General features: G+C 55.2%; 1 protein-coding gene across 1 annotated transcript; it reads left to right on the forward strand.

The window, feature by feature from the left end:
- The first annotated feature begins 3,776 nt into the window (after window positions 1-3,776).
- MAP2K3 (mitogen-activated protein kinase kinase 3) lies at window positions 3,777-33,082 on the forward strand. The gene is made up of 12 exons (XM_058703136.1): window positions 3,777-4,031; window positions 19,014-19,080; window positions 19,464-19,512; window positions 20,552-20,665; window positions 20,842-20,961; window positions 22,291-22,407; window positions 23,668-23,719; window positions 25,152-25,279; window positions 25,745-25,822; window positions 30,059-30,198; window positions 31,357-31,402; window positions 32,031-33,082. The coding sequence occupies exons 1-12, from the start codon at window positions 3,983-3,985 to the stop codon at window positions 32,112-32,114; spliced, it is 1,044 nt and encodes a 347-aa protein (XP_058559119.1). The 5' UTR covers window positions 3,777-3,982; the 3' UTR covers window positions 32,115-33,082.
- The last annotated feature ends 36,607 nt before the right edge of the window (window positions 33,083-69,689 follow it).

The following is a 69,689-nucleotide window of genomic DNA, read 5'->3' on the forward strand; positions in this document are numbered from 1 at the left end:
GGCAGGGCAGGGCCTTCCTGGCCAAGGGAACATCCTTTGCTTTTGCAAAGAAAGGAGGAAACTTGGGCTGGCAGTGGCTGGAAGGGGGAGATGACTGGGGAAGTCCCCCACTTGGGGAGCCCTGGCAGGTTTGGGACGTGGGTCGCCGTGTCTTTTGGAAGGCGCTCTCTGGCTGTGGTGTGGAGGAACTGGGGGCAGGAAGCAAAGCAAGGAGGAGGAAGAGGAGAGAGGGTGGCCGATGCTGCCCAGGGCTCCGTGAAGTGACCGGCAGGCGTCCGGCCACCATGCCAGAAATGGTCACCAGAGGGCGCTGTGTGTCAGCAACCTTGGAGGCCTCCGCTGGTGTCAGGGTGGTGTGGGCACAGCTGTGCCTGTGGGCTGTTTCTGCAGCTGTGTGGCCACTCCACACTCATGGTCACACTTGTGCCCCTTGCTGTGTTCCTGAGTGCATGGGTATTTGGGGGGGGGTGTACTTATACAGGTGTGAAAGGGGGCTTGTGGGGTTTTGTGTAAGAGTGTGTGAGAATGTACAAGAGATCCATATGGGTGAGAACAGGGGCCCCCATCTCCCACTACTCCAGCCACACTGTTATTCCCCTAGAAGCCATCCACCTCAGAGTCTTTGCACCCGCTGTTCCCTCCGCCTGCGTGCCTTTCTCCCGGACATCCTCATGACTCCTCTCTCACCACCTCAGCTCTGTGCTTACACGGCACCTTCCGCTGAGGCTTTTCCGGCCCTCCATCTTTAGAAGTATGGCCCCCACACCCAGACTCACTCCCTGTCTCCCTCCCTCCTCTCCCATAGCACTTCTTATCCACTGACAGACTGCAAAGTAACTTAGGCATTTTGCTTGTCTGGCTTGCCCACTAGACCATCACCTTGCCGAGGGCAGGGAGTCGTGTTGTGTCTGTCTGGTTCAATTGTCGTGCCTTCGGTGCTAGGCACGGAGTAAGTGCTCAACAAATTGTTGTTGAATGAATGAATGAGTGAGCTTCCCCAATCCTGGGCTCAGACCATCGTGTCTTTCCAGTCCTCTGCCATTCCAGGTCCCTCCCACCTCTGCTCACACCCACCTCCTAACCCTCTTCCTCCCTGTGTCTCAGTTTCCCTGAGTCTACCGACAGGGGTGTTTGGGACTTTTGTTCTCAGAGTCGGGGTACGAGGCAACCTGTTGTGACCCCATCAAACACCCCTTCTGCTTTCTGGGGGATCGTGGAGTCCTTCAGCCTCACTGTGCTCCTTAGAGGCAGAGGGTGGCCCGCAGATGTTGCGGTGACTAGCCGGGAAGAGAAGAAGAAGCCCTCCCATGGTGTTTCCGCCGTGGCAGCAACGCAGCTCTGCGCCCCAGTCTGGCCCTCATACGTGGCCCCTTTCCCAGGGAGACTCTACCTTGCTTCTCTGCCCGACAAGCTCCTATGGATTCTTAAAGGTCCGTCTCAAAGTCACTTCCTCTGAGGAGTCTTCCCTGACCTCACCCAGGCAGTGTCTGGCACCTTCCTGAGACTCTTGCTCGGGCATCTATTTATAGCGCCCCACACGGAGTTTTGTGATTCTTGGGATGTCAGGCTCCCTGACTAACCATTGACTCCTCCAACTGAAGGGCCTTGTCTGAGTCATATGGGTGCCTGGGAGGCTGGCACGGGACTGGAGTCACCTCATCGATGTCTGTGGCGTGCTTTTCATCCTCTCTTTGTTCATTCCTCAGGTACTTATTAGGCACCTACTATGCACCAGGCCCGGGGCTGTGCATTAGGACTGCGGCAGGGGATGAGTGGGCAAGATTCCTGCCCAGGAAGGGCCGATGGTCTAGAGGGAGAGCTGGCTTAAAAACAGAGCAAATAGGAAAGGCATTGGTGGCCCGAGCGCTGTGCAGAGAATAACCGCGGATTTGGGGGCATGACCAGGAAGGCCTTTTAGAGGAGTTCATTTATGCGGAGGCTTGCAGGCTGGAAGGGAGCCACCCCCAGAATCTGGGTGGGGAAAGGTGTCTCAGGCAGAGGAAACAGCGAGGGCAGAGGCCTGAACCTAGAAAACCCGCCGGACCAGGCCTGCGGTCCTGGTAGGGAGGTAGCTGCTGCTGGGTGCCCATTTTACAGATGGATAAGCAGCAGGTTCCGAGATGAAATGACTAGCCCAAGGTCACATGGCCCATTTGGAACAGAGCGCTCCAGACACCCAGGAGTGGTAAGGCTGAGGTGGCTTCCTGGAGGAGGTGGCCCACAGTATATTTCCTGGGCACTTAGGAAGTGTCAGGCTCTAAGCCGGATACTTCCAAGCCTCAGCTCATGAACTAATTTCAGAGAGGCCTCACTGCCCCCATGGGACAGGTAAGTAAACTGAGGCATGGAGCTGTTCCATGACTTCTAGTAAGTGGCAGGGTTGACACTCAAACCCATACCTGTCTGAGTCCACAGATCATGACTTTCTGTCCACTTCCTGGAAAGGGTGAGTGAGAGACACAGGAAGAGAATAATGATAATTATAACATATCCCCCCCTTTTTTATCTCAAAGGGCCCTCTCCATCACTGTGTGGGTGGGGCTCTGCAGGGGTCACCCCTTTCTACAAATGGGCAGACAGAGGTCAGCTCGCTGCTCCAAGCATTTCTAGCAGGTGGTGGAATCTGCTTCCCTCACGTGAGGTCCCTGGCAGGTCACACACTCATGCCTGCCCAGAGGCAAGGGGCTGACCCCTTGACCCTTGCCAAGCGCTTCCTGCCCTCACTAGCCCATGGCTTTCCATCTGAGTCACTTGATCCCAGGGCCAGATTGGTCAGTGGCTCCTAAAATGCCCCTAGACTCCATGTGGCAGGCAGCACAAGCAAGGACTGGTCTGTCTGCATTATACATTATACAGTCTGTACATACAGACTGAGGCCCCAAGAGCAGAGAAGAGAAACACCTTACTCCCTGCCAGGTAGAGAAGAAGGGGCAATAAAGACATGACCATGAATGCTACATTTACTGACCTCTCGCTAGGTACCACAAAGTTCACCACTGTATCTCCACCCATTTCCCGGTGCCTGAACACATCAGGCCCTCAGTGGATGTTTGCAGAAGCAGGGAATAGATGTGCGCACGCCAGACACCGTGCTTTCAGCGTTTTACAACATTCAGTCAACCAATGATAGTCCGCCAAAGCCCGGGTCTCCTTCTGACCAGCGCCAGGAGGCAGGGCTGTTATGGTTGCTTTTTCACACAGGCCAAACCCGAGGCTCAGGGGTTACCTGACTTGCCCAAGGTCACCGCCAAGTAGGCATCTGAACCCAGGTCTCGCCCCGGGGGCGCTCTTTTAACCCCTGCACAGCACTTTGCCTTCCCGCTCCCAGGGGCCCCAGCCCCGCCACCCCAGTATAGCTGGGGTTTTTTCCAGCTTACGCACCCCAGACGGGCCCACAAAGCTCACTGGCAGAGCACGACTGGCCTGGGAGAGCGCGGGGGCGGGGCCTAGAGCCTGACAGGCGCCAGGCGCGCTCAGCGAGTCCCGGGGAGTGGGCGGGGCTTGCGTCTTGACAGGCAGCGGGAGGGACACCGCTCCAGCCTAGGAGGGGACAGAGCCTGAGCGGGCCTGGGTTTCCCGGGGGGGGGGGGGGGGGGGGGCGGGGTTGGGGCTTGACAGACAGTGGGAGGAGCCCGATTTGGGGCCAGCAGGGGCAAGGCTTGTGCGTGACAGGCAGGGCAACGCCGGCGTTGGATAGGCAGGGGACGGGCCCTGGAGACTGACGGGCCAATCGACGCGCGGGGGCGGGGCCGATGTCGGCGCCGTCCGGCCGGGGCCCCAGCGGCGCTGCCCAGTCTGGCTCCGGCACCGCCCGTCGCGGACGCGTATTTGCCGCCGCCGCCGCCGCCGCCACCGCCGCCGCCGCCTCTGCTCCGCCACCGCGCCCGGGCCCCCTGCCCGCAGCCATGAGCACTCTCCGTCCGCGTAGAGCCCGCCGTCCTCTCGATTAGTTCCTTCCGCTGCCCCTGGACCCGCCTGCACCATGGAGTCGCCCGCCTCCAGTCAGCCCTCCAGCATGCCCCCGACCAAAGGTAGGAGCCCCTGCTAGGGAGCGCGACTTGACCCTCCGCCCCCGCGCCCAATCCGGGCCCGGGCTGCGAACCCCGACGTCCATCTGTGTGATCCCATTCCATACCGTACAGGACCCACGCAGCACATCGGCCCAGAACCCGTCCCTATTTGGGTCTCGGTCTCAGCTTAGACCTCACTTGGACCCCCAGTTTAGGCCTTGGGACTGCATTCGGGCCCGAACTCAAGCTAGGATCTCCTTCCGATTATTCTGATTACCCCGCTCCAGGTCAGAAACCTCACTCTGACCTCCTCATTTAGGCCTTAACTGCACCCAGAACATGAATTCTCCCAACGTGGGCACCTCAGCTGGATTCAGGGGGATTCACTGTGATCCTGCACCCAGCCGCCTCCCCCCTCCTTCTCCGTCCACTCCCTGGTCCCAGGGCTGTAGCCAGACTGGGATTTAACTGACACCCCAGCAGTGCTGCCCTGCTGGGGAATCACTGTAACCACCCTCACCCCCCCCCCCGCCCCCACCATGTGAGTGCCTTGGCTACACTCCAGCTAAGAACTCTCTCCTCTCCCCTAACTCTCTCCATCCTTGTAGGCCCCACATTGCCCCATCCCTGGTGGGCTTGCAGCCCTGCAGCCTTGTCCCCCAGGAACCTCTCTTGTCCTCCCAGCCTGCCCTAACACACAGCGCCCTCTCCATCAGCTCTCCTTGTCTTGACTTGCAAGTTTCTCTCTGCACTTGGGGACCTCACTGCTTTTTGCTCCCCTGTGTCTCCAGGATTGATCGATACCAGCCTTGTCCCTGCTGCCTCTGGGTCCCGGGCCAGCTACTACTAGGCCGGCGTGCTGGCCGTGCAGTGGGCTTGCTCTTGTCTTCTCCAAGTAGCTGGCCTTCCTGGAAATTTTTGTGAGGTGGCGGCTGCGGGCGGCAGCAGGATTTGTCATGCGGGGGTGGGGGTGGGGGTGGGAACTTGGAGGGTGAAAGGGGGATTTTTTTTTTTTTTTTTTTTTTTTTTGCAGGAAGAGGAAAGGATGTTTTTGGCATGTGGGAGCCTCAGCAGGCTGGGCTGTGTAAGAGTTCCAAACCGGACATAGCTGTAATGAATGGGCTGCCTCCTGGCTCTCTAAACCTGCTGCTGCCTCACCCCAGCAGCAGGAGTGTCTGTGGGCCTCAGTTTCCTTATCTGCAAAATGGGAGTAATCACACCTACCTTGTGTGGCGTCCTGGATATGATACGAGGTAGCAAATACTGAAGAGTTTTAAGCAAGCATGGCTGAGGAGACAAGGAACTCAGCATGGTGCCTGGCACATAGTAGGAGCTTAGGGAGGGACAGCTGCTGCACCCCCGGTTTTACCATTTTTCTTGCTGGGAAGGCCTCAGTCTTGCAGTGTCAAGGCCTTGCCTCTGTTTGCAGCTGCAGAGTGAGGTGGAGAAAGGTAACACATGGCACTTAATGGGCCTCTGATCAGAGGTTGTTCCTACCTCTCTTTCTCTGGAGGGGCCCCGGCAGCCGGAGGGCATGTGGGGTCCTGGGGAGGGCACGGGTCCTTCTCTGCCCCTGCTGCCAGCGGCTGTGGTGGCTGTGGGCCAGAGCCCTGCTGGCCCGGTGGGCAGGGTAATTACGTCTTACGTAAGTGGGAGGCCGGATCCCTGACCGTTGCCCAACCGCTGTGAGTAACTCAGGAGGCACTCAAGGGGGGAGGTGGCTGGGGAGGGACTTGGACTGCACAGACCTCGTGGAGCTCGGGAACCGGGAAATCATAAGCTTCTCCATTCTGGAGACCCAGGAAATTAGACATTTCGCTTCTCCAGCTTGGGGTGTGTGCCTGGCTTGGTCAGTGCTGGGGGACTTAGGGCAGGTCCTCCACCTTCTCTGGGCCACAGTGTTTTCATGGGCAGAAGGAAGAGCTCGGAAGCAATGTTTGTCTCTGAATGCCCTTTCGGCTCTTCCAGAGGGGGATGCCTCGTCCAAATAAAAGTTAAAGCTGTAGAATTGTGAAGGTAGAGAGGTCACAGGTGTGAAGGGGAAAGGGACTTTGGAGAGGCACTGCTTGGTCCCCATACACTGTGTGACTGGAGTCCTGGTGTTGCTCTCTCTGAGCCTCTCTCTGCAGAGAGAGAATTGGGATGAAATTCCATTTTGTGGGTCCAGGTAATAGATGATGGTGGGTGGGTTAGATGGAGGGTCAGGAGCCTCTGCAAGGCTTAGGGACCCCGTCAACCTCTTTGGGGTCTGCGGAAGGATGTGGTGGGGAGCCGCGATACCACCTCACAAAAATCCTGACAGCTACCACTTATCAAGCTTTTTTCCCTGTTCCAGGTACTCTCTCACTTCTTCCTCACAGCCCCATTTATTGAGGCTCAGAGGTGTTCAGTGCCTTGCCTGGGTCATACAGCTGTGACAGGTGGAGCTAGGGTCCTATCTAGGACTGTCTATCTCCAAAGGTCTCCCCAGTGCTCTTTTGTGTTCCATTCTTGTTCTAGATGCTTGAGCTGAGCTGCTGGGTGGCCCCCTCTTCCCCGCCCCGCTGCCCCCTGCCAACCGCCATCCCACCGTCCCACTGTCCCAGCTAGTGGCACTCTCCATGACGTCTTTGTCTCATAGGCGTCTCCCCCAGGCCATGCCTGACCCAGGGGAAGGACTGAGCCAGAGGTGATGCCTTTCGTGTACACAGCCCTCTACAGTTGGCACATTTTATATTCACCGCAGTCCGTCCCATTTGACAGATGACAAAACTGGGGTCAGACAAGGGGAGCGGCTGGACTGAGTCCAGAGAGCTGGGATTCTCACCTGGCTGCCCTTCCCGTCCTGGGCACAGGGCCCCCAGCATTGTGCTCTTCTCCACCTTCTCAGAGGAATTTGAACAAAACAGGGCATGGTTGGCACTTGACCTTAAGGGAGCTTTCCTTTTGACCTTCCTGCCTTGCAGCTGGTGCCCTGCTCCATCCTCTGTGCCACAGGCCTGGGGAGTTTTCCATGAGCCCATGAGACCCCAGGTCCCACAGCCCTGCTGGTCTTCCCCAGTCTCCTCTCGCACATGCCATCTTGGGCTGGGGTCAGAGGCTGAGGGCAGCTGGCACTGGGGCCAGTGGTCAGGGGCACGTTTAGTTGGCGTGGTTTGGGTCTGCTGCTTCAAGCCACGCTTGTCCTCGGGGGTACCACATGTACCCTGTTACTGTCCCCGCTGCACTGTGAGTGCCACCAGTGCGGGCACTTCATATTTGATCTTCCCGTGGCTCCCGGCTGCCCAGTGCGGGCACTGAGGCTTCAGGAGCACCGTGTCCCGGTCCTGCCTGCCATGGCCACTGTCCCCCCTCAACCCCCATCCTGTCCCATCCCTGCTGTCGGAAAGACTGGAGGGTGACACCTTGGGGACTTCCCCCACCCCTGGCGTGACGCACAGGAAACTCTCTATCAGCCAGCCCGTGGCTCGGGGCCCGAAAGGAGCAAAGTTCTCAGTTGCCTGTGTGGGGAGAGGGCTGGGGCAGCGGGAGGCTTCCGGTGGGTGAGTCAGCGGGCACTGGGTGCTGACTCACCCGCCGGGCATGCCAGCCCAACTGGCTGCTGCTTAAAGGGGCGATGCCTGCTGGCTGGCGGATGGGTAGGGGGCTGTGAGCCCCGACCTCTCAGGTCAACATCTAGCCCTGAGATGGGCATCAGAGGTGGCCCCCTTCCTGGACCTCAGACTGGGCCGGGACCCTTGGGCAGGCCCTCCTGGACCCACTCCCGCCCCGCCCAGGAACTTCCTCTGTTAGGCAAGGGCCCTGCTTCCTCTTGTTCACGGAACAGAAGCAGGTGGCGGCGGCTGTTCACCACCCTCGGCCCAGGGAACCCTCAGGCTCAGATGCGTTGCTGGGGGCTCCGGGATGCGGGGGAGGAGAGGGGGTGCAGGGTTGGCCTGAAGTCCCGAAAGACAGGGTGGGGGTGCCTGTGGTCAAATCTCAGTTCGGTCTCTTTTGCTGTGTGATGTTGGAAAAGTTACATTCACTGCACTCTGTAAGTGATTTCAGTCCCCTGGGCATGGCCTACCTTTCAGATGAGAGGCCTCTGTTTCCTCACCTGCAGAATGGGAATAGGGACCTCTCCTGTCTTGCTAGCAGCCACAAGGATGGCTGTGGACAGCCTCATTCCACCCTTGCTAAGTGTCAGGTAATGGGCCAGCGAGACTGTCCTCAGTCCCTAAAGAGCCCTGGCGAGATAGGAAGGGGGTGCAGAGCCTGGGCTCAGGGGGTAGACAGGCCGAGTTCAAATTCTGACTCACTTCGCTGCTTCCTGACTTCCTCATGTGCCCTCTCTGACCCTCAGTCTCCTTTTCTGTCAAGTGGGAGTAAACACCCATCCCTTGCAGGGTGGTGGTAAAGATTGGAGATAGTGTTTGCCTAACGAATGGCATCTGCTGTTATTTTCTTATTGTTATGGTCATGAAAGGTGTTCATTGATGGATGAATAAGTAGGACCCTGACCTCTGGTGACAGACTCATAAGCCCTGTGACGTGGGACTCTGTGGCTGCAGGGTCCTGTAATGTCGGCAGAATGTACCAGGCCCTTTCCCCACTGGTCCCCGAGCTGGAGCTGGGGCTCCCATTGCCTCTTGGGCCTTCCTGGGGAGGGCCTGTGGGGAACAGAGAGGACTGGGTGCTGGCCTCTTTTTTCAGGTCCGCCTCCCTTGAGCATAGGGAGGCGTGGGGCAGGGAATCAGGAGGATGGGGACTTTCTAGGCCAGCCCCTTAGCTGGTGGAACTTCATCACTGCCAGGCATGGTGCTGGCTGTGGGGATACAGGGGGTGAGCGAGGAGCACCCTGGCTCTCACAGAGTTCTGCCTGGGGTGCAGGAGGAGGCCTTGGGAGTCACGGTTCTGAGAGTCCAGATCCAAGGCCAAGTGTATGAGTGGACGGGGGGCCGAGGTGAAGGGGGGAGCAGTTCGATGCAGGGTTTGCCTGGGTGCAGGGCCTTGGTGGCCATGTGGAGTGTCGTCAGGGTCTCAGGCTGTGTGCCGTGTGTCATGATTGGGTCCCAGAGGAGGAACACCGGGGGCAGCACAGAGGGTGCCACACAGAGAGCCCTCCCCTGCACAGATGGGGGTGATGAGACCCTCCTGCCTTCCGCTCAGCTCCCAGCGTTGGGGTTGCAGCCTCCAGGGACCACCCATGCTTCCCCTTGGCCTTCCTTGTTGGCATTGTGCACACAAGTCAGGCTTGCTTGCCCAGCTGTGTCTGTAGATGCCCTCCCCAGCACTGACCACGGAAGCCCCCAAAAGCTTCACACAAAGGTCATGAAGAACAGATGGGGCTGGGCAGTGGCAACCCGGAAGGCCCCTCTGCCGCTCACAGACGGCAAGCCCGGGGGCTGTATCCAAGTCGGGAGAGGGTCACCAGGCTCACCCTGAAGGGGCTTTTCTCCTCCCTACCCCCAGTCTCGGGCGCAGGTCCCTGTCACCCTGTCCCTTTCTGGGGTGTTGTGGCTGAGCTGGCATCCAGGGGCCGCCCCGGCTTCTCTGGGAGGTGGTGTCCAGCTGCCCTGCTCGCAGCCCGTCCCTTTCAAACTTTCAAATTGTAACTGTACTGCAGACGCCAAAAGGGTATATAGAAGGTACTGCCGTATTTTTGTGAATGAGTGCTGTGTACCCAATACTCAGCTAAAGAAATTGAACGTTACTGTACCCCAGAGTGCCCCCAGTATTGCATCTCCCTTACAGCCATCCTGACTTTTGTCATAATCGCTTCTTTATTAGTGCTAAGGTACGAGGGGTATGTTTCGGCTCATTGTCCTTCAGAATCCCTAGGCTGGCCCCCATTGCGGCCTATGGGGCCGGCACAGCCACATAATGGCAGAGAGGGGCTGCGGCCAGCTGGCTGGGTTCACGCCCGTCTCCCCCATTCCCGAGCCGTGTGGCCTCAGTCTGTCTCACGGGGATGCTCCTAGAATCGAAACTGCAGGGCTGTTGTGACGACTCACTGCATTAGCCTATGCAGGTGCTCGGCATGGGGGCTGGCTAGGAGTTGGTGTAGACGAGTGTTTGCAGCTGTTACTGTTGCTTTAAGCGAATCTTAAACTCCCGGGCCCAAATTGTGCTGTGCTCAGCCTGTGGAGCGACACCCTGACGGGCCCTGACTTTCCTTATCCGCATCACTGTGCAAGGCGTGTCCTGAGGGTTGCATGAGCCAGCGGGTGTGAAGCGACAAGGGAAGGGCCTTGGATGTCCGTGGAGATGTTTGCGTTCTATCAGGAAGTAAACAGAGAGCTGAGAAGCATTTCTGGGCTCCCACTAAGTGGGTCGTCATTGTTGGTGGTCAGCGCCTGCTGAGGCAGGGGCGGGGGGCCTGCCCGAGACTGCCCTGGGTGTGGGGCCTGGGGAGCGTGTCCTGCCCTCCCTGTCCTTCAGCGGGTCTGTGTCTTAGCCTTCTGGGTTGCCCCATACCTCCCTACTGCAGGCACAGCTTGCCCCACCCCCAACCGCCTGGGGCAGACCCCAAGGTAGTGCTGGTAGAGCCTTGCTGGGTGAGCCTGGGGGGACTTCCAGGTTCGAGGCCCAACTCTGCCCCGACTCCCTTTGTGATGTCCTGGGCTCTAGTGTTCTCACACGAACCAAGGGAAAGGAAACACCCACCTCTCAGGCTGTTATCGAGGGTGAGAAGGGATGAGACCTGGCAGATTCAGGGACACCGTAGGTGCCCATTCGGTGCTGAAATTGAACTTGAGCTATGTATTAGCATTTTTGTCACCAAGAATACCCATTTAGGTATTCTCTCCGTTATCCCCATGTTTTGTAAGATTTTGTTCCGAGACAAATGATGATAAAAGCAAGCGTGGTCTTTGCTAAGGGAAGGTGCTGCTACCGTTTTGCAGGGGCAGGAGCATGGGGCCCAGCAGTGCTTCCGGGTGGCCTGGGTGATCTCACAGCGGCCCCAAGTGCAGACCTGTAGGAGCTCAGCCCACGCGTCCAAGCAAGAGGAGCGGCCCGTTTCCCTGGGGCTCTGGGAAGGTTAGGTGCCACCAGGGAACGTCCCTCCCTGCTCCTAGCCTCGAGGCGTGGGCTCTGTGGTCTGGGGGCCTCACTCTGCAGTCTGGGGCCCACCTTGGTGACTGAAGGCCTCTGGGCCAGGGCGGCCGCTGATCCGATCCGTTTTGGGCCAGGCATTTTGCGTGCACTATCTTTCTTAGCTGTCGTGGTTACCCAGCAACATGGTTGTGTTGTCATCCCTGAGTTTTACAAGTACGCCGGCCTAGAGCAGGGAGTGAATGCCCAAGGTCACACAGGTCTGCCCCGGCCTTTTCTTAGCAACCCCTGACTAGTCCTCTCCTGGAGGTCAAGGTCTTTGCGTTCCCCAGATCATCAAGGGAGGAAACAGGCTCAGGGAGGGGGTGTGGCTTGCCCCTGGTCACACAGCAGCTCAGGTCTCCCGGTGCCCAAGCCTGTCTTTCCTCAACTCACTATCTGTCGGCCTCCACCGCAGTGGCTTGCGAGGTGCTGTCGTGGCTGCGGTTGAGGTGTGGGAAGCCAGGATCTGGTGACCCCGGGGAGAAGAGGCGGTCCAGGAAGTTGGGGTCAGTGTCAGAGTCCTGGTCCTGGTGCTGCCCTGGCATGGGACTCCGTGCAAGCCTCCAGGCCTCTGGCCCCAGGATCCAGGCTGGCCAGCCTCGGAGGCGCCATCCAATTCCCAGCAGGCCCTGCTGCTGAGAGCCCCCACGAAGGACACCGGTGAGCCTGGCTACCCCTTTCGGAGGGAGGAGGAGCCTGAGCCCCAGACCCACAGAAGCCCAGGACACAAGGTTTACACAGGGCTTCTTTCTTTCTGATTATTTAATTTAAATTCACTTGCATTTAAGCAGCTCATACACGTGGTTAGGATCATCTCAAAGGTGCAGAAAGGCAGTGTCCTGCTCCTTGGAATCCTCTGTGGAGAGACCCTCGTTTTCTCTCTCTCACAAAATCTGCATTCCTCCTCCTGCGTGGAGAGCACTCGCCCCCCCATCCTGCCCAGGGGCCCGCTGGACCCTTGCCAGTTCCCTGGGCCAGTCTCTTGATTTTACAAATGCTGGGCCTCAGTGTCCTCATCTGTAAAATGGAGATCCTGTTCATCCCTGCCTCTGGGGGTTGCTGAAGGGATCCGGCGAGATGTGATTAAATGCTTAGCACAGGCCATACAGTAGGTGCTCGCCAAGTGTCGGCGGCTCTTTATTCTTTTTGTCTCGTGGGAGTTGTATGTTAGGGATGAGTTCCTTGAGGTCGCTTTTCTGGGTCAGTGGGCGTTTGGACAGTGCCGAGGTGCCTTCAAGGTGGTGGCCCTGTGAGCTCACGCGACTCCCAGCAGCAAGGGGGCGGACTCTGGTTGCCCTCTGTGCCCTGCGCCCCGAGAGCAGCCCGCGAGGCCGGGTGAGACCAGGTCTCCCACCCGCACCTGCTGGTCCCGGCCTTTCCCCCTTCCCTCCCTCTTCTAGGCCCACGTCCCTGTGCACTTGCCTCCTGTGCCTGGACCATCGTGGCTCTAGAGCTTTCCTCCTTCCTCCTCCTCAGCTCAAATCCCACCTCACAAAGGTCCCTGTCCCCAGCTCCCTTTATTCTGTAGAGCATTTAGCGCGCATGGGATTCTGTGTAAACATTACACAGATTGGTGTTGTTTGCTAGTTTGCTGTTTGCCTGTGGTCCTGCCTCTCCTGTCGGCCACAGGTGTAGCCCTGGCACGGTTGCCCTGTTGGGCTGGATCATTCTCAGTTGTGGGTGCTGAGTGTGCACCGTGGGTTGCGGGGCAGCATCTCTGACTTCTATCCACTAGATGCCGGTAGCACCCCCCTGACGGAATGTCTTCAGACGTCGCCACAGGTCCGCGGTTGGCGCATGACCTCGGAGGGCAGGGTGCGGTCTGCTCATTGAGGGAGGGACGGATGCTGTGAGGTAGGCAGGCCCCGAATCCCCCCCCCAACGTGCTCTGCAGATGAGGAAGGGCCTGAGAGGTAAAGGGAAAGGGGGTGCCGAGGGCCTCAGAGGCCAGGGCCTGCCCAGGTGACTGGCACACAGCAGGAGACAGGGCAGGTCCATGGGCTGAGTGGCCCCCGTGGTGCAGCCCGTCGTTCGCCTGTGGGATGAGGTACACGGTGCCCTTGGCAGGTGCCACGTGTATAGGGGATTCGTCAATGAGAGAGCCCTTCATCTGTTTCAGGACCTTGGGGAGCGGGCGCCACCTTGCCCGGGACCCAACTGGCCCCCTGCCTGGGAGAGCCGGCTCTGTCCTTGCTCCCTGCTGACGCTTGGTGGTGGTGGTCCCCGCCAGCTCCTCAGGGGCCTCTTTGAGGGAAGGGTACCAGGGGGCGGAGACTGCAGCCTCAGACACAGGTGGGACGGGCCGGCCCTGCCGTTCCTGCTGAGCATCGCAGGGCCTCGGTGGGCTGGTCCGTGAACTGGGTGCCGCGCTCGCCCGCGGGGCGGTAAGTGTGGGGCCGGTGCGATGGCTGCAGTGGGCGGCGGCATTGAGCATCAGGTGCCGTGCTGGCTGACAAGAGCTATTCGATAGCTGCCTGCACCGCGGGAGTAGTTTGGTCGAGGCGCTCTCTCTGTGAGGGACCCTCCCATAGGACAGAGGTGACAGGCTGAGTGGGGCAGAGGCTGGGAGGGGGCATCGGTGGCCCTGGGACATCTGGCCTCCCACATCTCCATGGCGGGCATGGACGCTCAGGGCCTGGGACTTTTCCGGTGGAATTGGAAACCACAAGAAGCACCCGAAGTACCCCAAAGTAGGGGTAGGAATAGTAACAGTTTGGGAGCGGCAGGGAGCAATGCGCTTGTCATGGGAAACCAGGGGTCGTGACTGAACACGATGAGGGGTGGGGGGCTCCCTTTGTGAGTGGAGTCTGTGGCAGGGCCCCCCACCCCCCACCATGGACACAGCCTGAGAGGGAGTGGCACAGTCCAGTCTATTTGGAATGTCCCCAAGGTCCCAGGGCAGGGGTGACGCAGGGGGTGGGGAGAGCCCTCTCTCAGGCTTTCTGTTGATGTTTGCTCGTTAGAGCTAAGCAGACCCGTCTTCATGTCTGCCCCTTGCTAGACTCCCACTGTGTGACCTTGGTCAAGGTACCTCTTGTCTCTGACCCCCGCCTCCCCCTGCCCCGGTACAACAGGTACAGACAGAAAAGCACTTTATTCTGTGGGGCTGCGGAGAGTATGAACAGAGTGACTGTCTGGGGCTGAGGGCCTAGTGTTGTTTTGGGTCCCGCGGGTTTGGTTCAGTCTAATCTTTGCATGTCAGCCACCACTGCAGCATGGCACTGATAGCCTGGTAGGACATGCCTGGTAGCCCTGGGATAACTGTGGGGCCGTTATCCCCGCTGCACAGTGGAGTCTGTGATGCCCAGAGAGGTTAAGACACTTGCTTCAGGGCACACAGCTAGGCAGTGGCAGAGTTGTAGTGTGAACCCAGGCTGCCTAGCTCTAGAGTCGGTGCTCCTAAACAATTCCATAGCTGCCTCTGAGCTAGTAGCTATAGAACTGTGACTTGTGAGACGTGACAGGAGAGAAGCTGGCTGGACACAGGGAGAGCCAGGGACAAGGGGGCTTAGCTGGAGTGATCAGGAAAGCCTCTCTGACTAGGCGAGGGGTGAGGATCGTATACCACCTAGAACAAAGTTGCAGGGAAGAACGTTCTAGGCAGAGAGAACAGAACGCGCAAATGTACCGAGACAGGCAAGAAGGTGACTTATGCAAGGAATGATGAGCAGGGCCGGACAGGGGTAGGAGTTGTGGGAGCGTGGGGTGCCTCTCTCCACTGGCTTGTCCCGTAGGTCAGTGGCTGGTTTCCTTGCTCTCTGCCTGTGGTACCGCTGGGAGACTGGAGAGGGCCGAGGACACACAGATGCCTGGCATTGTGCCCACCTGTGCCAGAGGCCCTGCAAGCTGAGGCTGGCAGGCTTGTTGTGGTTTGCTGGTGGCAGCCTGTGAACCTCTGTTTGTTGTGGTGACGGTCGTCACATTGAGTCCACACCTGGGCAGCCCCGGGCTGCCTGGCCATCTGGGCCCAGTGCTGACGTGTGTGACGGACGGTGGCAGCGGCTGGTGGCCCGCGGCCTGTTTCTGTGCTGTCTCCATGGCGGCCTCACCCACTCCCTCTGACAGCTGGCACAGCTGCCCCACAGAGTGCGTGTCCCTCCGGACGCAGGCCAGGTGGCCCTGACGGGCAGGTAGGTGAGAAGGCCAGGACCACACTCCTCCCACCCACCCACCCCGGTGCTTGGAGCAGCCTGTGCCCTCAGGCCCGCCTGGGAGGAGGGGCAGATGGGAGCTCTTGTTTACTCCTCCCCCACCCAGCCTGGCCGCAGGCATAGAAGCTCCCTTGACAGCTAGGGAAACTGAGGCCTGGCGAGGGGGCGCCCATCTCACGGCGTTCACAGATCCCGGGGTGGGGGATGGGTGCGTAGGCTAGAGCCAGACAAGGGGCAAGCAGGGCCAAGAGCTGAGGTAGTACGGGCACGGGTGCGGCCGTGAGCCCCAGGAGACCCCCAAGTGGGTTGTTCATTTTTAACACAAAATGTTTTACTTTCTGGTTACAAAAAGTTTCAAGTGAAGAATTAAAGTCACCCGTAATTCTCATTACGTAGGGTAGATGTTTTCACCTCCGTGGACAGGCTTATAATAACTACAGTGACCGTTTAGGGGCCAATCACATAGGCCCACCTACCGAGTGCCCAGCCTGTGCCAGTTACCTTGCAGACGAGCCTGCCTCAGAGGGGGCGCGTGTTCTCGGCGCTCCTGCTTCAGAGACACGGGCCTCGAGGGGCGGAGACGGGTCCAGGGCCGCGTCTCAGCAGGGGCGCCGAGCTGGACTCGGGCAGAGGCTGTCGCGTGCCAAATGCGGTGTCAGCAGCACCGGCCTGGCCAGTGGCCTCCTCAGGCCTCGGGCCCCGCGGCCCCGGGCCCCTGCTCCCACGCCAGAGGTCAGCGGTGATGTAGCCTGACCCGGGGCCAGCACAGAAGTCTGACCCAGAAGGCCCCGCACGCCTCGGCGTGGAATGTGCTGGGCCCAGGGAAACCCAGGGAAGCCTCTAGACTTCTGCTCAGCACAAGATGGCACAGTGCTCCCCGCGGGGGAGTGCAGCCTGCCAGTTCCTCCCCGGCAGGACGGGGTGCCACGAGCCCCTTGTGGTCTCCAAGTGGGCCAATCCAGAAGGGAGTCCCGGCCGGTCCCCTGACTCCCCGTGCAGCTTCTGAGCCTCGGTTTCCTCAAGTAAAGCAAGGCTGAGAATTCCTCCCTCTAGGGTTGTTGGAACGTCTGGAATAGATGGGAAGGGCCACTCGTGTGACCTTGACTGCTGCTGCCGCTGGACAAGAGAGAGACCCACCCAGCCCCTGACAACTGGCCACGCTGCCTCATATGTAAAATGGGATGAAAACACCTCCCACGTGGGCTCATGATGAGGTGACTGGTTTATCCCAGCGACAGGGAGCGGAGGGTGGTTCCCAGTGAATACTATTTGTAGAAGCTTGTTTCCTGAGGCCTCCGGGTTGGTCCTGGACAGGCCCAGGCTGGGGGGTCAAGTAGCTCTGATGGCAGCAGGGTGCTGTTCTGAGTGCCTTCTGTGATGCCTACTGAGCAGGTGCTTTCTTTATCCCCATTGTCTGGATGAGGATACTGAGGCTCAGAGAAGCATGGGGACTTGCCCAAGGGCACCCAGCCTCTAAGGGGCAAAGGTGGGATTTGAATTTGAGGCCAGAATGGAGTGAGCAGGCTCACTCCCGGCTCTGGGGTTGAGGACTGTGCCGTTGGGGTACTGACTTAGTAGTTGGCATGGGGGTCCCCTGGGTCAGGGCCTTTGGCTGGGACTGTGGCTCTGTCGCCGGCTGCTGGGGCACAGGCAGACCTGCCTCACAGCCAGGCATCTGGAGGGCCTTGGGCGGCTTCTGTGGGGAGGCTGCAGGTGTCTGCCTCCGTCACCCCCAGTGCTCTGCCCACCCACCCCGGTGCACACACTGGGACCCCCATCCCTGCTGGGGCCGTTCTACTTCTCGGTGGTTCATCTGAGGACAGCTGAGGCTGGGCCTCGTCTTCCCTATCCCGTCACTCGACAGTGGCGTCAGGCTCTGCCCGGCTGCGGGGTCCAGGCCCCCAAGCCAGGCTCCCAGATGGGGCACTGAGGCCGCACGGCACAGTGTGGTGGAGACTGGATCTGAACCCAGTTCAGAGGTGGCTTCAGGGGCTCAGGTCTCCTAGTGCTCTGTGCACACTCACAGCAGGTGGTACAGGGCCTCGGGCAGTTCCCAGTTCCTTGGGTGGCCAGTGGTATGTCTGTGGCGGCCTCGTGAGGCTGGCGGGGAGGGCAGAGCCGACGGCAGGGCATTGCCTGGGAGGTGAGAAGGATACTCCTGCAGGAGCCGGCAAGTGCCCTGGGAGGTTTCGGGGAGTCACGGTCAAGTCCCAGCTCTGCCACCCACATCCTCGGTGGCCTGGACAAGTTACTTCTTTGCTCTGGAAAATGGAGCTCCTTGTCCCGGTTGCCTGGGAGCAGGGGCCGGGGACTCAGGCCTGCCTCGGTCCTCACCGCTGGGCTCCCTGAGGTCCCTCAACTTGCTTTCCTGACTGTGAGGTGGCATTGTACCTTTTTGGGAGGGTGGCCTAATGAAGCTTCTTCCGCTGTGCCCAGCTCCAGCCACGTCCAGCGCTCCAGAATGTGGATTCTTCCTTAGGGCACCCGGCCACGCTTTCTCAGCTAGCCCAGGAGACGTGGGCACTGGGCCTTGGAGAAGGGAAGCCCCTCTCCCGTCCTTAGGGGTGAGGGTGAGGGTGAGGGAGGTGCGGCCTCGGGACTCAAGGCCTGCCCGGAGCCCTCGGGAGGGAAGCGAGCTTCCTGGGGTGCTCTTGGAGGGGGCAGCAAAGGCAAGAACTTCGTGGGGGTGGGACAGAAATAGGCACCAGGCTTCAGCCTGCAGCTCCCCAGCCTGCGTCCGCTCGGGCTTCCCAGCCATCCCTGCGGTGGGCGTCCGCATTCCAAGGTGACAGATGGGGAAATTGAGGCTCAGAAGAGGGGTGGGCAGCAGAGCTGGGATCTGAAAGGAGTTCTCTCTGCCTCAGATGCTGCCCCTACCCCCGCCCCACCAAGGTTAGCAGCACAAGTGGGAGAAGGAGGCTATATCTGTTTCTTAGCACCGCAGGCTGGGGGCTTCACAGAAACTTCCTGTCTGACGGTTCTGGAGGCCAGAAGTCCCATCAAGGTGTTGGCTGGCTGGTTCCTTCTGAGGCTGTGAGGGAGGGATCCGTTCCGGGCCTCTCTCCTAGCTTCTGGTATCCTTAGTAGCTCCTTGGCTTGCAGGTGGCCATCTTCTCCCTGTGTCTCCTCACCTTCCAGCTGTGCGTGCCTGTCTCTGGGTCCAAATTTCCTTTTCGAAAGGACCCAGTCATACTGGATTACAGCCCACCCTCATGACCTCGTTTTAACTTAATCGTCTCTGTAAAGACCCCATCTCCAAATAGGGTGACACTCTTAGGACTTCAACACATGAATTTTCAGGGGGCGCAGCTGAACCCTTACCAGAAACTTTAGGACACAGGGCTTCCGCCTAGGGTGGGAGCACCGGGCCCCGGCAGAAACCTCAGCTGCTCAGACCCGGCCCTGCTCCCTGAGGCGGGTGCTCAGTGGCAGCCTGATGTGTGGCCCGTGGGACAGATCTGCAATGGAGCCACCTTCCCGGGAGGCGTACTCTGGAGGCGCCATCTTTTCTCGGGTGGTTTGGGGGGGTGATTGCCCGGGGCCCAGTGGGACCTGAGGGCCACTGCTGGGAGGGCCAGTGGGGCTTGAGCCAGGAACATCCCGCAGGTGCCCAGAGGTTCCAGGCCTCATCAGGGCCCTGCCCACACTGACCCTCAGCATCTGTGTCTGCACCTGGGACCCCTTGAGGGCCAGAGGCCTGAGCCGTTTATGTCCCCAGGTTTGTCCGGCCTAGGGAGTGCCCAGGGGATGTTGATAGACTGAGCTGACCAGATGCCTTACCTTCTCTCCATCTTAGGGAAATCCAAGAGGAAGAAGGATTTACGGATATCCTGCATGTCCAAGCCGCCTGTACCCAACCCTACGTAAGTCCACCTCAGTTTTTCCCCTGGCTCAGCCTGGAGAGGGCCCAGGGGAGGGGAACAAGCAGGGGGCAGCGTGTCCTGGACGGCCCTGGTGGGGTGGCCACAGGGCTCACAGGCGTCGCACATCCGCTCTGTGTCCCCTTCTCACTCATCTCAGAGATGGGAAGGCGAGGCTCTGGCCATGTCTGTGTGGCCACGCCTTGTGTCTGGTACGGCAGATGCTGAGTGACTGAGACTAGGTGCCTTGAGGAGCACCACCTCCCTCAAGCTGCCTCCCGGGGACAGGACGCGTCTCTGGCTCCCGTGCCAGCCTGGTTTGCTCCTTCTCTCGGGGAAGGATGTGGTTCTCTCCAAGGCTCATGGGGTGTGCTTCCTCCCCACAGACCCCCCCGGAACCTGGACTCTCGGACCTTCATCACCATCGGAGACAGGGTAGGTGCTGGCTGCCTACTTGGGGTGGGGCCTTCATGTCTCTGAATCTCGGTGTCTTCATGACAGATGAGCCCACGCTGACTCTGTAGGGCCTGTTGGAGGTGGCTCTGGGAGGTGGAAGGAGCTGGGCTTGGGAGAGGAGCCTCACGCTCCAGATGGTGGCCTTGTGGCCCTGGGCTGCCCACTTTCAGACCGCCACATTTGGACTGGGGCGAGTCGGCCTGCCTCGTGGAGCCCTGGAGAGCCAGAGCAGTGTGAAGTTTCCTGATCTCAGAGTTTGGGTCATGGGGCCGCCTGCGTCCACCTCACCTGTGGGAATGGTGTGTGGAACGTGCAGACTCCTGGCTCTGTCCTCAGAACCAGCACCTGGGAACCTGCATTTCACGTGCACCTCCTGATGCATGGACACCAGTGGTTAAGATGCTGGCTCAGGGTCGGTGCCTCACCCACAGGAGATACCAAGGGTCCCCAGGCAGAGACCCCACTGTAGAGGCATCCCCTTGGCTGACAGCCTCTCCCAGGCTAATTTTCCTTCTCTGACACTTGTCACTGGGTGCTGTCCCGCTCATCTAGTTGTTTATTCCTTTCTTGCCTGCCCTACAGTAGAGGGCCTAGGGCCACACTGCTCACTATGAGGGTAAGACCTTGTTCTGTTCTCTCCAGGAGCTCACACATAGTAGGTGCTCAGTAAATACTGGTTGAATGAAAGATTTAGTCCTACCACCTGAATGGGCTAGGGGACAAGAGGGAAGGGCATCTCTTGAGCTCTCTGTGCCTGCCGGGGGCATTTCATAGGTGGTCTTACTTATACCTTGTGGAAGCCTTTGGACGTTGGGGCTATGCCTGTTTTGTAGAGGGTGACGTGAGTCTGAGAAGTTCAGTGACTTGCCCCAGGTCACACGGCAGAAGGTGGTTGGTATAGGATTTGAGCCCAGGTCTCACTGGCTGTTTTTAATTTCTGCTGCCCCAGCTCTCTCTACTGGGCAAGGTGCGAGGGTAGGCTCCTAACTTGTGGTTTCTCTCATTTCTGTCCCCCAAGAATTTTGAGGTAGAGGCCGATGACCTGGTGACCATCTCAGAGCTGGGCCGTGGAGCCTATGGGGTGGTGGAGAAGGTGCGGCATGCCCAGAGTGGCACCATCATGGCCGTTAAGGTAAGCAGGGCCCCAGCCAGTCAGGGAGGGGACACTTGGGAGGCTTCCTGGAGGAGGCATGGGGGGCTGAGCCTTGAAGGGGAGGCTGAGGGCACCCCTTGAAGCTCCTTGAAGGGTTGGTGGGGTGGTCGCCCTCTGACGTGTGGCGCCTGAACCGTAACCCTCTCTTCCTGCAGCGGATCCGGGCCACTGTGAACTCACAGGAGCAGAAGCGTCTGCTCATGGACTTGGACATCAACATGCGCACGGTCGACTGCTTCTACACTGTCACCTTCTATGGGGCCCTCTTCAGAGAGGTGCGGCCCTGGTGGGAGGGTGGGAGGTGGGTGCCAGGGTACGCTGCCCCACCCCCACCTCTCTTCTGCACACCTGCCCCACTCTGTCTAGCCTGCGGTCCGCTGTTGCTCATGCTGGGCCCCCAGCAGACACTTGCTGAGCGCCCCTGTGTGCCAGGTGGCAGGCACAAGAGTGAGATGGTACATGCTGGGTCTTGAGAGCTCAGGCCCAGAGGCCAAACTGCCTGGCTCCCCTGCTTCCTGCCTCAGTTTCCTTGCCTGTGAAATGAGGCCAGTAATTGTGTCCACCTCGAAAGGTTGCATGGGTTTGAAGTGATGTGGCCCAGGGCCTGGCACTCACTCTGCCCGTGTGCTTCACCGGCCTCCAGGCTGGCAGGGCAGGGCTCCAGGTAGGGGCGGTCATGGAGGTATGCGAGGGTCCGACTCTTAGTCTGTGGGAAGGTCTGCATGTGGGATGAGAGAGGGGTCAGGGTGATGCCATGGCGGAAGGATGGGCTCCCGCGGGATGCTCCCTGACCATCTACTGGGTTCCCGGTTTTCCCGGGTGCGGTGGACCCATTTGTGAGTCAGCCCCTCATTATCCACCTGTCTGATTGGCTCAGCACCTGCTGAGTGCCAGGTGCAGGCTGGTCATCCCCTTGCTGCTGGGGGGAAGGACACACACTTGGGCCTCACTGCACGTAGGGTCAGAGTTGGCAGGGAGGCACGGGGTCCTGTGGGTACCCCAAGGAGATGCCATACCTAGTCTTCCCAGAAGGCTGTCCTGAAAGATAGGTGGGCGTTTGTGGGGCAACAGGGTGTGGGGGAGGCAGGGCTTTGCAGGAGAAGAAGGGAACCGTCCATCAAGGCCAGAGCTGGGGTGACCTAGGCGTGTTGGGGGCCGCAGTGGCTGAGGTCAGGAGGGGTCTGCAGGGCAGGGTCATGGAGCTGAGCTGCAGCCAGATCCTGAGAGCCCTTATTGGGAGGAACATAATTAGGTGTGTGTTTCAGTCACTTCTTTCTAGAAAACTGCCATGGAATTAGGGATCAGATCGGGGAGACCAGAGGCAAAAGAGGTGGACAAGGCTGGTGGGTATACTACCTACCTAGTAGTGTGGACAAGCATGGAAGGTGGAGAAGCAGAAGCTGAAAGATTTTGGGGGCAGAAAGGGTGGAGCTGGGAGCTCAGTAAATCTTTGTGGGCTGAGGTGGGCGGGCAGACGTGTCTGTAGGAAGGCCTGACCGGCACGGGGGAGGCAGGCGTGTGCTGACGCTGGCTCCAGGGCGGGCTGTCCAGGCCCAGGTGCAGCCTCAGGTAACCCAGGCTGACCTCCAGGTGTCCTTCCACAGGGAGATGTGTGGATCTGCATGGAGCTCATGGACACATCCCTGGACAAGTTCTACCGGAAAGTGCTCGATAAAAACATGACCATTCCAGAGGACATCCTGGGGGAAATTGCTGTGTCTGTAAGTAATTGCCTCAGGCTTGGGTGGGGCTGGGGGGGTCCCAGTTACATAGCCAGAGGCCCCAGCCCTGCCCCAGTAGGCACAGAGCTCAGCCTAATGGTGATAACTTGGGCATAGGTGGGTCCCCAGTGTGGCCCTGAACCTGGGTAACTGCCCTCCAGGGACCCGACTCTCCCACTCTGGGTCAGAGCCTTTTTGCGAGGAGACCCCAGAGGCTGGGGCTCCCAGAGCCACACAGATTTGGAAGATCTCAGGCCTCTAGACCTTTGTGTACAGGCCTGAGCTTTCTAGACCAATTTATTATCATTATTATTACTATTATTAACGTGTATTTATTTTTGAGAGAGAGAGAGAGGCAGAGTGTGAGCAGGAGAGGGGCAGAGAGGAAGGGAGACACAGAATCTGAAGCAGGCTCCAGGCTCTGAACTATCAGCACAGAGCCTGACACAGGGCTTGAACTCATGAACCATGAGATCATGACCTGAACTGAAGTCGGATGCTTAACCAGCTGAGCCACCCAGATTCCCCAAGACCATTTTTAAAGAAAGAACTTAGTACTTGCAACTTCCTCATGCCAAAAAATGCCCTGAGACAGCTCATAGAGGGACAAGCTAAGTTGGGGGGAAGGTTAGCATTCATAATGTTCACCTTTTGAGGTTGAACATTTCTAAAGGAGGGTAGCAACCCTGGGTTTGAGCATCCTGGCAGCCAGAGGGAAAAAGGGTGCTTCTCGATCTTGACTACATCCAGGAACATTTAAAACATACCCATGCCAGGGTAGTGAGTCAGAATCTTTGGGGTAATTGTCCAGGCTTCCCCTATGTCTCCCTGAGGGGAATGGCTTAAGCATATAGCCCACTGGTTCTCATGAAGGAGAGGGGCCAGGGATGCTGCAGAAGGGCTAGGTTTTACCCCATAGCCTGGTAGGAGGTGTTGACAGCCTCTTGGAGGGGTCACAGGTCTGGAACTCTGAGGGTCTTGGGTACATCATTTCCCTGATAAAGGCTTGGTTGGGCCTGAGACCTTGGCCCTCTAGGGTTGGTGGGAGAAAAGTAGGAGGCTGGGTGTGCCTGCACCAAGAAGGCCATGACAGCGGGGTGAATGGGGGCATGGGAGCAAGAGCCTGGGGTAGCGAGGGGCTGGGCCATGTGTATGGGAGAGGGAGACAGGTGGACGAGGGTAGGGGTCTTCCTGGTCTGTCATTGTCGATGCCACCGGAAGTAACGCAGCCTGTCTTTCCTCCTCCTGCGCCGATGCCAGATCGTCCGGGCACTGGAGCATCTGCACAGCAAGCTGTCCGTGATCCACAGAGGTCAGTGCCTGCCGCTCACCATCCGGGAGGGGCCTGCAGGCTACTCATACACGGTCCCGCCCAGTCCTGCAAGGAGGGTGGACCTTCCCCTTTTCCAAGATGAGCCACCTTCTCAGGTGATAGGTAGTCACGTGCCCATTAGGGTCAGGAGCTGAGCCTGCTTCCCAGTCCAGGCCACTGTCAACCTCTCCAAACCATTTTCCTTGGCTTCCGCCCCCCCCAGCCCCACGCCCCCACGTGCTTCCCTTAGGTTTGCTGGTGCTCGGAGCAAAAACTGGACATTCGTCCTGGGAATGCTGCTGAATTTGCTTCGACGTATCATTTAGATATCGTGAAATGCTCAGATCTGTAGTTACCATTCAATGAGTCTGTTCAGAGTTTACATCCACATGAAACCCTGGCCCTTTTGAGGATGCAGGATGTTTCCACCTTCTGCCGCACCCCCAGAAACTTCTCTGTGCCTTTCTTGGTCAGCCCCCGCCCCTACATACCCCCTGCACCTCTCATCTGATTTTTCCTACAGTAAGTTGGTTTTATGTGTCCTTGAACTTCATGTGAATGGATTCACATGGCCTCTCTCCGCCCTTTTTCACTCGGCCTAATGTTTCTGAGGTTCACTGGGGCTGTGTGTATCGCAGTTCTTTCCTTTTTGTTCTGGGTAGTTCACTATCCCAGACGTACTGTTTTTTACCAAGTTAAATTAGACCAGGCCTGCTTTGACTACTCAGTCGCCATCCCAGCTCCGGCCCCAGGTCACCCCTGTGGTGGTTCAGTATGGAACCTGTGGTTCTCTTCCTATGCATTTCTATCCTGACACACACAGGAAAGCATGCCGGTTTACGTGTGTCTTGTGTGTGCTTTTGCTGGACGATTCCCTGCTGCGTGCCCCGTAGCATGCTCTGTGTGGATCTTGAGTCATGGCGTGGGCTCCGTGTTTTCATGCACCTCTCCTGTGTTTTTGCTGCTGCCCTGTGCTTCCTGGCCAAACCTCCCGACCTCTCAGCATAGACGCTCGGGTGATTTCTGGCTTCTGTCAGTGATGCTCCGCCCCACCAAATCCCCAGCCCGGGAGGACCCCAGAGCTAGAGGTTATAACAGGAAATAGGCCGAGTCCGGCTGTGGGGCTGCCCGGCGGGTGTGAGATTCGCCCCCAGACCTTGTGTCCAAAGTGCTGATGGTGGACACAGAGACGAGGTCCTGGTAGAGACTCACTTCCTTCCCCACTCGTGGCCGGTGACTAGGGCACGTTCTGGCTTCGCTGCCTCCATCTTTGTGACCTTGGACTGGAGCGGAGCCTCTCAGAGCCTTATCTCTCATCCACTCCCTGGTATCATGTGCCCCTTGGGTGACTGGGGCGTAGGAGGAGCCTGCTGGCCTCCAGTGGAGACTCACAACCCCACATGAAGAAAAAGGTGTGTTCTGTCCCTGGCAGATGTGAAGCCGTCCAATGTCCTCATCAACAAGGAGGGTCATGTGAAGATGTGCGACTTCGGGATTAGTGGCTATTTGGTGGACTCTGTGGCCAAGACGCTGGATGCTGGCTGCAAGCCCTACATGGCTGTGAGTGGTCCCCACACCGCTCCGGGTCCCAAACCACAGCTGAGGTTCAGGAGGGACGTGCCTGGGAGCTCATCGTCGGGCCATGTCCTCTGTCCATTGGGGTGGCCAGAGCCCCTCTTTACCCCGGGTATTAGCTGTGCTCCAAAGTGCCCGTTTGGGTGATAAGTTTCATACACAGCCACATGGTGGTGGCTTGTGGTATCTTTGTGGATCCCAAGTCTGTCCCAGTGGCCTGGGCGGGGGTAGCTGCGAGGCATGGTTTGGGCGTTCACCACAAGACCCTGGCCCTCGCTGGCCTCAGTTTTCTCACCTGCCCCATGGGGGGTGGGGAGTGGGATAGGATGAGCACTGACCCCTCCGTTTGGGGTGGGAGAGGCAAGACCCAGCCAAGGGAACCTTGGGCGGCCCCTCCTCTGGCCCCTCACCAGGGTGTGCGTGTTCATGTCTCACTGGTCCCTTTTACAGCCCGAGAGAATCAACCCGGAGCTGAACCAGAAGGGCTACAACGTCAAGTCCGACGTCTGGAGCCTCGGCATCACCATGGTACTGCTCGGAGCTGGGTCCAGCCCTTGCTGGTCGGGTGGGGGCCAGGGTGGGGCCAGGCCCAGTCCATGAGCTTTTGGAGGGCCCATCAGATAGTTTAGGCCTGGAAAAAAGTGTTGGCTTCACCATCTGAGAAGAAAATGTACCATCAAAAGTTAAGGTATATTTAAGAGAATATCTATAGATGGCATTAGGTCCTTCCCTAGTGGGGAGGTGTGTCCTTCATGAAAGTTCTTGATGGCTTGTGATAATTTGTCCGTTAGACTTTCTCCAGAGCTCACTGTGCTTGTTGAGAAATCACAGGCAAGTCCAAATTAAGTGGGCTTCTGGTACCCAAATAATTTAAAAAGCAAAATGGCAAAAATTAAAAAAAAAATTTTTTTTTTCATAGCAAGAAGTTTGTTGCTTGTGAGGTCCTTGTGCATTTCCTTGAGTGTGGTAGGATGGGGCAGTGGGCTGTCAGTCCTGGGCTGTGGGGGGCTTGGGTGGGGTGGGGCAGGTGCCCGGCAGAGCTGGCGTGGCTACATGAGGTCCAAGAGGAGGGCGGGGTTCGTGTGCTGCTTGCTCTTTCTAGAACTGCCCAGCCGACGCCTGCTCCTGCCTGAGTCAGGGCTTGGCTCCGGTGTAGGTCAAGGTTTATTTATATATTTCTTCAGAAAGCCCCTTCTGGTACCCATGTGGAGAATGGGCTGAAGGGACAGGAAAAAGACCAGGATGCGAGTACCCCTCCTGCCCCCCGCAAGAATACCTGGGGAAAGGTTACTGTCATGGTGGCCCCAGTATGCACACGGGACTGACTCAGTTGGCTGAGGTGAGGGGTCATCAGCCTCTATTCCGATCCCAACCATTGGGACTAATGGGTTGTGTCTGGGATGTGGATTAGCCCTTGATGTTTGCTTGGTGTCAGCACCCTCCCTGTCCCAGCCCTTTTGGCCGCCAGCTCTTAGGGACAGGGTATAATTGGTAATCAAAAATCAAACCAGTAAAATACCTCATGGGAAGGGGCGTGGAGAGGAGAGATTCAGGTAGGAGTGGAGCAGCATTAATCTTCTGAGGAGGTGGGGGAGGAACCCACAGGGCTTTCTGGGTGAAGGCCCTGAGGTGGGGTGTGCCTAGTATCTGCCTGGGGGCCAGAATCGAGGGGAGATCAGAAAAGGGCGAGGCGGGAGTTCAGGATCAACGTAGATGTTTTGGATCTTACCGATAATGCAGTTTTATCATCCTGTTCCCCCTCATCGCTGTGACTGGTAAGCTGTGTCTGTGTGCAATAACCAGGAAAGGTCCAAAATCAAAATCATTTGTCAGAGACACAGAATCGGGTGATGCCTTCGGTTTTGCTTGATAGTGCCAACACGATCGTTTTTTACTTAAGTGTGTTTTTTCTCGGAGCAGAGAGGAGTAGTCAGAGCCTAAAGGTGCACGCTGTGCCTGCAGATAAGAGCTTCTCACCTCCTGAGTTAAAAAGATAAGAGCAAACTCTTGCAGGATGTACAGACTGCACAGAACTGGTTGGATGTTAGAGACCCCATTCATGACCGCTTGACACACACACACCCCTGCTCCCCCCCATCCATCCCTCCCTCCCATCCATCTGTCCATCTGTCATTACTGGGGACCCACCGCATCCCGGTGACGTTCTGGTGTCTCTGGTGGAACTTGGGCAAGTGCGTGCTTAGTGCGTACTTCAGTTAGCAAATGCTGTGTAACAAAGTGGACCTGAACCTAGTGACATAAACCAATAATAGTTTATTTTTTCTGCTGTTTCTGTATTCCGGACTGGGTTAGCCAGGCAGTTCTTCCACTACACTTGGCTCTGGCTGGGGTCAGGGCTGGGCCGGAAGGTCCAAGAGGGCTCTGCAAACGTGGGGCCTTCACGCAGCTTCCTCCTGGCTGACTGCCCGCCGGGTTCCTCACAACGTGGTGGGGAGGGTAGTTGAAGTCTTTTGTGGTGGCTTCTACGAGGGGAGAGCTCTTACGTGCTTGTCAGAGGACTGGCATAGTGTCTCCTCTGCCTCATTATGTTGGTCATAGTGTCACAGGCCAGCCCAGGTTCAAGGAGAAATAAACTCCAGGTCTAGATGGGGGGGCCGGCAGGTGCCCACAGGAAAAGCTGTAATAGCAGCTTAGGGAACTGGCTGCCTTGGTACAGGTTAGGTCCCCTCCCCCCATAAGTTTCAAAAGTAATAGAACAACATCTAAGAATACAGAAGAAAAATAAAAGGGGGTAGAAAAATCAGTGTGACTGTTCTCAAAGACACACAGCCCCTTCTTCCTGCTGTCAGCTGCCAACGTTGTGCGTTTCCTTCTAGATGTTTTGCCTTTTTCTGAAAAACCTCTATGGTTTTTATTTCACTTTTTTCACTTAGCATCTCATCACTCGTGTTCCTCTGGGTAGTTACAAATCCCTGTAGGCATCTCTTCGAGAGACTCCACAGCCAACTGCCACCATCTACTCAGTCCCTAATGTGAGGCGTTTCACTCGTGTCTGGTTTTTTCTTTCTATTTGAAATCCCCGGCCGACCTGGGGGAGTGACCGGTGAAGCGCTGTGCGACGGGCCTGTCACTCTGGGTGGTCTTCTCCAGTGCTCTGAGCCCACCCCGAGAGGCCCTCTGCAGGCACTTGACCACAGCCAGAACATATAGATATGGCATGATATTGGGAAGGCTCTGGGCCATAACGAGTGTTGATCAAGTGCCGATCACGTGAACACCTGAATGATGGGCACGGCCGAGACTCAGCCGCCCTGCGGCAGGCCAGTCCCCGGCACTGGGTGTTCAGACTGCTTCTTAATGTTCACTATTACAGATCACACCACACCGTGCATTTTTTGTTCCCAGAGGCTGTTTTGTTTTGGGTTTCATATTTTGCGCTCTTTAGAAAAAATTACCGGGAAAAAGGATTACGAGGTCAAGAGTCTGGACTGTTTTCTGTTTTCCTAATTATGAGCTCTAGTAGGCCACAGGGTCCTTCCCTGGAAACCCGTAGAGGATCCTCACTTCTGCTGGTTGGAATCGGTGCACATTCTAGGAAAAAGCACCCTCCCTGAATTTGTCCCGTGAAAATACACACAGGATCGCCACCATTCCCGCTGGATTGCACACACCCTCCATCTGAGAGTTTTTATTTATGTCTTGGCTGGAAAGGGGCCTTGAGCCTAATGGGAAGGCCCTTTCTTAGCACAATAATTAGTGATCTGTTCAGGCGCCAGTTGCCAACACGAAGCATTTGTTTGAGCCGAGGTCTCTTGTGTTCATTATGGTGATTATGGCCTGTCAGTGAGCAGTCTCTGTGCTATTCCAGGCGGGGGCCTGGGCTGACCTGATTTTTTTTTTTTTTTTTTTTTTTTTTAATCTTGGCAGTCAAACTCGGAACCCAGAGTTTATCGTAAGATAGCTGGTCTTTTCCACAAATGACTTCCCACCAACTAGGTGCCTGGCACGGGTGCCGAGGCCAGGTGGCCTTGATGTCACCTGCAGGCAGGCCCAGGTTCAGGAGGAGTGACAAGGCCACCGTGGCCATGTGTCCAGGGGGTCAGCAGGATTGGGAGGTCTTCCTGGAGGAGGAGGCATTGGAAATGGGTCCTGCAGGACGCCGCTGGGTGGGGGTGGGGGAGGGAGAAGGAGGAGGGGCATCTGCAAACTTCAGTTCCCGACGGGCCTGAGGGGCTGTTGCAGAGACGAAGCAGCTGACCGAGCGCCGGCCTCACCATCTACAGCTCTGGGGAGAGATCGGCTTCTGAGAATAATTCCATTTCCCATTTGCCTGCTCTGTCATAACCACAACTGTCCAAATAAGTGGCAGCAGATACTTAGACCTTGTGGAGACGTTAGGGAGAGGAGTGGCAGTTCTTTGCCGATGGCTGCCTTGTGGCAGGTGTCCCAGGGTCGCCGGCTGCTCTGATTTTTCCAGACTAGCTGGAACTTGGGTTTTTGTGTAAAACCTCCTTCCAGACTAGCTGGAAGTTGGGTTTTTACGTCAAACTTTCTGCATTTAGATTGTTTAAGAGCCCAATGACATTCAAGCCAGTTACAACCCGGGCCTAGATTTGCTTCGTGAGCCATGGTCTCTGCCGGCTGGGTTACAGGAACCGGCTGTTGGTGTCACCCCGGCTCTCACAACCCGCGTTGTGGCCCAGCTTGGGGCGCCAAGCCAAGACAGGCAGGTTTCCCCAAATGCTCTGTCTCCGGGTGCAGAGTGTGGGCGCATCTGACCCAGTGCCGCTGTCCCCACTGCAGATCGAGATGGCCATTCTACGGTTTCCTTATGAATCCTGGGGGACCCCGTTCCAGCAGCTGAAACAGGTTGTGGAGGAGCCATCTCCCCAGCTCCCAGCTGACTCGTTCTCTCCCGAGTTTGTGGACTTCACTGCACAGTGGTGAGTGAGCGGCCCTGCGATGGCTCTGGGGCTTCCCCAAGCCCCGGTCAGCACCCCTCCCTGCCCCGGCCAGATTCCCGCTCTTCCCTCGCCTGGCCCCCTTCTCCTTGAGCAGATAAACCCCCAAACAGCATAGCCTCAAAATATGCAGGGCAGAAATAGAACACGAGGAAAATCTGGCAAACTGTGGTCCTAGAGGTGGACAGACCTAGAGGGGGACAGTCCTGGAGGTGGACAGTCCCGGAGGTGGAGAGTCCTAGAGGGGGACAGTCCTAGAGATGGACAGACCAGGTAGACTGAAAAAGCAAACAAAAAACAGATGGAGGATTTGAACAGCGTTAACAGAGTTGCTTTTATTGCTGTTGAGAACTTTGTACCAAATTAAAGAATGCCCGTGTGAGCTTCATGTAAAAAAATATATATCGTGTTAGAGATTACAAAGGAAATGGGAAGAAGGGAAAAGGCAGAGTCATATAGGTCATGTTCCTTGCCTGTAGTTAAATCAAACAAAAAGTGCGTAACTGAAGAGGAAAAAGATACGTGGAAATTCAAAGTAAATTCTTGTGACCAACTCTTGGGGTTTGAAAGAGGTTTGAAAAATAGAAATACAAAGTATTCAGAAGTGAAAGAACATATCAACATATCTATGTGTCGTGGGCAAAGAGCACCTCAGAGGAAAATTTGTATTCTTTATTTCTTTTACTAGAAAATAAGAAAGACCAAAAACAAATGAGCCCCACAAACAGAGTGCCTGGTCACCTTGATCCCTTAACACTGAGGCCTCCCCTCTCCCAAGACCCGTGATAAGGAATTTCCCTTCTGAGTCAGGACACTGAGGACACGATTGTTAACTATCGCATCTCAATGTCATTTGGTATCGGGGTCATTGAGAACTCCCTAGACCTCTCTAGAGGCAAAAAAATGAATGCCCCAAGAGGCAAGGGAAGTTCGTCCAAGTCTCTGTAGTTTGTACCCACAGATCCCACTCCGTCCTCAGAACCCCCCCCCCCCCGCCCCCGAATAGCCGCCCCCTCCTTGCCGTTGCCCCAGGAGCACGTGTGTCCTAAGTGCCCGGTTAGGGGTGAGCCCGCCCTGGCTCGGCCGGCCTAGAGACCTCCTTTATGCCGGCCTGGCTCAGCCTGCCCTGTTCTCTCCTAGCCTGAGGAAGAGCCCCGCGGAGCGCATGAGCTACCTGGAGCTGATGGTAAGTGCGGGGCACGGGCAGTGGATTGGCAGGGCTCTGGGGAGGGGGCTGCCTCCCTGTGCACAGAGATGGGCAGCGCCTTCGGCCCGCCTCTGTCTTGATTCCTTCAGGTGTGCAGCCGTTGGCTCGGGCGTACCCTGGCGCCCTCCCCCGCCTCCACACCAGGCCCCGTGGAGGGGCACACGGCCACGCTCTGACACACAGGGCGGAGGGGCGGGGCGTGGTGCACGGTGGCGGGAGGCGAGCCATTTTATCCCCAGGCATCAGGGAAGGCTTCACAGAGGAGGTGATATGTGAACTGGGTTTGGAAGGGTGAATGAGGATTTATTTGCTGCTGGAGAGGGCGTTCCACTTGGCTGGAGGCCTGGCATGTGTGGGGAAAAGGGAGTGTGGTGTGGCCAGGGGATGGCTGCAGGAGGGCCGAGGAGGAAGCCGTCAACCTGTCTCTAGAAGGAAGGCTCCCTGAAGATGGAGGTCCTAGAAGGATGAGTAGGAGTTGGCCAGGCAGAAGAGAGGTGTCCTGGGAGGAGGAGCACCCAGGGGTTGGGGGTGGTTTGGGGAGGTAGGGGCGTCTCCACCTCGCCTCCTCACCCTTACCCGAGGTGACTGCCCTCTCTTGTCCCACCAGGAGCACCCTTTCTTCACCTTGCACAAAACCAAGAAGACGGACATTGCTGCCTTTGTGAAGGAGATCCTGGGGGAGGACTCGTAGGGGGTGGGGCCGTGGACTCCGCTCTGGCCCTCCAGCGCCCCACAGCCCTCCCTGCCAGGGCAGTGCTTGCCCACACCCATAAGCTACTGCCACCCCGGCCTTGGGTGTTTGGGGAAGAATCAAGGGGGCTGCTCGTGTCTGGCTTGGCAACAGGCCATTCGTCCCAAGTGCCAAAGAACCAGACCGCCAGAGCCCCCAGCCAGGCCCGCGTGGGCCCCACCAGTGCCTCTGCCCCTGCTGCTCCAAGGACCCCGAGTCTCCAGCCCCCGAGATCCTGGACTTGGAGGGGCCTGGATGGCCTCCACCGGACCCCGCTGCCCCTCACAGAGAAGGCAGCCAGTGCCTGTGTTCAGGAAGCTGCCTTGGCCCAAGCCCTGGATGCCACCCAAGTTGTATATTTTTTTATGTCTTGACCGAATGGACTTTGCACACTTTGGCCTAGGGTGGCCACACCTCTGTCCTGGCATCAGTGTGGGGGACACGATCGGGGGATGAGCCATGTGAATCCGCCAGAGCCCCCACGAGTGTGAGGACAGAGCCACTCGAGCCTTCACCCCAGCACTGGCAAATAGGGCCTCTAAGGACAAGCGGGCTCAACCTAGCCCCACCCACTGCCTCGGGAGTGGGGGGGTTGTTTCACTTTTTTGTTTTAATTTATCCTCTTGATTTTTTTTTTTTTTTCTCTTGCTTTGTGGGTTTGCCTGGTTTCTCTTGCATGGTTTGGAGCCGATCACGTTTCTCTCACCCCCTAGGGACCAGCAGGTGGAGAACCCCTGCCTCTGCTCAGCCTGGGGTCTAGGGGGATGGGCCCAAGGTCTCTGCTCAGAGAGGTGCTAGGGGAGCTGTCTAGCTCACTCTCCTTGGGGACCGGCTCAACAGGGGCTGTGGATTTGCTTTTGGTGTTGTTTAAAAAAAAAAAAAAAAGAAAAAATATATTTTTTTGAAGAAAGACTGCCCAGGGTCTTCTCCCTGATGGGTTGGGGCAGTTACCTGATTGTTGTTTTAATTTAAAAAAAAAAAAAAAAAAAAGTGGGACACAGGTTGTGTGAGACTGTGTGTCATAGCGGCGAGCGCCACTCCTTGGTGAAGATCTGTGCCCACGGAAGGACCTCTTGCTCCTGGGACAGGGCCAGGGGAGTGTGATTGGGGGAGGGGGTGCCTGCTGAACTCTCCAGGGCCCTGCACTTGACAGGCCCTTCCCCATGTGAGGACACGGAAGCTCCCAGACAAGGCTCCAGGCCCTGTGCTGGATGCTGGACAGAGCAGACACAGGCCTGATCCACTGGGGGAACGGCCTGTCCCGCCGCCATTGAAGGTTGCATCAGCCTTGGCACACTCACCTCCTCGAGGGTGTTGTGTTCCTGTCGCAGGTAACATTGTTCTCCCCGGTTCACACAGAAAACAGGCCCAGAAAGCTGAAGTGACTTGCTCAAAGCCACACACCTTGGGAGATGGAGGAACTGAGGCTTGGGGACAGGTATAGGCCCCCTGGAGAGGGCTCTGAGGAGAGTGGGGGGCAGCTCAAGGAAGGCCTCCTTGCCAGGGTCCAGTGGGGCTCTGTGATCCTGTGATCCTTGAGGCCTGGGCTAGGGCTGACACCCTCCCTAGCAGACGGGAATGTATTTGCTTGTGTAAGAACTGTGTCTGGCTTCAGGCACAGTTAGATCCAGGAACCTGGTTAATATCCCGAGGAATTTGTGTCCAGCTTAGCTTTGCTTCATGCTTCCCTCATGAGGGCAAGTCAGGACCCAGTGGCTCCCCCAGCTTAGTGAAGTTCCAGCCCCCGTCTCAGGGCTGATCTTTTAGCTGGGAAGAGGTCACATGCTCATCCTCCAACCAATCACGGGCCAGGAGGAACAAACACACGGGAGAGTCCACCTACCTACGCACATCTCAGGGTCTGAGAGCAAGGTCTCCCTCGTCCTCCATGGGAAATGGGGGCATGTTCCCAGAAGGAGGCACTGATCCCTTTGGGATCCATCTCTACTCTGCCTTCGTGCACACGCCTCTCATCTTCGGCTCAGCCGGAAGTGAGGTCTGGTTTTTGTCCCCAAGTTGGTCCCCAGTCTGGGACAGGTTTCTGCCTATTAACCCTTCCCTGGCACAGCACTTCATCATTTCAAGGCACTTTTGTGCGCCTCCCTCCCTCTCCCCGCTCTGGCCTCTGCACCGACTGAGCCCTCTGCCCGGAATCCCCTTCCCCCACCATCCTGTGGCTGCCTGGCACCCCACCACCGTTCCTGGTTGGCCATGTCCCTTCCTCAGGGAGGCCTCCCCACATCTGGTCCAGCCAGTGTAGCTAATCTCTATCAGCTTTATCTGGGTAGATTGGACCTGCCACTGTTCTGTCCCCAGTGCTGACATCTAGCAAGCATTCTGTCAACCTTTGTTGAATGAAAAGGCGAATGAATGAATACACGAAGGAAAGGATGAGGGAGTGAATGAATTCTGAGGCTCTGTGTGTAGGTGCGCGCGTGGACGTCTGCGCGTGCGCGGATCGGCCCGCGGGCACGTGTGTGTGTGCGCGCGCGCGAATGTATACATGTGCGCGCGCACGGGATCCGTCGGACCCTGAGTCCCAGGGGCGCGGCCCCAGTAGTTCCTCCTGCCGCCGCCAGGAGGCGGCAGAACCCTGACTTTGACCCTGTGTCCCCTGAGCCCCGCCCGGCCTCGGAGCGCCCCGCCCGCCCCTTCTACTCCCCACACCCCAACACGCACTCGAGGCTCTGGAGCCCCGGGGCGGGGTCTCGGGGTGGGCCAGGGGTCAGCGCCGGCGTCCGACCCTCTCAGCACAGTTCTCCCTCCCTGCACCTTCAGCTGTCTGGCCCGCCTGTGCTCACCCACCCCTCTCCCTGCGTGCATGGGCCCTGTTGGGAGGTCTGGGGCTGATGCAGAGTGACAGGGTACAGGCCTGACTCATCTACAGAAGCTCATGGGTGCACCCCCCTCCATAGCTGGCAAATCGCTCTACGGTTTACAGAGAGTGATACAGTGTACAAAGGACTTCGCGCTGTGCGGACCTGGGGCTCTTTACAAAATAGTTTACAGGGTAATTTACATTTGCAAAACTGTACAGGATTATAAAGCACATTGTAGTTTACCAGGTAGTCTACCAAGCACTCTCCCCATTGGAAAGCACTTTAGAGTTTGCATATGAGTGCAAACACCAGTTGTTTACAGGTTCCATTACTGTTTATGGGATCCTTCAGCTTTTACAGGGTGTTCAGGCATCTGAGCAAGGGAAGCCAGTATGCAGATAATTTTGACATTTACAAAGGACCTGCTCAGTCCCCAGGCCCTGGACGGTTTATGCAACCCATGACCTCAGTGAAGGCTTCCTGCCTGCTCTTCACTGAAAGTGGCAGGGCCCCCTCTTCCCTGTCCCCAGGCTGTGACGTGGAGGTCAGAGGCCCTTTTGCTAGGGCTGGATGTCTCCATTTCCCTCCAGGCAGCAGGGACTCAGAGGTGCCTATCTCTGGAGTCAATGAGTCTCTCTGGACTGATAGATGGCAGAGGCAAGTGGACTTTCTGTTTCAATCATAGTTGTGAGAGCCTCCTCATTAGGTAGCATTAAAATGCAGCATTTGGGCCTGGTTGGGAATGGGAAGGCAGGCCCAGAAGGAAGATTTGGTGACTTCCCTTCTGGAAGCCAGGGAGGCAGCCTCCCTTGTTAAATATCAGCCCAGTCTCTCCTCTCCTCAGAACTGTGCTGTGGCTCCCGCCTCCCCTCCCCAGTCCAAACCTCCTGATGGCCCACAATGCCCATGCCAGCTGGCCTGCCCTCTCAACACGCTCCCACTTATTCTCTGACCTTCAGCCACACGGTGCTCAAACACACCAAACCTGGACCCACCTCAGGGCCTTTGTACTAGCTCTTCTCTCTGCCCAGAACACTCTCCGTAGATGTCCTCCTGGCTGGCTCAAATATCTCTGTTCACATGTGGCTTCCTGACAGAAGCCTCCCTGACTGCCCTGTCACTCTGTCCCCTCACCCTAGCTTATATTCTTCACGTTTATTTATTTACATTTTTGTCCCCTGGCCACCTCTCCCACTAGACCATGAGCTCTTCTAGGGCCCGGATGGGTCTGTCTTGTTTAGAGCTTGGAATGGGGCCAGGAGGGTCTGGCAATGACAGAGGAAAGGGCAGGTGCGGGGAAGGTGCCCTCTGGCCTCAAGGCTGAACCTAGAACCGAGGCAGTGGGGCCCTGGGAGCCCAGCCCTGCCAGAACTGTGCCGAGGTTTGGGGGGTGAGGGTGGGGGCAGTAGTTCTATTTATTCTGGGGCATCAGTCCTGGGAGGGCTCTCTAGGAGCAAGGAAGGTAACCCCCTCATTGTACTGAGTGGGGACCCTGCACCTCGGTGAAGGGAAGCAAAGAGCACAAGGCCACACGGCAAGCAGCAACGAGAGCTGGGCACCCAGGGCTCAGTTGGTGTCTCCCAAACATCAGCTGCCTCGCTCCGTGTCTGAAGGCAGGACTCCCAGTGACGCTGCAGACTTTAGCAGGGCAGTCCCAGGAACCGTGATTAAGGTTTACTCCCCTGCTCCAGTTTTTAAGCCTGTTTGGGTAACGCTGGCCCAGGGAAGGGGGAAGGGGCTAACAAATGGCTCCCAACGCCCAGCTTCATCTTGGGCTGTATCCCTGGCTGCCCGTGGGCAGGGGCGGAGATTGAGCAAGCAGGACCGGCATCATTTCCTCTCCCAGCAGGGACTTAGCATCTGGCCCAGCCTTCATCCGTGTATGGATCCTTCCCCAGCCAAACCCCCCACCTGGGGTCTGTGGCCTCTGCTTGCACACCTTCCCCCATGGGGAGCTCATTCCCCTTTAGACGTGCTTCCTGGAGGGATCAGAGATTCTACTTGTCCTGGTTCTACTCCCTGAGGCCTGTGACGTGAGCGCCTCATGTGTAAACCCTGGCACGCTGCAAATGTTCATTTCTTCGCCTCTTGTGAAAGCCGTTTCGAATCCTTTTGGAAACCAGGTGGGAGGGTCTATATATACATCAGCTGTGCTATGTTTATCGTAGCCCGTGTATCCTCACACCCAGGGGACTCGGGTTCTCCTGGAGGTTACGAAGGCTCAGCAAGGGTCTGGTCCTGCCCGTGCCCCCCGGACAGTGAGGCAGAGCTCGGTGAACCCAGAAACCCTGGAGTCCTGCCCCACTCCCCACCCCCGGCCCAAGCTTGGCCCTACCCAAGGGAGCCACCTGCCAAAGCCAGGTTTAGCTGCATCCGCCCCCGCCAGCCTTGCTGAAGCCGTGGGCTGCTCTATTCTCGTCCTGGGCTGGCCTCGCGGAGAGACTTGGGTGGAAGGAGGCTTAGGAGGCGGCAGCAGCTGTGACCTCTGTTGGGATGCACCAGTTCAGGGAGTTCTTCTCTTCCACGGCTCCCCATTGCCCGAGGGTCCAGGCAAAGGGAACTCAGTGGGGACTCCCTGCAGCAGAGCCTCGTCTGGATTGTTCGCTGCAGGGCTCGGCGCGTGAAAGGTGTTGTCTGAGCACCCGCCGTGTGCCAGGCAGTGTTCTAGAACTGGAGCTCCAGCAGGGCTGAGGCCGACCTGGGCCTGCCCTCAGTGAGCTCCGCCAGGGCATCAGACACAGCACAAGGCAAACTCACAGATGCTCAAAGAAGCATTTCCTACTTCTTTTACATCATCACTCCCTAAGGAGAAGCATCAAATTAAATTAATTAATTAATTAAATCATTTACCTTTGTTAAACCTAATTATAATTAAGTAATTAAATTCAATTAATTAGGGAAATTATTTAAATTTAATTTCTCCTGAACGAGAGACACAGTATGAAGGAATAAAGATTTTTGCCATGTGGGGGCCACAAATAATTGTACCACTGAACCATTTTGTCACTCCCCCAAGAGCCAACTTTTGCCAGATGTATGGCTATGAGTATGCACGCAGTCAGCGTGGTGAAAGAAAAGGGGAGACGTGAGGGTGGGACCCTAACTGGGTACCGGCCATGGGAGACAGCCTACAGCCTCAGAAGACTCCATGTAAGGGGGCAGCAGTTGGAGAAGGAATTAAGTAGGCGAGGAATGGAGAGAGCATTCCAGGAGCAGTCTGTGCAAAGGTCCTGAGGAGGGAGGGGACTTGGTGCCGCTGAAGAGAATCGAGGGCTGGGAGCAGATCACATGGTGTCTTGCAGGCCACGCAAAGACTCTAGACTTTATTTTCAGGGCATAAGGGGTGTTGTCGAAAGATTTTAAGCAGAGGAGAGACACGGTCAGACTTGCACTACGAACAATAACACTTTTTCCGAAATGTCCTCGTCTCTGCTACATAAATGCCTTTTTGTCATCAAAGCCCTGCTCCATGCCCCCGTGAAGGTTTATCTACCCCCTCCTACCCCGTCCCCAGCTCTTGGGTCAGATTGCCCTGCTTTGACTCTGTCGAAGCTGCGTGACCTTGAAGATGTCACAGTACCTCCCGAGATTCAGTTGCCTTCTCTACAAATTGGGGGTGCTGACACTGATCTTGGATTGTAGGTGGATTCCATGAAACCCTGGAGGGGCATCATGGGCCTGGCACACAGTAGGTGCTCAGTTAATGAACCTGTCCCTCTGGTTCCTGTTCTTAAGCACCTTCTCGGGCCACTTCAGTGGATGATGAGCACCAGGCACTGTGTTCCCCAGGCTCCAAATCCATTCTCTGTCTCACAATTGCCTTGAAACTAAAACCCCATTCGCCATAGTCCCCCCAGGATATGTGGCCATGGCCAAGAGAGGCTTGCCTTTTAAACCTTGGCCTCAGCATCTGTCCTGGGACTGTAAGATTCCAAGGGCTTCTATGGCAGGTGCCCAATTCAGGGTCCCGGTGCCTCTGACTGCAGCAGGTGCAGAGCCTGGCCAGGTGTCCGACCCTACATCAGAGCCTACTTGGGCCTTCCCATCTATGGGCAACTTTCAGCAAATGATTACTTCTCAGGGCTCAGTTTTGTTGCCTGTGTGACGGAGTGGAGAGGTCCGTCCGCCCACCAGCCTGCCTCCTTGCATGATCTCAGTGAATGTCGATGAGGAAAGCTTGGGGGGGGGGGCAGGCTTTGGGGTGGGGCCTTGGGGGGGGGGGCAAGGGTCAGGATCACTGGAGATGTCCTCCTTTCCATTTCTGTCTCGTTCTGGTCTTCCTGCCAGGAATTCCCTTCAGAACTCTTGGTTGCAAGCAACAGAAGGCGACTGTCCACCCGAGGTAAAGGGGGGATTTCTTAGCTCAGTCTCAGGGCTTACCCAGTGGATGTGAGGACTTTCAGTGACTGAGGAAGATACTGGGGCCTGGGCATCCAAGCCAGCCTGGGCCAGGACTCCACTATGGCCCTTGCCCGGCGTTAATCTTCAAAGTCCCAGGCAGGAGTGGCCTATGCGCCAAACCAAAGTCTGGTCGTTTCAGTTTCTGCAGGGGGAGACAGGATGCTGCCCACCTGGGACTCTATACAGGCGCTCCTCTCAATTAAGAAGAGGTTTAGATGGGGGACAGCCGCCCCGCCCCAACACACACATTCACTACACCTTCCCTTTTCTGCCTGTGAACTCCTACTCACCCCCCAAAACCTACTTCCTCCAGCTCTGCCTTTGCGCGGTTTTCCTGTCTTCGTCACTCCTTTCTCAGGGTTCCCACAGCACCTCGCTTCCCTCTATCCAGCCCCAATCGCGCCGGGTGTGGCCATGTCTATGTCCAAGTCCCCTTCCTACAGCCGACTCTGCTCCTTTGAAACACAGGTCGATCTGGCATTTATTAAGCACTTACCCTCTGCCAGGCACTTCTCCCTGCACTTTGCGTGGGTTATTGCATTGAATTTTCACAACAGCCCTAGGAAGTGGGTTCTGTTGCCTTTCCCATTTTACAGATGATGAAACCGAGGCACAGAGATGCTAGGCAATTTGTTCAAGGTCACAGAGGTGGTGAGGGCCGGGCCTGGGATCCAAACTCAGGTGGCCTGGCTCTAAGGGCTGGTGAGTGAGGGAGAGTCCAGCCCCATTCAGGGAGGGGTCTGGCCACTCAGCTGCTCTTTTCCTCTCAGGTGTTTGAAGACCTCCCTCCCCGCCCCAGAGTGGGTTAATGGAGCTGAGTAAATATAATGCCAGTGTGTAAATGAAAAGCTCCGAGTCATTCAAGTCTTGAAGCTGTTAAAATGAAGAAAGCACACGGGTCTCAAAACATTGGCAAATGCTATTTTCAGGAGTAAGAGGGAGGAAGAGCTGGAAAGAGTGGGAACTTCTGGAGCCCTGGGTCAAACGGACCTGGGCCGACAGTGTTTCCCAGTGTGGCCCGCGTGGCCAGGAGCGGCCCCTCCCCTGTATGTGTGGGAATGAAATTACCTACCCGCCGTGGGGGCTCCTGTGCCTGTCCTTTGCCTCAGGCTCCAGGGCTCTGCCCAGGAGCTTTCTGTGGCCAGTGTGCTGCTGGAGAGAGCAAGACACGGGCCATCGCTGTCCCAGGCTTCCCCAGCTGGACAGAGCTCCAGGAGCCCCGGGGAACTGTGTTGAGAGCGCACCTTAAATCAGCTCCTTTCTGCCCGGCTCTCACTTCCCTGTGGGTCTTTCCCAGGATTTTCTTGCTCCCGAATCCTTATCTCAGCGTCTGCTGCGGGGCGCTCCGAAGGAGGTGGCGCCTGTGTGAATTACCGGGGAAAGCCGATGCTAACAGAGGCCAGGCTGTCAGTCCGCTGAAATGCTCAGTAAATGCAACCTGAAGTCTTTACAGGGGTTCTCCCTACCCCACATGGGGCCACCCTGCCCCCAGAAGCTCCCCCAGCTCCCCACAGATTCTCACAGCCGTAGGCTTTTCTGTTACATTGCTCCGCCCTTCACCCACCCACCTCAGTCCCTCCGCTTCGGCTGTGTGGCCTTGGGTAAGTCGCTGCACCTCTCTGATTCTCCACATCCTGAGCTCCGTGTGCTGGGCCCTGTTGCTTTCTCTGGGCAAATGCCGGCGTGGTTTACTGGGCAACCGAATAGTGGGTCTCATGGCATCTGCCAGCACTCCTGGCTAAGGGTTCCAGGGGGGTATCTTTGGGGTTGTCCTTGTTCATCTTGTTTGGATGAGGAGGGCAGGCCCAGGCTGGGGAAAGAGGTCGATGGGGTGGGAATCACAGAGGGCCTGGAAGGCTTCAGCTCCCCACGCGTGGGGACCAGAGGCTCCAGAGGCTGCAGACCCCCATCAGGGGGTCTCATACCGGATCCCCTCCGGATAGTACTCCGGAGTATAACCTACACTCCAGAGCTCCCCAGGATCAGGCCCCGGCCAGGGGGCAGAAACACACCGTTGCTTGGCTTCTCCCATTTCTCCTGTTTCCCTCACTCCCTTACTGGTTTCCGCTGGGAGCACTTCCTTCATGAAGCACTTGCTCCTGAATCCTGGTCCCAGGCTCTTCCTGACATAAGCGAGCCTGCTGGCGCTGGGTGCCACGGTGCCTTTTAATAGAGCAGGTTTATCATTACGACCCAGGTTTGGCTGCTTATTAACACCGACAGCAAAATCCAACTGATGATGGTTTAAACCAGACAGATGGTTATTTTTCTCTCTCCCGTAACAGCTTGAGGGGCAGTGATCTGCAGCAACAGTGGCTGCTTCATGGTGTCAGGGCCTAGGTTCCTTCCATCTTGTTGCTCTGCTGTTCCTAGGGTGTTTGATGCCTTCATCCTTATGACCCAGATGGTTCCTCAGCTCCAAACCCCATGTTCTGAGTGGCAGGATGGCGGGCATATCCCATCCTTTGGATATGGGCATAACCTGGAAGTAGTACCTCATTGGGTCACATCCCATTGGCCGTACTTCGGTCACATGCTCATCTGTAGCTGCAAGGGAGGCTGGGAAATGTAGTTTTTGTGTAGGCAGCCAGGGCCCTACCTAGACAGCAGGGGCTATATGACTGTAGAAGGAGGCGGAGTAGAGACGGGGAAATCTAACAAGTCCCACCACAAATAAGGGCACAAATGGTACTTTGAAGCTGGAACAAAAGTCTTCTTTCACTGAGAATGGTCTTTAAGAAAATATGCTGAGGATTCTGTGGATGAGGGGACTCCTGTCGCGGGGGGGCGGGGGGGGCAGCAGGGCACAGGGGAGCCTGGGATGCTGTGAAGTTTTTTAGAGATGTGCGGTGCACCGGGGCACCTTGGGGCCAGGAGTGGGGGAGGAAGGGACAAGAAGTGGCCGGGGTGGGGGGCCGCCTGTGGTGAGGATACTTTCACTGTGAAACCCAAGCTTCTCCACTTTTCAGTTAAAGTGTGACACTCACAGGAGCCTGGAAGGGAGTTGCAGATTGAGGAAAGGAGCCGGGGGCTCTCGGGAGCCTCACCAGGCAGGCAGTGGGGGGATTTGTCGCAAAAGACAAAGCCCAGCTGAGAATGCAAAAGACACGGGGCACTGGAACAGGTGGCGTTTAAGGGAGCCATCTGCCTCCTGAGGATTCCGGAGGAGCTTTGAGGAAACCAAATCTGTCTTATAAGGGGTAGAGGCAGATATTAATGGGCTGCTCTGTGAGGCTGATAACTGGGTTCTATTCATTTTCCACATGTGTTTGCAAAACTAGAATCGTGTCAGACATACAAACACGCACCCTTGGTTCACGCAGCATTAGGTCCGAGGCTCTCTGTCCCACAATCACCATTTTGATGGCTTCTTAGCATTCCACGTTCCGTTCTTCGCCAAGGCAGTTCCCTGTTGTTGGATGTGGCCTCCGACTCCAAGTTTCTACTCCGGTAACTACCCCAGCGTGGACATCCTTGAGCAGGCAGCTTGGTTGGCGTTTCAGGGTTCAGATGATTTCCCTGGGCACGATTCCCAGAAGTGGGGCCAAGGGAAGCACATTTGCCTGGAAGGGCCACAGTGTGCGCAGCCACATGGCTTCCTGGCCCGGCTGTGCCAGGTCAGCCGTCCACCTGCAGAGCCTGAGAGAAACCTTCCCTCCCTAGGAAGGGTGTGCTAGCTGGGTTTCATTTTTCTTCCCCAGATTATGCTGCGTGTTCATTGTAGCCATTTTAGAAGATATCGAATGATTTAAAAAGAAAGCTCGCCTATGATCCATCCCATCTGCCAAAAAGACTTATGCTTGGCATTTTTTAGAATTTATTTTTATTGAGACATACTTGACATAGAGCACTGTATAAGTTTAAGTGATGTATATCTTTCCAGCCTTTTCCTCTTTAAAAAAATTTTTTTCTTTTAAATGCTTATTTATTTTTGAGAGGGAGAGGGAGAGGGAGACAGAGCGTGAGTGGAGGAGGGGCAGAGGGAGAGGGAGACACAGAATCCGAAGCAGCCTCCAGGCTCCGAGCTGTCAGCACGGAGCCCGATGCGGGGCTCGAACCCATGAACTGCGCATGACCGGAGCCGAAGCTGGACGCTTGATCGACTGAGCCACCCAAGTGCCCCACCAGCCTTTTTCTATATACATTTTTTTTTTATTGTACAAACGTTTGCACACATGAGCCTTTTAGTATGAAAAGTCCAGACATGTGTACAATGAGAGCAAGTAACGAGCCGCCACATACCCAACACCCAGAGTGCTCAGTGCACGCCAGTCTTGTCTTTACCCCTGCCCACTTTACTTCTTTACCTCCCAAATTCTTAGGGCCTACGTCCCATTCATTCCAGACATCGTATGATTACATCCACAAATATTATTCCAGAGTGTGCTTGTGAAAGATTAGGCCTTTAAAAACAGTAACAATATCATTATTGGATGCTTCAGGTGTAACAATCATTCCTTAATATCAGCAAACATCCAGTCTCTGTTCAGACTTAGCATGTCTCCGAAATGTCCAAAAGAAGCAAAAACCAGTTTGAATCAGGATCTGAGGTCCCCCCGTCACACTGGCTGACGTATCTCCCAAGTGTCTTTCGTCTTGAGGTTACCCTGCCGTGTTTTCCTCCTTTTAATTTACTTGTTGAAGAAACAGGGCTTGAGAGGCCTACAGTTTCCCGTGGTTTGCGTTCTTCCCGCAAACCGGGAGCTGGGTCTAGAGACTTGATCAGATCCAGGTTGGAATTTTTCTTTGGCAAGAACGCTTGGTAGAGAGCTCTGCGGTCCTCCTGTGGGAGGCACGGAGTCCCGCTGTCTCTGCGGCGTGAGCAGCTGCTGATGGTCATTTGTTAGTGGTTGCAAGCTGGTGACATCCTAATTCTGTTGTCACTTCTTCACTCATTAGCTGAAATGTTTCTGTGGAGAGAAACTCACCTTCGTCTCCTATTTGCCTACCTGGTGATACAGGTTGTAAAGGAAAAGGTGGAGTGCCTGCTTGTGGAGTCCCTGTAGTTTTCTAAGTTACATTCGTCGTCCAACGGTGACCAAACAGGGATTAAAGAAATAATTTTGAATGCCTGGATTGAAAGATACTTTATATATTTCAATTGGTTGTGAGAATCACCCTTACTGGGGGTTTCTCTCCTGCATGTAATCATTAAAAAATATATGGTTTAGCGGCACCTGGGTGGCTCAGTCGGTTGAGCTTCTGACTCTGGATTTCTGCTCAGGTCATGATATCATGGTTTGTGAGTTCGAGCCGTGGGTTGGGCTCTGCACTGAGAGTGCAGAGCCTGCTTGGGATTCTCTCTCTCTCTCTCTCTCTCTCTCTCTCCCTCTGTCTCTCTCTTTCTCTGCCCCTTCCCTGCTCATTCTCTCTCTCAAAATAAATAAACATTAAAAAAATATACGGTTTATTCTTGGTGGCACTTGTAAAACAGGGCCACACATTTTTGGACATTCGTGCCACTGAGAGATGCGGTCTATGTACCCTCCCCCCCCCGCCTTGGTTCTGGGTGACTTGTGACCACTTCGGCCACCAGCAGCTTGCAGCAAGAGTGATTCTCTGGGCCTTCTGAGTTCGGTAGTACACGGCCACAGAACCTAATCCTGACTCACTCAAGACACCGATGCTTGGACCCCTCCCTGCTCCAAGACCCTTTACTGGGTCTTTGCTGGAGAGGCCACGTGTATCACGCATCGATCCACAGTCCCCTCGAAGCCCAGCTTGCCAGCTGGCCCCACCAAATGCCAGTCATGTGAGTAAAGCCATCCTGGACCTTCCAGGCCAGCTCACCTCCAACTGGATGCCAGTGAGTGACCCACACCGACACCACGTGGAAAAGCAAAACCCAGCCAGCCAGCCCGCCCTCCCTGAATTCCTGACCCACGAAACAATTTAATAGCAAGATAACTGTCTAAGCCTACTGTTGGGGTAGTTCGTGGTACAATAGATAATCAGAACATTCTTCCTTTCGGATTTGTAACATAAGCTGGCCATATCCACATGCATCCCCCTCCTTTAATAGATAAAATATACCATAGTCACTTCCCTCCACCTCACGTTTTTTTTCACCACACAGTATATGTTCTGGCCATCACTCCAGAGAGATTTAAAGAAAGTTTCCTTTCTTAGACAACCTAAAAACGTTTTTCTATTAATAGGTGAGTTAAGACCACAGAATCAATATGTTTAGCCTCAGTTCTGTCATATTGTTTTATGTTACACTTATGCCCATGTAAGCTTTTAAAACAAATTGTCTTTCGGTATATTTTTTATTTTCTCTCTCTCTTTGACTTTATCTCTTTGGTACTTAGGAAAGGTTCATATTTTTGTTCCAATCGTTACTTTTTTTTTTTTTTAACATTTATTTATTTATTTTGAGAGAGAGGGAGAGAACAGGGGAGGGGCAGAGAGAGAGGGAGAAAGAGAATCCCAAGCAGGCTCCATTCTCAGTGTGGAGCCCGATGCAGGGCTCGATCTCACGGACCGTGAGGCCATGACCTGAGCCGAAATCGAGAGTCGGACGCTTCACCGACTGAGCCACTCGGGCGCCTCTGCTCTAACTGTTGTTCCCTTTACACTCATCTCCGTAGGAAATAGTTTCAGTTCCCTCTCTTTTTGTCTATTGGTTCTCTACCACGGGCGATATTGAAACTTGCTATGATCCTCTTTAGACTGTGATTTGAATTAACCCCGGTTTGCTCCCAGACACTGACCAGTCGGTAAGCTTCTTCCAGGTTCTCTACGCTCCTCTGACGCTCCCTCCAACATCTGATGGTTGTACCGCAGCGCCCTATCCTGTGTCTGTTACAGCCACTCTTTGGTCTCAACCGTACAAGTAACTATGTGCCCCCTACGACTACCACTCACCATCAGCCCCTTTGTTTGTGTGTCTCTGGTCATTTTAGTTGTCTGAACTGGTTTTCCGATAGGGTCCTCAGGAGGTGCCCACGGGAACAATATTCCTGGAGTTCTTGATTGTTGATAACTGTTCATAACCTTTACGCTCGAAGATCAGTTTGGCTGGATATGCCACCCTTGGCTCTTGCTGTTCTCTCTTAATATTGCAAATACGCCTTCCGTTGCTTCTGACAAGAAGTGTCGATGTGGGTAAGTCTGAGAAAGACCCGATTTTCCTGAGAAGTGACTGTGTCTTTTTTGCCTGGATTCCCAAAGGCATCTGCAGACTATGTCGTAGACTATGACATCTCTCTGTTGGATATTCTGGCTCAGTTTTTCCAGGTACCCAGCGCTGTTTCAAGTTAGTTATTTCAGGAAAGTGTTTTTGTTTGTTTGTTTTTTAATTATAGTGTTTGGCCTTTGTTTGACTCTTTAGCCTTGATTACCTTCTTCAGTGACTTCTATTACACATATGTTAGGTCTTTCTGCCTGCTCTCTGTATAGGCACTTTTTCTCAAATCCAGTTTCTGTCCTCCATTTTTTTAAAAAGTTTATTTCTTTGTTTTGAGAGAGAGAGCTGAGGAGGGGAAGAAAGAGAGAGAGAGAGAGAGAGAGAGAGAGAGAGAGAGAGAGAGAGAGAATCTGTGCTGACAGCACAGTGCCTGATGCGGGGCTTGATCCCACAAACTGTGACATCATCCTGAGCCAAAATCAAAAGCTGAACACTTAACTGACTGAGCTACCCAGGTGCCCCTTCCATTTTTTTTTTTTTTTTAATGCCCCACCACTTATGTTCTGACTTTCTTCGGCATGTCTTTTGTGTTTATTTGCTCTGATGCTCTGTTCAGTTTTGGCTTTCTTCTTCTTCTTCTTCTTCTTCTTTTCTAATGTTTATTTATTTTTGTGCAGTAAGAGACAGAATGCAAGCGGGGGAGGGGCAGAGAGAGAGGGAGACACAGAATCCGAAGCGGGCTCCAGGCTCCGAGCTCTCAGCACAGATCCTGACACGAGGCTCGAACCTACGAACCTCGAGATCGTGACCTGAGCTGAAGTCCAATGCTTACGATGCTTAACTGACTGAGCTACCCAGGCACCCCTAGGCTTTATTCTTTCTTTAATGAGGTTTTCCTTTTATTTCTAATTTCAATCTCAGTTCTAGCACAACTTTTCTGAGGTCTTTTCATTTTGAATATTCTTCTGTATCTTTTATTACTTAAAAAATTTCTGTTGACTCATTTTTAAATACCAGGATACGGTTTTTTATGTTCTTAGGCATGTGTTGTATGGGCACACATTTCTGGGATGCCCTCATTATCTGTAGGGACATTGCCCATTATTCTCATTTTTATTACGATAACTTTACAACGATCATTTTCTGATGCTCATGTTTATGTGAAAGGAATTTTCTGAACTTTCCAGAGGAGGGATGGGTCAGAATCAGCTTTATAGCTCCATAGTCCCCTCTTCTGTTGTGTCTATGAAATGTTAAAAAAAAAAAAGTCTCGTATCCCCCTTCTCCTTTCTATGTAGACCTTTCTTTTTTCCTTCCTTCCTTCCTTCTTTACTTTCTTTCCTTCTTTCTTTTCTTTCCCTTCCTTCCTTCCTTCCTTCCTTCCTTTTTTTCTTTCTTTCCTTCTTTCCTTTCTCTTTCTTTCTTTCTTCTTTCTTTCTTTCTTTTTTTCTTTCCTTTCTTCTTTCCTTCTTTTCTTTCTCTTTCTTTCTTTTTTCTTTCTTTCCCTCTTTTCTTTCTTTCTTTCTTTTTACTTTCTTTCTTTCTCTTCCTCTTGTGTCTACTTTTGGGTTTCTGTTGTCTCTGTTTTGTCCAGTTTGGCTCCTACTTTCAGCAGTGCCTTCTTGTCTGGGGCCCTGCCCTGAAGTGGAGTTTCAGTTCATTAGTATCGAGAGTTCACAGGGTCCACTCTGCTGCAGCCTCCTCAGATCTTTCTGTGGGCCACTTGCGCTCACCCACACTTGGGAGTTGTGTGCTCAGTCCTCCCAGTTTCCACAAAGCATATATCCATTCCTGGCTGAAGCCGCGAAGACTGGGTCTGCCCCTCTGCCTCTTTCTTCCACTGCTGTGGTCGTCTTGGAAGACGGAGCTTCATCTAAGATGGAAGGGCCCGGACCCCTCTGAGTCCTGGATCCCTCATCTGTCCCTGTGTTTGCTCAGACCGAACGTGAGCAAAGAGTAATGGTAAGCCATTGAACTTTGGGGCTTATTCACACAGCCTGTCCAATTGTGACTCCCACAGAAATTGATTTGTAAGAGAAATGCTGGCATTGCAAAGCTCCGAAATAGGTGGTATTGGCTTAGCACCGTAGGGGCAGTTGCTAAGGAAATGTATCAGAGGCCAGAAAGGCAGAGATCTATGTTATACATTTCACAAGCCTGTCTCCTGTGACCATTTGGAAAGTACGAGTACCTCCTGGATTTATAGTTCTAGAGAAAGAGGTTGGAAAAGAAGATGCACATAAAGTTTCTTCACTGCTGTTGGCTGCATCTGGTGAGGATTATGAGGAAGCCATCAGCTCAAAAGGAATGGAAAGGAGTTGGGATAAATCAGAAGGTCAGGACCGAGTAGGGCAGAGACACTCAGGCCTTCTGGATTCCCAACAGTCTGAGGTGGTATTTGAGATGCTTTGGGCCTAAAACCCAGCAACATCTGTCACTTGATCAAGGTGATTGAGGGTAAATATGAGAGTAGGGCGTGGCCTTCTCAACTGTCGTTTCAGGTCAATTCAGCCATTAAATTGTGAGAAAGGGCCCAGAGGGGATCAAGCAAAGACACAGGTGAGAATGTGCACATAGAACAGACCTGAGTCAAATCAGTCAGTTGCCTATTAGATTTTTAAAGGGACTGTAATTCCGATGAGATCCCATGCCTGGCCTGCAAAAGCCTTTGATAATTCGAGACTTCAAATGGAATGAAATGATGTTTGAGCCTTCACCCTTCCTAGGAGACAGGAAGCAGACTGAGAACGTGAGAAAACTCACTCCAGAAATGGTCAAGAAGGCAAATAAAACCCAGGGGGCAAAGAAGAGTCCCAAAAGTCACCGTGGAGGACATTGGACTTGGAGATTCTCTCAGAGGGAGGAGTCAGGGCTGTAGTCAGGAAACTTCTCACCCTCAAGGTGGGGGCTGCACAAAGTATCCCTGGTGAATTCTCAACATTGCCGCGATTTCTCAAATTCTAGAAGTTTTTTTTTTATTAGAAATTATCGATGAGGGCACCTGGGTGGCTCAGTCGGTTGAGCATCTGATTTTGACTCAGGTCATGATCTCACGGTTTGTGGGTTCAAGTCCCACATCGGGTTTTGTGCTGACAGCTCAGAGCCTGGAGCCTGCTTCAGATTCTGTCTCCCTCTCTCTCTGCCCCTCCCCCGCTCATGCTTTGTCTCTCTCTTTCTCTCAAAAATAAAATAAACATTAAAAATTTTTTAAAAATTATAGATGAATTTTTGAAATGTCTTGATGGATTCCAAACAGGAATGCAGATTGTGGTTATCGGATCCTTATTCCACCGGAATACATCGGGTGTGTGTGGAAAGGGGTATGTGACTTGTGGTTTTAGTTCAGAAGGCTCTGGACAAAGAGGAACCACAGAGGGACCACTGCAGGTTGCCCATGGACCCTGCACTCTCAGCGGGAGGCAATGACTGGGTGGGACCTAGGTGCTCTCCCTTAAGGGAGGGGTGTATTCTCTGTGTAGGAAGGACGGGGCAGGGCGTATTTGAAGTGTTATGGCAGAGACAACCAGCACTTGCTGAAGACCCATGTTTCCAGTCTTCCTTGCCATGGGGGTGGAGTCATGTGACTCATTCTGGCCACGGACTAATCCCAGATGTGACCTGCCTGGGTTAATTTCTATTTAAGAAAAAAAAAAAAAAAAGATCTTTTTAAAAAATGTTTATTTATCTTCAAGAGAGAGGGGGGAGACAGAGCTCAAGCAGGGAAGGGGCAGAGAGAGAGGGAGACACGGAATCCAAAGCAGGCTCCGGGCTCCGAGCTGTCAGCACAGAGCCCGACGCGGGGCTCGAACTCACGAACCGCGAGGTCATGACCTGAGCTGAAGCTGGACGCTCAACCCACTGAGCGACCCAGGCACCCCGACCTGGGTCAATTTCAAGTTGACCCAGATAAGAACTGGAACTCTCCTCCAACGTTTTTCCGTTGGTGGTGGTAACTGTGGAAGTCACGTGAGCCACAAAATGGAGGCTGCCTGGACACCTGGGACACCACGTGGAGGAGAGAGCTACCCTGGACAGTCATCCAACTTATTTGAGACTGGGACATGGGGATGAGACAAAAACCTTACTTTGGTCAAGCCACCAACATTGTGGGGGTTTGTTACCATAGCACAACTTTAGTCTTCTTGGCCAACAGAGATAAGTAGTAAACTTTTTTCACACAAAATCGAGCCTACCAGCCATGTTACTTATAACATGCTTTTTTTTTTTTTTTTTTTTTTTTTAAATTTTTTTTCAACGTTTTTTATTTATTTTTTTGGGACAGAGAGAGACAGAGCATGAACGGGGGAGGGGCAGAGAGAGAGGGAGACACAGAATCGGAAACAGGCTCCAGGCTCCGAGCCATCAGCCCAGAGCCTGACGCGGGGCTCGAACTCACGGAGTGCGAGATCGTGACCTGGCTGAAGTCAGACGCTTAACCGACTGCGCCACCCAGGCGCCCCTATAACATGCTTTTAAAAAACTGTTAAGGGGCGCCTGGGTGACTCAGTCAGTGACTCTTGATTTTGGCTCAGGTCACAATCCCAGGGTTGTGGGATCGAGCTCTGCGTTGGGCTCCGTGCTGAGCGTGGAGCCTGCTGAAGATTCTCTCTCTCCCTTTCTCTCGTCCCCCTCCCCTGCTCTCTGTCTTTCAAAAAAAAAAAAAAAAAAACTGTAAAAAGTCAGCTTCACTGAGGTACAATTTACAGATAATAAAATGTTTGTCTGTAGGGGCACCTGGGTGGCTCAGTCGGTTAAGTGTCTGACTTCGGCTCAGGTCATGATCTTGTGGTTCGTGGGTTCAAGCCCCCATGTTAGGTTCTGTGCTGACAGCTCAGAGCCTGGAGTCTGCCTCGGATTCTGCGTCTCCCTCTGTCTCTGCCCCTCCCCTGCTCATGCTCTGTCTGTATGTCTCTCTCTGTCTCTCCCCAAAATACTAGGCATTAAAAAAATTAAAATATTTGTCTATAAATCAAATCGTTTACAGACAATAGAATCCACCAATGTTAAGTGTCATTTTGATGATTTTAGTAAGTGTACCCGGCTGTGTAACCACAAGATAGAGAACACTTCCTTCACCCCCCTGCCCCCAAAGTCCCTCTTGCTGATTTGCACTTGAACTCTGTTCTCACCCCAGCTCCTGACCCACACTGATTCGTTTTCTGTCACTGTAGTTTTGCCTGTTCCAGACTGCTACATAGACGGAATCACACTGCAGCTAGCCTCTGGTGTCTAGATTCATTCATTTAACACAACGTCTCTGAGATTCATCCAGAAGTTTGTTCCTCTTTATTGTCAACTAGAAGTCCACAGCATGGCTGCATCACCCGATGGACATTTGGGTTGTTTCCAGTTTTTGACTACTGTAAATAAAACTTATTACCATTTGCGCCCAAGTTTTTGTGGTCACATTTTCATCTCTCTCGGCTCCATTTCTAAGAGTATCATCTCTGGGTTGTATGGTCAATGTGTGTTTGACTTTAGAAGAAACCCCCTCCCAACGTGGCTGTACCGTTTTGGATTCCAGTCTATCAGAGTGTAACCTGCTTTCCAACTTAACTAGTATTGCCCTGCTGAAGGCATTTTTCTGAGACATGACTTCCATGGTTTTGATAGTTCAAACCATCCCGTTGTTTAACATTTAGGTCACTTGTCTATCTCCCCGATGGTAGGTGTGATTGTGAAGGACACCTCGCACGTGAATTGTAGTGCACGTCTCCGCTCATTATCTAAGGTGAAGTTCCTGGAGTTATTCCAGGTTAAAGGGTACAGACTTTGCTTTAGACTTTGGAGATATATTGGCATCTATTGCCTTCTTAAACCATTGTACTGACTCATAAGAGCACCACCAGTATGTTAGCATGTTCATGTAATTTGACAGACCCCCTTCGTATAAAGGGGATATCAGGCTTTTCTGTGTCTTATGCATCGTTAATAGTTTTCCCAGTTTTTGTTTTGTGGTTTTGTTTTTTGTTTTTTTTGTTTGTTTTTTTTTTTTTTGTCCTTTTAACTCTGCTCAGGGTGTTTTCATCCACCTATTTATTTATTTACTTATTTTATTTATTTATTTATTTATTTATTTCATCCACATATTTATTTATTTATTTATTTAAAACGTTTATTCATTTTTGAGAGAGAGAGTGAGCATGAGCAGGGGAGGGGCAGAGAGAGAGGGAGACAGAGGATCCAAAGCGGGCTCCATGCTGACAGCAGCGAGACTGATGCGGGGCTAGAACTCATGAACCATGAGCTGAAGTTGGACACTCAACGGACTGAGCCACCCAGGCGCCCCTCATCCACAGACATTTTAAACTGTTTTGTCATCCACCATGTCAACGGATTCTTTTGTGATTGCTGTCTTTGGTGTTACGCTTGGAGAGGCCTTCCTCATCTGAAGATTATAAAAATAGTCACCTAGATTCCTTTACGTTTTAAAGAACTTCAATCTTTACATTTAGCACTTTGTGTATTTATTTTGTAACCGTGACATCTATGAGGCACACCAAAGAGTCCACAACACATATGCAAGTGTGACAAATCACAACAGTAAAGGTGCACACCGCAAAAATAATCAGAAGAAAAACAAGTCACAGGAAGGACACGGCATTTGCTTTCTTCGTTTCATTTTTGCAGAGATTAAAACGAAGCAAAACTGAACTATATATTATTTAAGCGAAACTCTAAGAAAGGCAAGGAAATGAACAGCATTCTAAGGGGCCATTCCTTCTACAGGGGAGGGTGGGGTGGAACCAGGCAGGGACCCTCAGATCTTCAAAGGTAATGGATGCTCTCTCATCTTCAGTGGGGTGGGCCCACTGGGGTTCATCTTAGCATTCTGGTTTAAAGTGGACACAGTCATTTTATATGCCCTTTGCATGTATATTCCACGTAACATTTAAACGCTTTTTTAATGGTGGCGAAATACACGGAACATAAAATTTACCATCAAAGGTAAGTATACAGTTCACTAGTGTTAAGTATATTCGCATTGTTACGCAACCCATCTCCAGAACTTCTTTCGTCCTACAGAACTAAAACGCCATCCCCCATTAAACGACAACTCCCCACTCCCTCCTGTCCCCACCCCGCCCCGGCAATGGCCATTCTACTTTCCGTCTCTATGAATTTGACTACCCTAGGTGCTTTATATAAGAGGAATCATACAAGATTTGTATTCTGTGACTGGTTTATTTCATTTAGTATAATGTCCTCAAGGTTCACCCATGTCGTAGCATGCATTTGGGTGTGTGGTGTGAGGTAGGGGCGGGCAGCCTACTCTGAGTTTCTCCACTGCTGAGAACTGTGAGAAATCCACTCCTTCATTTTACAAGCTTTAGTGTAAACGTACGCCGTGTAGAGACGCTGAAAGAAAGCACTTCATCTTTCATTCGTCAAGTATTAATCGAGTACCTGCTACTTGCCAGGAACTCTTTAGGGCCTGGGGGTGCAGCTCCGTGAAGACGGATGTAGACCCTGCCCTCACTCTGCCCGTGACTGGTTTCGAGTGCTGGAAGACAGGGACCAGTCTGGGATTCGAGGACAGAGTGGTCACTTCCAGCTTGTGAGGGATGTGGAGAGAAGGCTTCTGAGAGAAGGTGGCCCTGATCTGGGCCCTAACACCTGAATGGAGCTTGTAAAGAGCTAAGAAGAGAGACATCGAGAGAACAACCAAGCCACAGGCCTGAAAGTCTAACGCAGCTATCATTTCCTGCCTGGTCAGGTAGAAAGCATTTAGCTGCAGGTGACAGAGGTCCCCAGCCACAGTGGCTTGAATGATCATATAAGGTTCAGAGGCAGCTGGTGCTTAGCTCAATGGAGCCCCACCTCCTTCCATCCTTCAGTTTTGCCCCCCGTCAGTGTGTTGCCTTCCATCACAGGCTTATTGTGCTACAGCTGCAAGATGGGCACCTCAGATTCATCCATCACATCCTTTCACTGCGGCCTCCAGAGGCTGGAGGCAACGGGGTAGCCGACGTGTAGAGTCCGCTCCTCCGGCATCTCTCTCTTTGTTCCAGGAATGCCATCTTTCCCAGCCTTCCCTTCGGTCTCACTGATCGGAACGAGTCCCACGACAACCACAGACCAACCCCTGGCAATGCGGGATGAGATTCGTGACTGGCTTAGACCCAACAGGATTCATCCTCTAGAGTTGGGCTGTCCAATATGGTAGCCACTAGCCGCGAGTGGTGATTGAACACTTGAACCGCACGTAGCTAGGGAGACTGGGGAGTTGAATTTTTATTGAATTGAATTGTGATTAATTAATCACTGAAATGTTTTTTAATTTATTTTGAGAGAGGGAGGGAGTTGGGGAGGGGCAGAGAGAGAGGGAGAGAGAGAGAATCCCAAGCAGGCTGCACACTCACCATGGAGCGCGATGCGGGGCTCGATGTCACGACTGTGAGATCATGACCTGAGTGGAAATTGAGGGCTGGATGCTTAACCCGCTGAGCCACCCAGGCGCTCCTTGATTAATTTGAATGTACATAGCTCCACGTGGTTGGAGCCCGCTGTAATGGACAGCACAGCGCTAGGGTCTGGGCACTTGGCCTTTGGCTAAGTAAGGTCTGGGTAGGTTTATCTGGGGAGAAGGGAGGCAGCTGGTGAGCGGGTAGTAACCGAGGGTGTGGCTTCACCACGTCCAAGACCTCCAGCCCCGTCCTGAGCGTTATAGAAACCCGTTTTCTCTCCAGTATCTCCGAAGCCCTGATTTCCTGCCTCTATTAAATGTTCCAGCCCCGCGTCGGGTCTCTCGGGCTGAGGGCCTGAAGAATACAGAGAAACTGACACAGCGGCATAATTCTGAATGTCCTTTATGTTGTCCCGAGGCACACTCTTTAACTTGCTCCGGCCTGCTGGACCACCGAGGACGGGAGGAGCCAATTGCAGATGCCTCGTCTGGAGAAATGTGAATGTGAGCCGCCCTCAGGGAGGGGCATCGCCAGCCCGTTTCACAGGCGAGAAAGGCGAGGCTGTCCCACCGGGCTGGAATGTGCGCCTGGTCTGGCTCACCCAGAGCATGTATGGTCTCCTAGGAGGCCTCTGGAGTCAGAGCTGGAGGCAGCCGCAGGCCTCAGCCCATAACTCAGGGGGAAGTCAATGGAAACATCGTTTGGGTGTATTTTTAACCTCGCTGGCTGCGAGCTGAGAGCCCAGCGCTGCTCTGCGCCATCAGTGAGGATAAATGGGCGAGGTGGTGGGCAGAGGCATCTGGCTGACCAGGCCTTCCCGGGGCAATGAGCCATGACTTGATGATGCAAAATCGAGGCTCAGAAGGCATTGACGTGGCCAAGGTCACATAGTATGTGTGTGGGAGGGTGCGCTGGGGATCGGGGGCAGAGCTGAGAGTTGAAAACCCACCAGACGCCGGTGCCCTATTGCCGCGGTGGGGGAAGCGCTTGGGCTCTGGAGTGAAGACTTGTCTAGAAGCCTAGCTCCACCTCTGATCAGTGATACATCCTTGGGCTCAGTTTCCTCCTCCCCTAAATGGTATCATACAGAGCACTACCTCGGGGGGTGGGCGTGGGCCTTGCCACCGCCCATGGCAAACCCTCAGAAACAATTCCTACGTTGGTGTGGCTGGCTCTGCTCTCTCCCTACCAGCCCGCAGGGCATGTCCACAGCGACCGCGTGGGCAGCCACTCTCAGGAGGTAAGACACGGGCGCGAGGCCACACACGCTGGAACGCCGGCGCTTTTGTTTCCTGGCCCGGGCTCCTAGCCGTTACCCTCCAGGAGAGGCTGGCTGTTGAGCGCTTACTGGCAGCGCTCGTTTCCCTCACCTCCGGATCCCGGCCCATCCACGAGCCCCAGTCCCTGCGAAGGCCTCGGGCCCCCACTCCCTCATCCTGCTGATCGCTGCCTCTGCTCCTGGGAAACCTCCATTCCTGCTAGCAACCTCAGGAGCTTCTTGGTTTGGCCATCCATTCACGTATTCATTGACTCATTTACTTATTCTCTGACTCCTTCCACACGTTTCCTCCGGCCCCGCTGTGAGCAGACAGTCTGCGGACACAGCACCGAACACAGCCTGCCCCTGTGGAGCTAACAGACGTCAAAGAAATAAATAATCCTAATTACATGCCCAAGAGGTGCTCATGGAGAGGGAAGAGGGTAGGGGCGGCTGTCCAGCATTTGGCTGAGCTGTGCGGGAATCTGTCAGAGGAGGTGACAAAGAGTCGAAGCTTCAATAATGAGAAGGAACCGGCCACGCAGGGAGCTAGGGGACAGTGGTCCCGGCAGGGGCACGCGCACAGGGCCTGCGGTGAGGTACAAGCCAGGTCTACTGGAGGAATGGAGAGAGACCAGGGTGGCTGAGCGAGCAGTCTGCTGGGGAGTCCAGGCTGGCGGGCCCCCCCTTGTTCGAGTCCAGCCAATCCCAGCCCTGGCCGCGTGTGGGAGTCATGGGCGTGGGGAGAGGGCAAGGCTTGTGAAGATACAAATTCTGGAGCCCTATCCCTGCGGAGTTTGATTTGCAGTCTGAGGCGGGGCCCCCTGACCCATGATTTTTTACAACGCTCATCCCCCGGTCCCCACCCAGTGACTCAGACCCACGACTGGGTTTGACTCGCAGCACCTCAGAAATGCATTTTCCTGGAGAAGTGCAGTCAGAGTGGTGCCTGGCTTTGGTTTCCCTGCATGGTTCCTGCCCTCCGAAGACTCTCATGGTAGTAGGAGAGGTGGTGTGCTGAACTGATCGTTTTAGCTCAGCGCTGGGGACCAAGGGGTCACAGAGAGCTAAGTCCTACCTGAGATCAGAGGAGAGCAAGCAGGGCCAAAAAGGCGAAGCTGGTCTGGGCCTTGAGGATCGCATGCGAGTGGGGCCATGGTTTGGCGAGGAAGAAGAAAAGGGTGCACCAGGCAGAAGGAACAGCAGTTGCAAAGGTGTGTGGCCAGTGCAGAAAATGTCGAACTTGCCCCGGGGCGGCGGGCACGGGGTGGGGAGGCGGGTGGAGCGGGCGGGAGGGGGATCGTTGCCAGCCGGCCGGAAGCCAAGCCAGCCAGAGTCCTTCTCCTCTCCTCTCTTTGGCCACCATTCAGAGCACAGCTGACTTTCCAGCTAGAGAAGGAGCCCCCTCCTCGTGGCCCCGAAGTTGAGAGGGAGGAGGCTGATGCCGGCTCTTTCAGTCTCTCTGGCAGGGGCTCGGCTGCCACTCAATCAATGAGCAGCCAGTGCAGAAGTGTCAGGACCAATTAGAAGGCATGAGCTTTATCGTCCACAATACATCTGTATGAACGAGGCTTTTATTTTTTTTTTAAATTTTTTTTCAACGTTTTTTATTTATTTTTGGGACAGAGAGAGACAGAGCATGAACGGGGGAGGGGCAGAGAGAGAGGGAGACACAGAATCGGAAACAGGCTCCAGGCTCCGAGCCATCAGCCCAGAGCCTGACGCGGGGCTCGAACTCACGGACCGCAAGATCGTGACCTGGCTGAAGTCGGACGCTTAACCGACTGCGCCACCCAGGCGCCCCTGAACGAGGCTTTTAATGATGCCACCGAAGCTGCTGGCAGAACCTGTCACGGCCACCCATCCCCTGGTGGGCACTTCTCATGGGCTGCATCCTTGGTTTCCTCTGGATGGGAGGGGAGGTCGGATGTCCCTCTTCAGAGGGCGAGGAGGCCTTGAGCTTCGGCCCATGGAAACCTTGATCTCCTCACTATCAAGTGGGGACACGGGGGATGTCAATAGCTACCGCACCATAACGAACAGGCCCTAAGCGCAGGGGTACGAAACAACAATTTCACTTAGCTGACAATTCTCTGGATTGGCAATTTGGGTTGCTCTCTGCCGGGATTGCTCACCGCGTGCAGTCTCGGCTGGGACGGCTGGGCCCCCCTCCCCAAGAGGCCTCTCACCCTCCGGCAGGCCAGCAGGGCTAGTCCATGTGGCAGAAGGGTCTCCAGTACAGCAGTGGGAGCCGCAAGGCCTCCTGAAACCTCGTCTGACCCCTGGCCTGGCCTCGTCTGACACCTGCCTCTCATCTTACTGGCCCTGCAAATCCCATGATACAAGGGGACAGGATCTATCTCTTTTTTTGTTTTCAATTTTTAAACATTTATTCAGTTTTGAGAGACAGAGAGAGAGACAGAACGTGAGCAGGGGAGGGGTAAAGTGAGTGAGAGACACAGAATCCGAAGCAGGCTCCAGGCTCTGAGCTGTCAGCACAGAGCCCGACGCGGGGCTCGAACTCACGAGCTGTGAGATCATGACCCGAGCCGGAGTTGGCCGCTTAACCGACTGAGCCACCCAGGCGTCCTATCTCTCTCTCTTTTTTTAAAGTTTATTTTTTAAATTTATTTTTGAGAGTGATAGAGAGGAGGCAGGGGAGGGACAGAGAGAGAGAGGGAGACAGAATCCCAAGCAGGCTCTGTGCTGTCAGTGTAGAGCCCGACACAGGGCTTGAACTCACAAACCGTGAGGTAGTGACCTGAGCCGAAATCAAGAATCGGACACTTAACCGACTGAGCCACCCAGGTGCCCCTGAATTCTAGCTCTTGAGGGAAGTTGCTGCAAGGACTTTGGGGCTGTGTTTGCAATTTACCCACGGCTGATAGGAGTCATGCAGTCCATCAGTAAAGATGCTCTGAGCTCCCACGTCTTATGCTGGGTGTTGCTGGGGCCACAGAAGGAAATCAGGCTCAGTTTCTGCTTTCCAGAAGCCTCTGGTTTGACGGAGGAGGTATACATAGTCAGATAGGGGGGGAAATCCGAGGTGCTAGAAGGGGAAGGTTTGGCCCAACACAGAAATGAGGTCATGGAGGTGGGACGTGAGGAATAAACTCTAATGGCCTTTCTAAACTATAAAGTGCCTTACGGCTCTAGGGGATGAGAGCGGCCATTGATTTTGCATTTATTATTTACCAGGGGTGTTCATGACTATCTTCAGGTTATTTGGCTTCGGGCTTTTAGCTGAGGCCCAGAGCAGGTGAGGTCACACAGACTGAGGCAGGTCTAGGATTGGAACCTAAGGGTGTCTGGCTTTTTGCACTTGTCCCAGGCCACCTGACTTTGTTTGGCCCAATGATTCAGTAGGTGAGAATTCCCAGGAAAGCGAGTGATGCTTGGGCCCCAACACGCAGGTTTGTGTGTACAGGTGTGGGCGAGGAGGCTGGGGACTTGGGCACAGAGGCCGGGCCGAACCCATTTGGAGCCTCCAAAATAGAGGCAGTAGGAAGGTCTCCAGGATGCACACCCTGGGACCCCAAACAAGCCCCACTTTGTGGGAGCCACCGGCTCGCTCACCCCTACTCTGTCCCATGTTGCCACCAAGCTCTTACGGCTGTCCCGTGTGACCTTCTTTTCTTCTCTGACGTGTTTGTCACATGTCAGTTGGGAAAGGGGGAGATGCGTCCGCCGGCCGGTCCTTGTTACCTGAGGAGAAAGGCTCAGTCTGAGGCGAATGGCAAGATCCTGTGTTTCCCAGGCTGGGGCCTACCCAGAGGAAGACTTGGGTGCGTGGCCGGCATCTCCTGGGCAGTGGGGAGCACGGGAGCAGAGCAGCCATATTAGCCACAAGCGCTGTTTGCCGAGTCAGTCCCGGGGTCACCTCATTTCACTGTCCTGACAGCATCCCGGGGTAAGTATCATTGAGTCTGCTTTGCAGATGAGGAAACCAAGGCACAGAAGGGTGAAGTGGCTTGCCCAAGGTCACGCGATGAGTCAAGGCGTGGACTGGGGAACGTCGGACCCCCGGGGCCCTGCTCCTTCCCACTTAAGCTGACTGGTCTCAGGAGCCTGGATGTGGGGCCCCATGGGGCCCAGCCAGCTGCTCTGTCTGTGTCCCGGTGCGGGGCTTCCACAGCCTTCTGTGGGGCGGGGCTGCTATCCCCTGTAGTCTCAGAGGTGCCCCTACCCGCCCAAGGTCACATAGTGGATAAGGCGCAGAGCCAGGAATCAGTCCCAAGTAGTTGGAGCTCTGAAGAGTCCCGGATGTGAAGCATGTGGTCCAGGCTTCAGGGCACGTGGCCAGCTGCCGCTTGGGGAGCGGAGCTCCAAGGGACCGGTGAGGCCACCTTTCCCGTTGGGGAAGGTTCACGCCTTAACTTTTGCTTCCTCGGGGTCCCCTCCGACTGGGCCGGAGGGAAGAGAAAAGCTCGTGTGAGGTGGGGCTCTGGCGGGCGGGAGGCTGTGGGAAGAACGGAGGGAAGCTTGACCTGACTCCAGACCTGTCTGTTCTGAGGGGTCCTGGAGGCCTGGAGCTTCCCTGTCCTCCCTGGTCTGGGGTCTTGGAGACCCCTCAGTTCACAGCAACGCTACGACAAGAAGAGCGAGACCCTCGTTTCCGGAGCGCGTCCCGAGGGCCAGGCGCCGCCCTGAGAACTCGGTGCGTTTGCCTCATTTAGTGTCGGGAGCGGGAGCTGCTATGCTCCCATTTTACAGAGAGGGAAACAGAGGCACAGAGAGTGTTAAGGACTCGCCTCCAGCTACTAGGGGAAGGCCAGGCATCGCACGAGGATCTTGCTCCCTTTACCTCAGACGCGGCACTCCTGGACATTGTCAAGAAGGCGCAAGGCGTCTTCCTGGTCTTCGGACACTTGAATGGAAGACACAGGACCAAAATGCCAGGTGGCGACGATGATGGAGAGACAAGGGTGAGGCCCCACATCTTGGGCAAGCTCCTTCACCTCCCGGCCCTCAGTTTCCCTATCTGTAAAAGGGGATGCACCTGTCTCAGAGGCTCACTTTGCGGATCGCGTTAACACATCTAAAGTATTTAGAACGGTGCCTGTCCAGCCCGTGGTAAGTGCTCAGTAGAGCTGGCTGTCACAGTGACATTGATAACTGGCGTGGAGGTGATACTGGGCACGTTCGTCACCGCAGTCGGATGACGTGGCAGCACACCCTCTCCAGTGTGCAGACCAGCACCCAGGCACAGGGTTAAGGGGGTGGCCTGAGCGCCCTGAGTCGGGACATGCGCAGTGGGTGCCCCGCTGAGCCCCAGGAGGACAGGGCCCCGTCGCCCCCTCCCCCTCCGTCAGAGGGGACTGCCTGCCTGCCTGGGGCCAGTTGCCAGCACGTGAGCGTCCTTTTACTGGGACCTGGTGGGGACTGAACTTGAGCCTCCGACGCTTTGGGGCGCCCCCTGGTGGCAAGTGAAAACTGCCCAGTAGTGACTTTGTCTTTTCCAGGGACGGTCCCTTTCATGTTTCACTGATCAAAAATTAACAATGGTGATAAGTGCTCACATGGCCCTTAGGTCTTACCAGGCCTGTTCGAAATGCTGGACATACTCGCCGAATCCTCTCACAGCCATACAAGGAAGGAGCAGCGTCAGCCCATTCTGCAGATGGGAAAACTGAGCTGGGAGACAAAAGTTCCACGGTTGGTCGGCAGCAGAGCTGGGCTTGAACCCACGCGGAGGGGCCCAGAGGCCCCACCTTAACCCCCACCCTACGGAGTGGGTACTTTTATTATTTTATTGTGTTTATTATTGGGGAAACTGAGGCACAGAGCGGTTTGCGCACGTTTGCGTGTCGTACCCAGGGCCACCCAGCCGGGAAGGGCTGAAGCTGATATTTGAACCTGGGCTCTCTGGCCACAGAGGCTGTGGAAGTCACTGTGACACATTAGCCTCGCCATGGTCTCCCCAAGTCCTCTCTCTTCACCCCACTGGACCTCACTCCCCAGGGCCCCGCTACCCCCTCTAGTTGCTCTATTCACCCCTCCCTTTCAGTTCAGTCGGCCACTTCGTGCGTTCACCTCAGGCCCAGGCCAGCGTGTGTGGCCTCTGGTGGAGGATGGCCTCCCGGGCCTCATTGTTCCTGTCTGAGAAATGGCCTTGCGGCCTCACAGGGCTGGGAGGGGGTGGGGATCTCGGGATGGGCTCCTGTACCACTCCGGGCTCTGGGGCTCCTCCCTGCCCCCCTGCTGCCTCCTCCCGGGCCCAGTCTTGGAAGCCTTCGAGGGGCTGCCTGGGCTCCGTGGGGACCCCTGTGCCGCGTCCCCTCCTGGACTTGGAAACTCACGACGTGGCCCCTGTGGGGCGTGGTGGGAGGTCCTCCCTACCTCTGACGCTCTCGTCTCGGCCTCCCTGTCCCTCCAATTCTCCGGACCTGAGTTAGGGATTTGGGGTGCATCTCACCCCTCCCCCTCCCTGCCTCAGGCCCTTCTTTTCCCTTTGAACTGTCTGTCTTGCTGCGGAGGAAGCTATTCATAGCCCAGATGATGCAAAATTTATAAAGTGTGGCTGGTAGGGCCGAATCTGCGCTCCGCACAGGCCACGCCGCCCCCCTCCCCACTCCCCACTCCGGGCTTCCTGTGTGGTGGGGGGGCACCTCCCTACCCGCTCCCCTCCCTCAGCCCCCTTCCTTCCTTACCTGCCAGCCTGCATTTCCAGTCCTGGGGGGGACCCGGGCTTAGCACAGTCTGCTTAGGACGGAAGGGGCATGGCCCGGGCTCTCAATCCTCGCCCCTGCAGCCAGCTCCCTTCATGACCCTCTGTTCCTCACCTGAAGAACGGGTTGTTGTCAGAGGCAGACACAGCAAGAATCTGCACCTGGAGGGCCAGGCACTGCTCTAACAGACTCACTGGTTGCTCGCAACACCCTGCAAAGTAGTTGCAATTATTATTCGAATTTTATGGACGGGGAGACTGAGGCACAGAGAGGCCGGCTGACTGGGGTAACCGGGGCCCGAGGGGTGGAGGGCTGGGAAGTGGTGCAGCTGGGATCCAAATCCTCACCTGCCGCTTCATCACTGCCGTCGGCCCGGTGCACGAGCCTGACTCCCTCTCCATCTGAGGGGAGACAAAGTTCCACAGCTGGCGAGCAGCTGGGCCGAAGCTTGAACCTGGACAGAGGGACCCGGATGCCACACCTGAATCCCCATTCTCTTTCCATGTTGAAAAGGAAGGAAGATCTTCCCCCGGAGATTCCAGGAGCAGAAAGGTTCCGGGGCTCGAAGCTTCATAGAGGACTGATGGGTATCCCTCCCAGGGGGGTGGGCAAGGCCCAGGGAGGAGAAGGGAGCTGACCGGGGACACAGAGAGATGCCCGCTCTGGCTCAGGTCTCGGCCAGTGGGAGGGGTGTGTCTGGCCCCCGACATGGTCTGCGACAGCCCCGGGCAGCCAGGCTTGTCACTCGGAGAAGTGGCAGACTCCGTGGTCCCCACCGGTGGCGGTTCCAGTTCTTCCCGGGAAGACAGATAACAAATGGTGCCCTGGGCAGGCAGGTCTGCTTCCGACACTCCCACAAATCCACCGACTCGGTCCTCACAGCAGCCTCGGAGCAGACGCAGGAACTCTACGGACGCAGGAACGCGGGTTCAGACAGGTAAAGGGATGTACTCGGGGTCACACAGCCGGCAGGTGGCTGGGGAGCCACGTGCACCTGGACGGTCCGCTCACCACGTCAGCTGCTGTATCGGCTGCGGTCCTGCTGCGTCCCCGGTGGTCCCACGCCCCCACACCCGCCTACTGAGATAAAAAGTAATCTAACGTAAAACTATCCTTTTTAAAGCATACTGCTCAGTGGCGTTGAACACATTTGTGGTGTTGTGCAAACGTGCCCACTCTTTAGTTCCAGAACGGTTCCGTCACCCCGAAAGAACACCTTGCACCCATTGGCAGTTAGTCCCCATCCCCCCGCCCTCAGCCGCTGGCGACCTCACGTCTGCCTTCCGTCTCTGCGGGTCTGCCTGATCTGGACATTTCATACAAGTGGAATCACGCAGTATTTGGCCCTGTGGGTCTGGCTGATTTCACTTGGCCTGATGTCTTCAAGGTTCAGCCGCATTGTAGCAGGTGTCAGACTTTATTCCTTTTTTAGGGCCAAACAATACTCCGTGGCACGGATAGCCCACATTTTGTTTATCTGTCCATCCATGTGTGGATGGACATTTGGGTCGTTTCCACCTTTTGGCCATCGTGAAGAGTGCCGTTAGCAACACTCACGTGCCCGTTTTGTGTGAACACCGGTTTCAGTTTTGGGGGGCAGAGACCTCACGGGGGAGTGACCGGGTCATAGGCCTGCTGTTTCAAGGACGTGCTGGCTGAGGACTTGACAACAAGCCTTGTGCCCAACACCCATCGTGTCCCTCCTGTTCCCCTGGCGGACCTGACCCTGCATGTGTCCTCCTTATGCGCACAAGCCAGTGTTTGCTTGCTAACGAGCAAGGCTGTGCTTGGCTACTTCCCTTCCTTATCACTGGGGCTCTGGCCAGGAGCCCAGGGCTCTGAGGGACGAGGTCGCAGACGGGAAGTTCATGGCCTGCAGAGGAAAAGGGTCTGGCCCAGTGAGAGGGACACGAGCTGGGCTTTGACCCCAGGCCAGTGGGACCCCCGAGTCCCGGCTCTCACCATTACCGCGTGTCCCTGCACGTGGGGACCGTACCCCTGGAGAAAGCCGAGCCACAGAACACTCACATCCCACCTTCCTGGGACATCGGCTCTCCTCGAAGATCTGAGGCAGGATGTGAAACTTCTATGCGAAAACAAACCCCAGCTGGATTCTGCAGCACACTGCCAACCTCACAAGAATTTTTCATCCTTAGTCACAGGCATCCAAGAAATGTCCTGGCTTTGATGGCCTGAGACACGCCAGGGACCCATCCCCTGCAGTCCCCCGTCGCTCAGTGTCAGGGATGTGATCGGAACTCCCGGACCGTGCTCGCTTCAGCAGCACATATGCTAAAATTGGAACAAAACCCTCAGGCGGCCTCCTTGGGGTGTGCACTTCGGTGGTATCTTCGCCCTCCCCTTCTTCTTCCAAAGAGAAGTGGCCAACTCCCGCCTCTGCCCGGCTGCCCCAAGCTCACTCGAGACTCTCTGAAGTCCTAAGGTGGCAAGGAAAGAGACCCACCCGTGCACAGCATGGCCCTCCTGCCATCGGCTTTGGTCTGGATTGGGGCTGTGGCTTTATTTCCTTCCTCCAGGGGCCCCGGCTGCTCTCCCTGTCCCTCCTGTCCCCCTCTGAGCAGTATGCGGACACTCCATAAATATCGAACTGATCAATGGATCTGTCCCTCTGGCCTGGCCGAGGTAGCTGGTGATGGCAGCCATCTTGGGATTCCATGAGTGGTCCCCCAAGATGGGGGTATTTGCCACTGCCTCGCTGTGCCGGTGAGGAAACTGAGGCCTCCAGTGGGCTTGGGCTTTTCCAAGGTTACCCACCAAGGCTGTGGGGGTGGGGATGGGTTGGGAACCAGCTCATCTGGCTCCCGCCCCAGACGTTAGTCGACCTCCTTTGACTAGGCCATGGGCCCAGTGCTGCCATGTTCCTGAATCCCGGATCGTTGGTGTCCCATTGGCCATGAACACCAGCCCCTGTGTTAGTGCCTCACGAGTGCCTCAGGATTCTGGGGAGGAGACGAGCCACTCGTTCGACAATTGTTGACTGAGTATCTACCCTGTGTAAGGTAGGCCTTCTGTATCCAGGGTATGCCTGACACAGGGGCTCTGACCTCCTGGAGATGATGTTCTCATCAGGAAAAGAGATAATTCTAAAATGCCAGGTGGACTTAAGGGCTATGAAGACAAACGGTGCAAAGAGATGGGATGGAACAAGTCAGGGAAGGCCTCTTGGAGAAGGTAACATTTGAACAGACACCTGAACCGAGTGAGGAAGTGAGCCATGAGACTTCTGAAGAACTTTCCAGGCAGGGGAGCAGTACGTGCAAAGGCCCAGAGGTTGGCGAGCGCTTGACACATTTGAGGAAGTTACCTAAGAACTGGCAGATACCACAGACTTGGTCCATCCTTCAGGCACATTCCTTTTGGCCTGCAGAGAGTTAGTTCTCATGATGGTTTTAAAAATTTGAATTCACGGCCAACATTTTATTTATTTATTTCAATGTTTTATTTATTTTTGAGAGAGTGCGAGCAGGGAGAGGGGCAAAGAGAGAAGGTGACAGAGGATCCGAAGCAGGCTCCAGGCTTTGCGCTGACAGCGAGAGCCCGACGTAGAGCTCGAACTCACGAACTCCAAGATCGTGATCTGAGCTGAAGCCGGACGCTTAACCGACTGGGCCCCCCCGGGTCCCCCATGGCCAACATTTTAAAATCTGAGATTTTTTTTCCCCATCAAAAATCCAGATTGGGGCCCCTGGGTGGCTCAGTCAGTTGAACGGCCGACTTCAGCTCAGGTCATGATCTCGCTTCTCGTGAATTCGAGCCCCGTGTCGGGCTCTGTGCTGGCCTCTCAGAGCCTGGAACCTGTGTCGGATTCTGTGTCTCCCTCTCTCTCTGCCCCTCCCCCACTCTGCTCGCTCTCTCTCTCTCTCTCTCTCTCTTTCTCAAAAATAAATAAATATTAAAACAATTTTTTAAAATTCCAGATTTCCAGCCTCTCCTAAGAAACGAAAGTGCTGACGATCCTGAGCCCTGGGTTTGGAAGGCTGGAGCCAACAGCATCCAGCCCTCTGACCCCCGTGGCCGCTCACCTGCTCCGTCCTCATGGGCCGAGTCCGTAGGATTCACATTTGCGGCCCCTGGCCAGGGTCACCGCCGGGTGCTGGGGGCCCGGGGCCCACAAGGCTCGGGCTTCATCACAGGTCTCGTGTCTCTCATCCCGTCTGGAGAGGAGTTGGTGGTTGAAGGATGGAAGCCCCGTTTCTACCACACGGGGCAGGACCGAAGGGTTATGCCGTGTTGTTTCCGTAGGTCTCCCCGGTCCCCGGCAGTTTACGGCAGTTTTCCTACCCCTGGAAAGGGTGTGGGGGGCTCCTTCCTGTGCCCGTGCTGCCCCTGTAACCACAAAGTCTCGGGCAGGTCGCCTTGCCACTCAGCCGAGTTACTCTACCTCTGTGCCTCGGTGCCCCTGTCTGGAAAATGGGAGTAAACAGACACTGATGTATCTAGCTCAGGACAGAAATGGGAGCAGGCAGGGACCATGATGCTTTGGGGCTAAAAGTCTTAGTCATTTGCAAGTTAGGGTCAAAAAGAGAAGATTTGGGGGCATGCCAGCTTCTAGAACAAACCCACACCAGCACTCAGGGCCCCAGGATCGGGGACCTAATGCACTCTCTCTGCTTCCCTTCCGTCTTCCTTTCCTACCTGCCCTCATCTCCGCTTCATCGTTCAACCCCTATCCTTGCGCGCCTGTTGTGTGTCAGGCCCCTGGGGGTCAGGGCCTTGCTGTGGCCCCCTGCCCTTGCCCCCTGGAGCTTAGAGGGTGCCTCCCTCCCTGCCTCTCTGCCCGCATCTCTGGAAGCCGCACCTCTTCTGTGGCTCCAGCCCCTGCTGTGTGAACGCACCCTGCACTTGGTCACTTTCTCTCTCTCGCCTCCGGTCTCGGAGTGGGGCAGCTTTGCTGTTGCCAGTAGCTGGTGTTTGTCCCGTGTCCCGTTCAGCTTCTCAGAGACTTTGTCCCCCACGGATTCACCACTCTAGAAGCAAGGGTCTCTGTCCGGGAGACCTAGGGGGCCTTCTGTTTCTGGAGTCTCTTTTCTCTTTTCCAGATTTGGAAGCAACCTGAGATTCAGGATGGTCCACTTCCTTCCTGGGTTGGTAGCGTCTAGAAATCACATGGGGTAACACACCTTTAAATCATTTCCCTTTTGCAATTATCCCATGAGGCACTCTAAGCCCTCACCGTGTTTTAATAGGTAGGTAAGCTGAGGCACAAGGAGGACGGACGCTTTGCCGGGGGCTGCACGGCTACTACATGGTGGCCGTGGACCTGGGCTCGCTTGCACAGCTGGACCTGGAGGAGGTGTCAGACGGGCTTTTTTGCAAGGATGAGTGAATGAACGAGTGAACGAATGAGAGAAGCAGGTCTCTGTGCGTGTTTGGGGCGGGGGGTGGCAGCCAGGCTTGGGTCCCTGGCCTGCTGGGGATGTGCCCACCATGGTCTGGCCCCTAATCCATGGGCAGAGCCACCTGTGCGGCCCATTTTCAGCCGGAGACTTTGGCTTGGAACAGAGACATGGAACAACAGCCAGAGAACTGAGCCGGGACCTATGGGCTCCGGGTTTGTCCCCCCAGCTCCCACCCTGGGCAGCTAAGGACCAGGGATGGGCATGAGCATCGTGGTGACAGGGCTGAGACAAGGGCCGGCGTCTCTGCTTTCTCTCCACCCACCTGCTAAAAGGGACTTATTTGTCTCTGTCCCAGAGATAAAGGATCCTTCTCCCTCAGACAGCTGGCCTCCACCAGGACTCCCCCGCCTGGATTCCCTCGGCCCTTGCTCCAGTGTGACCCTCTCTCCTTGAATATCCCAACCTCTTTCCAGCAACGGGCTTTTTGCCCCGTTCTTCCCCCCCCCCCGCCCCCCCTCCCCCAGCTTGGAACACCCCTCTCCTACTCAGGCTTCAAGTTTCAGGATAAATGTCACCTCCCTGGGGAGGCTATCCCAATCCTCTCGCACCTGGGGGCTTACCAGCAGTCTTCTTATCACCAACTGGGATCACCTTCCTATGTCCTTACCCAGTGCCAAGTGGCAGGGACCAGGCCCCCTCGTTCACCACAGTGCCTGACCCAGCGGCCCTGGTATACAGCAGGTGCTCAGTGAGTACCGAGGAGTGAGTGGTGCCTCACGTCTTCTGGGCGCATCCTGCCTGAGAAGACAGGGCTCCCTTTGCCACAGCTCCAGCAGACATGCCCTCGGGTCCCAGGGTCTGGGACGGGAGCATGTGTTCACCTAGTAACGAAGGAGGCTGGGTGGGAGACCCCTGGCCTCCAGTGTCTGGGGCAGAGAAGACTGGCCGAGCCACCAGGGCCTGACTTCACCTCCTGCCTCCTTCAGTAGCAGATGGGAGGGGCTCCAAGCCTCAGACCCAGGATTCCTTTGCATTCGTGTTCCTATAGGCTCAAAACCCGCATACCTCTCAGGCCCGACTTACTCCTTAAATCCCGTCTGTTCTCAGCTCCAGGTATTTGGGGAGCTCAGAGGGTGTGTTTTACGGCCTCATCTCGGCATCCCAGGGCCCGTGGTTGAATCTGGCAGGGTTTTCTCACACAGGCAGCTCCGGGAGTCTCGAAAAGCCCTGGCGTGTGAGCTCATGGGGTCCTGTCACACACTCAGAGAGGGGCTGCCCACAGAAGCTGAGCCACTTTGCTGCGGTCACGTAGCTTCTGCCCTCACCGTGCGTGGTCTCCAGATGCCTCCCAGGCTCTCACTCCTTCCCATTTCTCTTCTTTCCCCAGAAGCTCAGGATGTGGGGCACAATGAGGCCTGAGTGCTCAGACTGAAAGTGCCCGTTCTGCCCGTGGTCACGCCAGACCTTGTGCGAGGTCACACAGCAATCAGCAG

The sequence above is a fragment of the Neofelis nebulosa genome, chromosome 16 (assembly GCF_028018385.1).
Source record: "Neofelis nebulosa isolate mNeoNeb1 chromosome 16, mNeoNeb1.pri, whole genome shotgun sequence".
Classification (NCBI taxonomy): domain Eukaryota; kingdom Metazoa; phylum Chordata; class Mammalia; order Carnivora; family Felidae; genus Neofelis; species Neofelis nebulosa.

Coding starts and splice junctions, on each gene's coding strand:
- MAP2K3 (XM_058703136.1), top strand. CDS start 3,983: ATGGAGTCGCCCGCCTCCAGTCAGCCCTCCAGCATGCCCCCGACCAAA. Junction 20,962..22,290: donor ATGGGGCCCTCTTCAGAGAG/GTGCGGCCCTGG, acceptor GTCCTTCCACAG/GGAGATGTGTGGATCTGCAT. Junction 25,823..30,058: donor GGAGCCTCGGCATCACCATG/GTACTGCTCGGA, acceptor TCCCCACTGCAG/ATCGAGATGGCCATTCTACG.